The sequence below is a fragment of the Oreochromis aureus genome, linkage group 8 (assembly GCF_013358895.1).
Source record: "Oreochromis aureus strain Israel breed Guangdong linkage group 8, ZZ_aureus, whole genome shotgun sequence".
NCBI classification, from domain to species: Eukaryota; Metazoa; Chordata; class Actinopteri; order Cichliformes; family Cichlidae; genus Oreochromis; species Oreochromis aureus.
Genome location: NC_052949.1, coordinates 14062061 through 14132413, shown reverse-complemented (window position 1 = coordinate 14132413; position 70353 = coordinate 14062061). Strand labels below are relative to the sequence as shown.

Below are 70353 nucleotides of genomic sequence, written 5' to 3'. Positions count from 1 at the left end.
TGGCGCTCAGGCTGGCAGGGTGGTAATGGTGGGAGGGGGCACGGTGGCTAAATATGATGCAGTGCCCACTGCAGTGGAGGTGAGTGCAGAATTTAGCCAGAAAAAAAAAGATCAAGGATGAAAAATTAAAAGACACATTTTTTTTTGTTCTTGTGCCTTCTCTTCAACTGTTGGGGAGTAAGTGACAAAACATGTTGCATATTATACAGAGCTTCCTCTCTATGTGTCACACACACACACACACACACACACACACACACACACACACGCTGGGCCCCACAGAAGCTCTCCAGTGAGTGATCCTGGCGTTGCATTGGGACTTTGTCACTCTTCTTTTAATAGCACTAAGTTATTTTAAGCCTGATTTATTTGTGCCTTCCGCCTGTCTCTCTCTATCCTCTAACGCACAAACACTCTATGCTATGACACTGATTAGTCCCATTAAACCATTAAATACATTTTCGAGATTAATCCCAATACAATTAATCCGGCAAATGTTTACCTAATCTGATAAATGGGAGTAAAGCGGTCCAGATGGAGATCTGTGTAGGCTACCGTAAGCCTGGGACTACTTTGTGACCTGTTTGCAGTGTCGTGAGTGTTGTGTGGTGTCCGGCGACTTTAGCGAATCGCCAAATTGGAGGTCTGAGCTGGATTATTTAATTACAGTAATTGCACGGTATTTTATAAACACTCATTTGAACAATTACGCCTAAACGCGATCCCAGAGAAATTATTTTTTTGGTCATTAGTAATGTCACTTAACCCGATTTGTCATAGATATCCAGAAATACCACGTGTGGCTACGATAATGTAAGATGGAAAATATCTTTTATTAAGATCTGGCAAATCTGACATGAAACCCGTAATGATAAATAATTAATCGGGTAATTGTTTTAGACCGAGGCCCATAGACGTATGGGTGTCAGTGGAACACTGTTCAAGGGTTAATTTGACATTTATAATGATTATAATAATAATAATAATAATTTACTTTTTATTTTCTAAATGCCCCTGGACCCACAGGTGAGTTTAAAGGGTTAAAAGTCACGCACTATTTAAAAGAGTGCTGCAGGGGGGACTAACAGGAGGTGAAACGGACACCTCTTTAACCCAGTTCAGTGTCCGATTAGTTTCACGCTCGGTCTCTCTGCAGTCTCCTTCAAAAGTGCACGACCGGGGAAAAAAGGGTCCCTTTCTGCGCGGGGCCGGGGCACTCAGCCTCCTTTAACGGCGGAGAATAATGAACAGATGCTGAGTGAATTAGGAAAGAAATACTGGGTCCCTCCCACAAGGGCCACTTTGGCAGGGGCCGCCTGGCTGCCACGTGGCGCAGCTGGCACCGGGTTGGTGATGGTGGGCTCTAGTAGTCTCTGGCTTTACTGGTGCTCAGACATTTAGCGACTTGGCACTGAGCTCAGCCATCAAATCCACTGCCAGCCGACACCCTCCTCGCTAAAAGAAATCCACCAGCGAACTGTCAGGTTACAGCGGAAAATAAAGTCAAAAACGTACCTCTCACCTTGCCCTCTGAGATGTGCCCTTCACCCGGGACAGGATAGTGGACAACTGGTGAGAGGGGATGCTGGAAAAATCAGGTGGTGATCACTTTTTTTTTTCCCAAGATTGTTTGATGAAACCTAATTTTATCTTATGCAAAACGTTAAAAATATACGTTTGTGTAGCCACACTCGCTTTCAGGCACGCAGCCACTTGTAGGATACAAGCGTTCAAGGGACATAGAGCTTTCCTTTTCTTTCTTATGCTGGCTAATTAATATATAATCTAAGAGTTTCCAAAATTAAGAAGCTTTTCGTTACTTGAATTGATCAAAATCGCTTTCTGGAAATTGTTTTTGCGGTTTTTTTACGCACTCGTGGGCAACACCACATAATAAATATTAAACGGCGGATGCAAAAGAAAAAATGAAAACCCCAAATTACGATTTTTTAAAATGACTTTGATATCAAATATTTCTTAGCGTGCAAATGTTTTTAACCATGTTTAGGTTAAGTCGGTTTATAGTTGAGTGCACGCATAATACAAAACTGTGCGATTTTCCCTTCAAAAGTAGAAATAAATAAATGAATAAATAAAACTATGTTTAAGGGTTAGATCCGTTTAGTAAATATTAAAGTTAAATAAATTAGAATAAATTAATAATTCAAATTCCTAAAAGACATCAAGCTCGTTATCTGAGAACTTTCTCTGACCAAAAATGGCCTTTAAACTCACGTTTGCTTGTCTGCCCTTCCACGATCACCAAAACTGCGGCCCTGCCAAAACCTTTCAAAACTGTGCAGTTTCTGTATTTATACAGGATATATGTTACTACTATGTACCATTTCTGTTGGTGGTTTAGACTTTATGCGTGCAGGTGTGCGTGCATGTGTATTCTGGCACGGACTTGATCTTCAGGGGAACGGGCCACTGACTCACCTGATTTTGCACCTGCACATCTCTTTCACCGTTTTAGGACGTGAGATCGACTTTTTTTTTATGGTAAAATGTAATTAAATGAAAATGCAAAAATAAAAGTCTTACAGCACCGAATCGACAGTGCAAATTTGCAGTGCAAATCATTTTCACGTACATTTTTGCTGACATTTTTTTTTCTTTTTGCTTGTGTTAGTGCTTGGATGGGACCGTTTCCACCCTGCGGTGCCCGGTACTGATTTCCCCTGGATGTCCAGAGCAACATATGGGACCCAGGGCACTGGTCCAAAGATGGTGGCTGCTTTCTCCAGTGATATGAGAAATCACCAAAAATACGATCTCGACCACACATGATTAAACTGTGGACTCTTCTCTTACACGGATGAGTTTAACTTCAGTTCTTGCCAAAACGTGGTTTAAAGCGAGCTTTAAAAACTTTACCAATAACTTATTTGTGGTCAGTGTTGATATTAATATTATTATTTTGCATCAAGTAAGTGTTGTGAATCTTTAATGAGGTCATTCTATTATTTAAGCTGTTGGACAAATACACTCACCTGAGAATCAAACCACGGTGGTGTGACAGGGCCCAGATCCATGCGCAGTGTGCTGGAAAAGAGAATCGCTAATCTGAATGCCAGGCGCCCAGTTTCTGCAGACTACTTGTTCTCCCTCCTACGCTCTGCATTCAGGGGCCTTTAAACTATAGCCATCTTGAACGGATCCCTTGCATTCCATTGTTGAGAATTCAGAACCGTGGAGTTAAAAAAGAAGAATAAGGAGGGAAAAAACGCAACCCACAAAACAAAAAGATGGAAGCCAAAAAAGATTTGGCACGTTTTTATCGCTAAACACTTGAGGGTTTCGTTAAGGTTGCCGTGTGAACAGCTAAAAATAAAATAAAATAAAATGTGTTTAAAAAGCAACACATAGCATCTCAAGTATATTATCCGCATATTTCATTTGGCAACGTCGTCCTTTCCTAGCGCAACTCTCCCCGTTTTCTGGGCTTGTGAGCGGCACTAGGAGTACATTGGCTTGTGCCCCCCTCCCCTGTGGCTGGGTTACATAGCATCTCAAAGAATTGGCCTCAAATTTAGCATTACATACTTGCCATTTAGCAGGGTACATCACTCCTTATGGATGATAATTCTGTTCCAGGCCTCTTCAAAGTTCAAGGATGCATCCTGCTAGGAAGGCAGGAGAATGTGCCTTTAATAGGCGCACATTATGGCGCAGTGAAATACAGGCCAGTTCTTTCTCGTTTCTTTTTCTTTTTACTCAAAGTTCTGTTTCAGTTTGTGTAACAGGTTTGCTTGATTTCTATACCTGTTTATCCCAGCCTTTACTTTACAATGCGCATGCTTAGAGGCACGATTTCTGTTACAAGTGGTTGTTAACCTAATTAACCCACGCCTTCAGCAGTCCAGATTTTCTAACTATCAGCTGTGTTCAAAATGTTTTTTGTTCTTCGGATATTTTGGGACCTAAAGGCAAAGCCCACAGACTTCACCCCAAGATTCAATGATTTTCCTTTCTGCGTTTGATCCAATAAGCTGTTGTCTAGCCACGTACATAAATTCTTAATTTATAAAGCAGAGATAAAGTAAATATTGGCACTAAGCAGAGATAAAAGGCTTTTAGCCTACTGCTGTAATCTGTCTACTGTAAATCTTTCACTGCCCTGAGAGCGAGTGAGCTGTAGGACGTGTGTATCATGCAAAAAGCGACTTTAATGTCTTATTTACAGCCAGAATGTGTTTAGTCACGACTGCTGACCACAGTGAAAATTTGTACCCAGTTATATTTTAAAAATATTACTGAGTTAAAACCGTTAAGTACTAATTTTTATTTTTATTTTCAAGGAACCTTTTTATGAATTTTTTCGTGAATTATTGCAGTGATTGAGTGAAAGCTCCCTTAGTGAAGAAAGAAGATTTGTTCGCTCATTTCAGACGATTAGAAAACACTTTTTTATTTTAAGTCGTTTGAGTCATAACATGTTTCATGTTGGCCTATACATCGTTTATGTCAATTGCACTCATTCTGCATACAGGATAATACTGGACACACTTTGATATGATGTACAACAGTATAGGGATGACATCAGTAGAATACAGAAGATAATCAGAAGACTCTTTCTGCCACCTCCATCACCTCCCTTTAGAGGCTCTTCTTGTTTCCCAAACAATATTAAACATTATAGGATTGTCATTAGAATGTCAATAAGCCTGATTGGACCGTAGTATGGAATCAATTGTGGAAAAAAGCATTGAGATCCTCGTATGGGGGCGCCCTGTCGTGATGCAAGTGTACGTCGTGGAATGGTGGAATGTTTTCTGAGTGCGCACCAGCACTGCGCGTACCCGAGGGCCCAAAGGGTATGCTGTGGCTGGGTCGAGAAGTGGTCAGTCCAGAGTAGTGCACAGAGTAATGATAGTTCCTGTCAGTCTCAGAGGACTCCTGCTGCCTCCCGGAGAGTCCGCCGTTCAGGCACACGGGAGGGCTGTGCTGGCCTTCGTAGTCCGGGCTGCTGTAGTCAGGGGACGTGCCTCCAGGCGGGTACACGGCCTCGTACCCAGAGCCGTAGGAGTGGCTTCGCAAGTTGAGAGCACCGGTTCCGGGCTGGTAATGAGGGCTTGAGAGGCGCGAACACCGGTACGAGTAGGGATGGACCGAGAAAGGAGAACTCGGCATGTGGAATCGGGCTCCGTCTGAACACTGTTCAGTTAGGAAGTTCCTGGTGTTGAGCTGCAGGCAGCCTGCCACCAGATTGGTGGTGGGCTGGGACAGGCCTTTGCACAACATCTGCACGTAGGTCACCACATCTGGACGCTTTCCGTTGCGTAAAATCTCCCCGAGGGCTAATATGTAATTCTTGGCCAGCCTCAGAGTCTCGATCTTGGAGAGTTTTTGGGTTTTTGAATAACAGGGCACCACCTTGCGCAGGTTGTCCAGCGCGGAATTCAAGTCGTGCATGCGCATGCGCTCCCGAGCGTTTGCCTTTACCCGACGCATCTTGGAGCGCTCCACGCGAGCCGCCGTCATCTTACGCTTCTTTGGGCCGCGCTTCTTGGGTTTGTCCCCGCTGTTCTCATCCCCACACTCCTCTTCCTCGGCCTCTTCGTCCTCATCATCGTCGCCGGCCATCTCAGACTCAGCTCGACTGCTGCCTTCCTGTGGCTCGTCCAGCTCGTCCTCCCCGAGGTGGCAGGGCTCGTGGTCATCTTCCTTGGCTTTGCAGTCCTCGACCTCATTGTCCTCCACCCAGTCGGCTGCGAGCCTCTGGACGTCTGGCAGCACCTCGCTGAACAGACGGCTCAACATTGTGGCATGCAACCTGCAAGACAGACAAACAGCGCTTCAGCCTGGCTGTTGGGCGCCCTGCTTTTTATGCACCCAAAAGCACGCATTGCAAAAAATCTCCGGTGAGCCCTCATAGGGTCGTATCTTATAGACGTCCCTAATCTTAAGAAAGAAACAAACAAACAAAAAAACAAAAACAAAAAACAGTTATTATTCGCTAATTATTTTATAAGCAGTGAGAGTGCCCTGTGGCTTTTATCACCGAGTTTTGCATTGAACGCCAAGGCTTCTTCAGACTGAAATCCACCAAGCAGGGTATCCCAGCTGTTCCACAGTGGGTTACATCTTTGTTTGAAAAAGAGTCGCATGAGACAACCTAGAGCTGTGACAAAAAAAATTATCCCATCACCTAGGGTTCAAAATCTTAAAAGGCAGGTTATCTATATGCCATAAAATATTGTTCAATTGCTAAAAGAAACACTGTCATCTTTTGTGTAAAAAATAAATGTATACATTTAATATTTAGTTCAATTTGAATCAATTTAGTTTGATATTGTGCTTAACCAAATTGGTCGTATAAAATTGCTCGTCAAGAAAACTTAATGTTTCCACCTTTTAAAAAATATATAGCAAAAACATATTTATGGGAGGTTCTCTTAATAAAAACTTTACAATTTAGTACTTTTTTTTTTTTTCAAGAAAATCAGATGCATTTGGTTTATTCTCCAGGCATGAAGTAACAGTGTAGGCCACTGTTCGGCCTCAGCATGTGCTTCGATCTGTTCCCTCCAGCAGCACGGCGCAGACTGGCCTGCTTCAGCTGAACCCCAAGGGGCTCACTGGGGTGCGGGTCCCTCCTCTGTCCAATAAATTACCAATTTGGAGGAATTCCATTACACACAGGCCGCACACAGGACTAAGAGAGCCCACAGATTTTTGTTAAAATTTACATTTTTAAAATACACCTTTTTCTAATTTTATTTTATTATTTTATCTTAACCGTGAAGACTAAAAAAAATCAGATATTTGCGTTTTACATATAACATCCAGAAAGTGTAAAAATGAAATGCACCAGAGCCTCAGTAAACTCTCTGCGGGTTCATGAACCCTGTTTGGCACACCTTCGCAGATCACGCAGGCCACAGATAAATCCTCATCTGATGACTTTAGTTTGTCTGGACTTAATAAATAGATAAATAATAGATTTGTGAGCAAAAATTAGAGTATGTTTTCATACTGACCTTGACTGGGTTTTTTTTATATACATATATATATATATATATAGAATTCTATCGATACCTTTCTTTTCCATCAGAGATTCCAGCCCGATCAAAGCTCTTTTTAAGTTACACAAATCTAGCTTTTAATTAAATTTTTCCTCATATTCTTTTTTTTTTTTTTTTTTTTTTTGAAACCTTACTTAGTCATAATGTCAATCCTCTCTGAATTCACGTCACCATACCCACCGACGACACGGGTTAAATAGACAAGTTCTGTGCTAAAATTAAATTTAAAGCTATTATAAAAGCTGCCACATCCACAGATCTCCTCAGATTCTCACTACCCTGAGCTCAGCTGTGCGTTTGGAGTCCAAGGGCGTATTTTTTATCTAATCTTGTAAGCACAATGTAATTAATGCCTACCAATACCTTGTCAATTAGCCTATGTATCTCTGTGGAGAATACTACCCCCACAGTGCTCTGACGTGCATCATGCAAGAGCACACACACACACACACACACACACACACACACACACACACACACACACACACACACACACACACACACACACACATGCTGCTCATTTTCTAAGACAATAAAATGCAGATTATGAATGCAAAAGTGACAAGTAGAACCTATCTCTTGAGGGTCAGTGTGGATTTATTTAAACGAAATCTACGAAACACAGAAGGATCGATGTCTTCCGGTAATAAAAATATTTTATATATATATATATATAGAAAATAAAAAAGCCTTTAAAAAAAAAGATTACAAGCCCAATCTGATCATATCGCTTGCGAGAAAATGATCAAAAAGAGCCAGGAAAATTGCACCCTTCTTCCAAAACAGGTTTAAAGCATTACATTATCTCAATCTGGCATCGAAACCCAAATTGCCCTCCCCTAACCGTGGCTGTAAGAGACATCAGCACAAAGACAAAAACAAATCTGGATCATTATCTGATAGTCTACTGACTAGAATTGTGCAACCTACCTCCGTGGTGGAGCTCAGTGACGGGGCAAAGCGGGTTTGTTTACACCATCTCTCTCCGGGTGGGCATCACATCCACACGCCCTGCACGGATGCTTGTGCGAGCGAGGCGCTGCGTTCTGCTCTCACACCTCTCTCTCCTCTCCTGCCACCCTGCTCTGTCTGCTGCTGCTATCCTCAGCCCAAACGCGAGGAGGGAGCCGTGTGGCACCTCAGAGGCAGGACTGGGTGGGTTACATACCAGCTCTGATGCCAGGCCCATATGGCTGGCACGTCATTGGCAAGAGCCATCACATGAGAGCCGGTGATTGACATGCGGCCGCATTCACAGAGACTGGCTTCCCCTGGGGGAGAGGGACTCGCCATCTGTCACTGAGCTGAAAGAGAAAATGGAATAAGGAGAGGATGGCACAAAAAAAAAGAAACGTAGGATTCAGGCTGCTTCTCTTAGCCTCCATCTTTGGGGAAAATGGGGTTAATCTCGTATAGAATATGTAGGAAAATCCCCTTATAGCATTAATTGTAATATACATGTAATAGCATTCATATAGTTGGCTACGCCAGAACAAATATCCCCAGCACGGAGATCTAAAATGAGCTAATTGTGTAGGATAAGAAAATCATGATGATGGAAATCATCCACATATGGGAAAATTTTGGAAGTATTTCAGTGAAACAGTATATTGGCCCAAAGAAACACTTCATCCCCGATTCCAACAACAGAAACTTGAGCAAACCAGCGTGTCCACACCCCACACAAAGGTCTGGGATGAGTAAGTTGCCGTTCATACAGATCAGAGTCAGAGTGCAATTGCCTAAACGAATCAGTTGAACTGAGCTTAGCAAGGCGTCTTGGTTTAGGTTGCCAGGACTGGCACAGGTGCCAGCGGCCGGACTGACGCCAAAGGTGGCGAAGGCACAGATTGCAGAGAGGGGCCAGAAGATGGGGCAAGGCAAGAGGTAGAGAGAAGCGACTAAAAATGAAAGGCGGGGTGGGTGGTGGGGAGGCTTATCAGCATCATGATCATCATCATCATCATGCTATTGAGCCTCACTCTACTGACCGCTGTGTAATTTGCGCATTCTCAGTGGAAAATCCAAAGTGATTGACAGACAAGTATTTTTATTTTTTATTGTTTCACACATTTAAATCTCTGATAAAAGTCATACACGGGCAGGAATGTGAATGAGAGTTAATGTGAGATATAATGTGTCATTTTCAGGAGTCCTTTAGGTTCATAACAAAAGCAAACCAATAAGAAGAATTTCATGCTATTTTTCTTTCACTATTAAATGCCAAACATACACTTACATCAAATGGACATTTAAATAATGAAGACATGTCATGCATATCATCATATCATTACATTATCCTACAGGCAAAGGGAGAGTTCGAGATTCTCGGTTTTAGGAGCCACCAAAGGCGTCATGTCACAGCTCAGTTTAAAAGTAAGAACTAAATGAACAAATAAATGCATTTTCCCCTCTGCTATTATTGAAAAGGTTTAAAACCTGGAGAAGAGTATTGTATAGTAGTGTTTATTTCATATTTGCCTTGAGTTATTATATTTAAAGAGGAAAAAGAAGAGATTGGGAGAAGCTTTAAAGTTAATTTGACCTCATATGTCCTGAACTGCCAAGCCCTTGGTTTTATCAATCTTATAAACATGTATATTTTATGGCTCGGTTCACATATCACTGAAATTCTCAGTTACTACTCTTTCCACAGTTATGTGTGGGTGACACCTGCTGGAAATAGAAAGCAAATACACGACGTCCTCGGTAAAATGAAATAAAATGACGCATTTTCAGCTTTTCCAAAAGAGGATGGAACGACGTTTATAATTTAGAGTGTGTTGTAAATAAACACAGCCAAATAATTACCTTCTTCAGCAGAAGTAAAGACATCAGTCTTCTGTGGATATTTACATCATGTTTTATTGCTTTGAGGTTTTGTGAAATACATTAAAATGTTCATATTTTTAAATATTCCAAATAAATATACTTGTTATTTCTATACTTTGAACTGTAAATGTAAAAATTTAAATATTGCTGTGTGCAAACGTCAGTCATAACAAATTAGAAATGGCTGCTTTTTCTTAGCAGTTTGTCGCCACCTTCTGGTGGTTTCAGGAACTACACAGTGCCACACAGGAACGCTCACATATATGATCTGTATTGGATTCTACTTTACATTTATAATAACACAATAATCTTATAAATATTTCATCTTCAGCTCTGCTCATTTTTGTGCTGTCTTGAGTTTGGACTATCATATATTTACTTGCATTCAAACCTCCCCTCAGTGAAATTATTTCTTTACTTTTGGCCATAAGATGGTGCTGACTTGTCGTCCCAGTGTTGCCTGGTGTCACGTGTTGTTGAAAGTGCTCGCAAACATACATTATGTTTTCAAGGACGACAGACGAACTGAAACGGAACTGAGCCACAGATGGGCTCTTTTAAAATGTCCAAGGTGGCGAGCTCTTTTATCTGCAGACCTCGCCCAGCAGGCCTTAGTTTGCTGTCATTAGCAACTCTTCCTGAAGCTGGCAGATGTCCAGAGCTTTTCTCAAGTCCAGTACTTCAGTAGAGGGTGAACCCTTGGGCTTGTGGCAATTGGGATCAAGCATGGGGCCCTCTGCTTACAGGGGCATCTGGCTCCAGTATACACACAATATATTCTACAAGGAGACAACCTTTAGAAAAGTTTGTTTTTCAATCTCCTTTTGGTTATATTTAGTCACCAAATGTATCATGTTATTTGAGTTTTAGGAAAACATCATGATTTGGCTGAAAGTATACCTTTTTCCACTTCTTTACGAATTGCATGACGCATGAAAAATAGGACACTTCCACCTGAAATAGCCTACATGCTAGGGGGGATCCCACGTACAAATAAATGACAGTTCGTGACTGCTTGGCCACTGATTGTGTTGCGCGCTGACAAACGCATTTGTCCTCTCTTGCCCTGCCTCTCCTCTCCTGGAACTTATGCTGAAGCACACACTCCAACACACTTCCTGCACTGCCAGCACTCTAAGAAGAAAAGCTGTTGTCATGGCAACTGAGTGCCTCGCATATATTCGCTGTGCATATAGTAAAGCCAAGGTGGGCACCGGCGAAAGCAGAGGTTAACATTTTTGCCTCTGGAAGGGGGGAGCGATTAGATCTTTATTTATTTATATTTCCAGTTTGTTGCTCGTCCTCAAAGTGAGCACGCAAATTTGCACAAGGTCAGTGCAATAAAATACGACCTTAAGTGCATGCCTAAAATTAATTCATTCATTAATTAATTAAAATTAAAAAATCTATTTCTTCCCAATCAAGATTCAGTACATTTTTGCTAAGATAGCAGTGAGTGGCATCTTTTTAATATTCGTTTCTTTTAGTTCACTATGACTTTAGTTGTTTATCAGTTTGTGAAATTCTTTGAAGTTGTGTAACATCCTCGTCATCTCTGTTTTTGTTTTGTTTTTTTCCATTTCCCCTTCATTCGGGTAGATTTCTTTATCGGGCAACTTTAAAATGCAAATGCACGAAGTTTCCGGCTCCAGTAAAGGCAACAAAACCTTCACTGCTCTTCTTTCCTCGTCACGCATTAAGGTCAGCGGACAAAGTGTGAGAGGGAGGGGAGGGGAGACTGGCGGGGAGGCGGGGAAGAGGAGCTGACCGCTGCTGTTAAACGGAACTCCAGAGACCAGAGGATCGCGGGACAGAGAGATGCCGCTGGTCACTCACTAACGGCGCGTTTTTGTCAAGTATAAGCACTTTACTGCAGTTTTTCCACAGGCGGTTCCATTGAAGCTGACCTCGTCTGGACTCTAAGTTTGTGCGCTCGGCCGCGGAGGTGACAGGCGGGACTCGTTGCTGCTGCTGCTGCTGCTGCTGGTGCTGTTCCCCGCAGAGACGGAGGTGATGGACCGAGAGGCAGACGCGGATGCGAGGAGGAAGATCCAATTTTCCGTGCCTTCCTCCGTGCCCACCCAGCTGGACCCGCGACAGGTGGAGATGGTGAGATCTGAGTGTGGCTGTAGCCTACACGGATGATGACAGTGGTTGTGGAGATGGAGTGTGTGGAAGGATTGTTAAGCTCAGGCTGGGTAACTGCATCTGTACATTTTAAAAGTAAATATCTAAGACATGCTCGCCTCCAGCTCCATCATTAATGCTTCTTCAGGGGCATCAGTGCTTAACACTGAGGCTGACAGACTGCTCTAGCAAGACTTTGCAAAACTCTGTTTTGATCTTTGTATGTTACTCTGTGGGCAGCAGGGTATGGGCAGTGCTGGGATTAAGCAGAGCTCTGCAGCTACAGATTTTTTTTTGGAGTCCTTAAAGTTGATGAGATATCTTTGCCCTTCTATCCGAATGGAGGAGGAAGAGGAGGAAGTGAGGGATAAAGCACCATTTGTGGCATTAAAAATTAGTCGCGCCTGAGTAATAAATCCTTTACCACACACAAGAAACAAAATGCAGAAGGTATTAGTCATACCCTCGTGGAGGTGGTGAGCATATTATGTAAAGTCAGATCCGTTATCTGTTGCTTATGCTGAATCATCCCAAAGCGAGCGCTGGTCAATGCAAACAGTGCAGGACAGGGTGAAGAGGGAAGGTATTATGCTACACAGTATGAGCAGAGATGTGCATGTGTTATTGGTGGTGTTAATGACAAGAGCCCATAAAGGTCACCAAGTTACCAATGAGGTAATATTTGGACACAAAAAGCAGCAAATGACAGGCCTGTCCATTCCTTCTGCAGGAGATGTTCATCTCTTAAGTCGCTCCCTTAAGGGAAGTTTTACTGGAGACCAGGTGCAGAGTAAGAAATGTTCTTTTTTTTCCAAATAGGAGATTTGGAAAATTTCAAATGGCATCTGTTTGGAAAGCTTGTTTCAGCCTGATAAATCAATAAGTTCTGGGCAGATATTTTCTGCTGCATCTGCTGTTTACAGCCCACTCGTGGTCTCTGGGTTTTCTGTTTGCTTGATTCATACCCCGTCCAGAACAGAAGGGGTATTTTATTTGCTTTTCTAAGCAAGGCCATGCATTTTAACCCACTGATTAGGATGGCACAATTCTGAGTGATATTTTAACTTAAATACAGTCTGATGCTAATTAGTTGCTATACTCTACCTGATAGACTTGTTCACATTACTTCTTCACTCGTTTTCTCTATAAGATGCTCTGGCAGTTTTATCAGCTCAGAACTTAGTAAGATTATGGCAATCTTCCTCCACTGATTAAATAAGACTGCAGGAAGCCAGAGACATCATATATCAGGAGGACCCTGAAGAAGCACATTTCCTTCAAAGTAGGAGCTACATAAGGTTACAGGGCTTCATTTTTTGTGTTTTTGGTGAATCACGTCACCAAAGTGACCATAAGTCTGCTGGAACAGTGTGCACAAAATAATAATCCTCAGTCATCTGTTGATGAAAATAAGAGGGACGGGATCAAACTAAGGAAGTCCTGCAATGTATAAGAGATACAAGGAAACAGGCTGAGGAGATAAATACTCATTCACCTGCAAAAAGAGCTTTGTGATCTATAGTTTTGGAACCCTGTATGGTAATCTTCGAATTTCTTCTTTCTAACTGACCAAAAATGCCCTGTGGTCATATCATGTGGAATGAGACTCGTATGAATGCTTAAAACCACAACTCTCATCGATAACTGAACCCAACATGTAGCAAGTCCTTGTGGGAATGGGTTCCTAGCTCGAAAGACCTTGATAGCACCTCATCGGCTGAATTTCATGATCACTTTTTAAAAAGCTGAACTAGAAATGACCATCTTCGGCATCAGTGTACACACACATAAAAGGAAGTGATTTCAAATTCATACATACAGTAAAAGTGGCACAACAACAAGTAAAAAAAGAGGAGATTCAAATCCTGTGAGGACAGACCTCAGCAATGACTTATATTCAGCAAATTTCCTCTGTAAGGAAGTCTTGTACCCTGGCAGCAATCCTAGTAATGACTCAGGCAGTTATTTTGGCAGTTTTTTTTTAAGGTCCCATGAGTGAAAGAGGAGAGAGCGATAACTTTAAATCCAATAGTTCTCGGCACATAAAAATTGCAAGAGCATAATAAGCAGTCAGAGCTGATTTTGTTTTTTTTAATGCTTAAAAATAAATTGTGCTTACTTTGATTTTAAAAGCGTTTTGATTATAAGTTACACCTGAGCTACACATGCAACAAGTCACATGATATTTTGGCATCATTAACAGCTCTTCCAGGGTGCCAACAGAGCACATCAGAGCACGCACACCATGCTAATTCATGTTATGGACAATATCAGCTTGCTTACCTAAATCTTTCCACAATAACAAGTAGATATGGCTGCCACCAAAAGTCTTGAGCCTCTACTGTATGCATGTGTGAGTGCAACAGCATGACTAGTTAATACGATCTGTCTTGTAATACTTCTGTTTCCATCCAGTGGCGGAATTTGCTTCAAAAAACAAGGGGAGAGCTGCAGGAGCAGTGCTGAAATGTATTTTTTCTTGTCTGTCCTTGAAATTTCTGTTTACTGAGGTTTTGGGTTCCAAGAAGGTTGTTTTCACTTTCAATAGCCACCTTCTCTTACAGTCTTATGAGGTCTCATCAAGAGTGTCTTGTCCTTTTGTGGTCCTTGAGAAAGGCTGCCCATCGATAGCGACTGAAACGTCTAGAATAAATCAAAATAAAGGCAGGAATAAACGGAACACATTGAGCTGGAAAGGGAAAAAAGGTGGAAGAAAAGAGACAAAGATAGCTGACAGAAGCCGAATAAGACACGCAAAAGGAGAAAAATCATCAGCCAAGGAGACGACTGATTAAAAAGAAAGAGATTAGCTCTGGATGACTGAGGAATGAATCAAGGGCAAGGACAACTCATGCCAAGAGCACACCACAGCACAAATAAAAAGCTCTAAAGTCTAATAGGGTCTTATTCTTACAAACCCAGCACACACGCCCCTGTTAAGTCATTAATGCTACTTACAGAGTGGGCTGATGGCTTAATATTGGTCTTAATATTGGTAAATCTTCAGACCTAGATGAAGTGACTGTAACTGACAACGGGAGGTATAAACTAAAATCAACAAGACAGTTTCTGTTTTCAAGCGCATTAATTATGTTTCCTTTAATTTGTGTGGGTTCAGCTCCTGTTCTCCACTATCCAGGCCAGTGGTACAACAAGATTACACCATTTAAAGTTCATTTAGAAAAAAAGAAAGAAAAAAAACAGGTCAAAAGTCCGAAGTCATGAGTCGTGTTGTGGTCAAATCAAGCTCTGCAAAGGATTATTCCCTGAAAAGCGTTTTGTGTACACAGTTTTATACTTTTATTGCATGCATTTAATCATTAAGCACATAAGTTATTTTTGCGTAAAAGGCTTTTTAGGTCACTGCCCCCCACCCAGTGTTGTCATTGTTCATTTAAACATCGAGTATGACGCACTGGAGTTGAATGTTATGCAACTAAAGGTCATCCGACCTACCAAAAAATGGGGTGTGGGATTAATGATTTACTACATGACCACTAAACTTAGAACCCGTGCTGCTGCTTAAATTTGCCTTTCTAGACGCGTCTGTGTTTTGATGGTAGCTGGAACATAAAAAGAGCTATTTTGCATGGCTTCTTATAACCCCAAAGCATCTATCAACGAGTTCTAGTAACATTTAAAACACATTACATTTCTAAATGGATTGAAAAATACGATCAATAAGTTGACCTTTTCTGGATATTGAAAAGTACAGAGTAAAGAGTTAGCTATTAAAAGGAAATGTTAGGCATAATTCATTTAAATAGGTTTCTGTGATGTTTTAAAAAATAGCCCAAACTTCTTTAAAGAAGTCTCCTTCTGCTTTTTGTTTTCCAAATTTTTGTCAGACCCCTCACTCAGTCTTTGTGTGTTGCTATCCTTTATTGTCCCTCTATCAGTATCCTAATCCTCAGCCTTAACCCTATGCTATCAGAACATGGCAGAGGGACTTTGTCCCCTGAAAAATCTCCTCAAAAATCTCAAAAAGCAATCAGGGGATAAAAGATAAATATAATAAAACCAACAGCCGACGTCAAAAACGAACCTTACATTTTTTAGGGTTAAGGTTACTTCTAATCATCAATGATAACATGATAACTTAGACCTCAGTGGTTTAAGACATTATTGGACCAATAAAATGCATTTTCAAAGAACACTTTGGGTAATACAGTTTTTAAAAACCTGAAGAATAGAGTATCACCTAAATAATAAGGTCCATATCATAAAATACAATATTAAAGTTATTTATTGTTCTAAAATAACAAACACAATAAGCCCAGCATGTGAGGAGGAACTATGAAACATTAATCTGTTTCCAGTGAAATCAGACGTCCGCTGCAGCCACACTGAGCAATCAGTGGTATTTACAGGCATTTCAGACATGCACAACAAGGACCTGATGAAAATAAAATATGTTCCCTGCAGGTGCTTGACCTTCCGGCTACAGTGTTAACAAAACATAGGTCACTATGTCTGAAGAGGCTCTCAGACAGGTGCTCAAAATGTGGTTTGGTCCTTTGGCCCCACATGCTTTTTTCCCCCCTCCTGAGTGCTGTTTGCACATGTTTTATGTGTTTATTGGATTGCCACACTCATATTTTCATGTTAACACATCTTTAACCTCTAATAGGGTGCTTTGTGATTCATATTTAAATTTGTTCCCCCAAAAAGGGGCTGCATATTTAATTCTAGTGTGTGACTAATGAATATGGATGAATGCAGCACACAAAGGGAAGCAGAAGCTGTAAGAGTTACTCCAGAGTGAAAGCTGCCCACACGTTTCAATGCCTACACTCTTCACTGTGATTGGCTTGGCAGCCACTTGTATCTCGTAACAATGTTATCACCATCACACATTACAAAATAGAGCCGGCGATGAGTATAGTGCGTGTTTTCCATAAATAACAAGATATAAAAATAATGGTGAGAAAATGTAATCAATCTAATAAAAGTAAAAAATTCTCTGAAAGGACACAATAAGGATCCTGACAGTGTTATATTATTGGATTTTTGCTGTTTCTATAATATAAATTCTTAATTTTCCCTACTTTATTTAGTGTGGAGCAAATTAATTGATTTGTAAGTTGTTATGTATTTTGCTTTTGGAACTTTGAAACCTGGAAATGACCTTAACAACTCTCCTTTAAAATCTTAATCTGAAAACTATCCAGAAATAGTGCATGAAAAAGTACATTATTTCACTTTGAAATGTTATGGGAAAGTAAATTATAAACTGGAGGTCCAAGAATAAAAGAGCATTACTAGTACAAAGTATTCATGTGTCACAGGAGGTGACGAATACAGCAAAATTTTGCCCCATGGCCTCAAATTGCATCCTTTTGAACCGAATTCAAAGTTAGAGAGTTCATTTACAAGTCATATTACTGACAGGCTTAGTTTTGCGATGCCCGACTATCAGAGGAATGTGACAGGTCGGGATATGCTGTAGATAAACACTCATCGGAAACTTGGGGGTCCAACTAGTACTGAGTTGGACCCTCTTATAACTTCAGAACTGCCTTCATTTTTCGTTGAATAGACCCTACAAGGTGCTGGAAAACACCTTTTATAGATTTTGGTTCATACTGACATGAATCTTTAAATTCATTACACCAATCACGCATTCTACCACATCCCAAACATCTGGTAACTGTGAAGATAAGCTGAATATAGTGAACTCATGTTCTGTCATGTTCAAGAAAGGGGTTTGAAATGATTTAAGTTTTGGCACATGTGGTCATAAAGGGACGGACACGGTCAGCAACAACACAGAGGCGGTGGTGTTTGAACAATACTCAAAGGTGCCCAAAGTGTGCCAAGAAAATATTCCCACACCATTACACTCCAGAAGTGTCATGACCGTGCAGTGGCAGGCAGGAAGTGGGCCCAATTGCAGGACTCAAACACAAAAAGGTAAACTTCGAAAAGCAGCTTTATTCACTGGGAAAACTCCTCCATAAAAATTAACTCACAAAACAAACCAAAACCCTGAGTAGGACTAAGAACAAAAATGCTAGGAAACCAGAAGCGGAGGTACAACACAACAAAGGGCAAAGGAAACCACAGGGCTTAAATACACAAGGGAGTAACAAGGGAATGGGAAACAGGAGGGAAACACAGCTAGGACTAATCAGACATAATGTGACAAGGGGAAGCAAAACTAGATACATTGCACGCAGGACAAGGACTATCAAAATAAAACAGGAAACAGGATACAATCACAAAGACACAGGCTTGACACTGAAACATAGAGAAATGACTGACTGGGGAGACAAAGGGAACATGGAGACGTGACAAGTAGCCTGAGCCACTGATACAAAGCAGGGTGGATCCACCCTTTCATGTTGTTTACACTTAATTCTGACCCTACCCTTTCCAAATGTTGCTGCTGCTAAAATTAAGACTGACCAGATCAGGCTACATTTTTCCAAACTTCTGTTGTCGAATTTTGGCGAGCCTGTGCAAACTGTAGCCTGAGTTTCCTGTTCTTAGCTGACAGGAGTGGCACCTGGTGTGGTCTGCTGCTGCAGCCGATCTGCTTCGAGGTTCGACATTTTCTTCTTCTGCTCTTTAACGCTGCCTTGGTTGTAGCAAGTTGTTATTTGAGTTACTGCTGCATTCCTTTCAGCTCGAAGCAGTCTGACTATTCTGCTCTGACCTCTGACATTGACAAGGCATATTTTCTTTTCATATTCTCTGTAAACTCTAGAGATAGCTGTGTGGGAAAATCCCAGTAGGTCAGCAGTTTCTGAGATACTTAGACCAGCCTTTCTAACAAACAACCATGCTGCATTCATAGTAACTTAAATCATCTTTCTTCAAGAAACATAAAGAAAGGCTTCAACTTTATTTATGTATGTTTTCATACATAAATGCACTGTCATTTGATTGGCTGATTAGATATTTATATTAACTAGCAGTTGAACAGGTGTACCTAACAATTTGGCAGTTGGGTGTATATTTAATGTTTTGTGTATTTTGTGGTTACTTTGACTCTCCTTGCTTCACACATAAAAGACAAGAAGATGAAGAAGTACCAGCTGCTTTGTATGATGGAGACATATTGTAAACATGTTACAAAAGAACTAGAAAAATTGAAATGATTTCATCCAAGCGATAGGAACTTGTAGCAGAAAAGGAAATAAATTTAAATAATCCTTCCGCCTTCTATCATAAAATGTAATCCTCATTCACAAACAAGCTGGACAGGCTCTTGAATGGTGTTGCATAATGATATGCATTTATTTTTTAATGCATATAGTTTTCAAAGAACAAATCCTCTGCATACATGCCATAAACCACAGTGTAGAATAAATGAATGTTGGTTATTGAAGCAGTGAAGCCCCAAAGAGAAAAAACTCTTCTATCTCTCTCTTTCTGCAGATTCGTCGTCGGAGGCCGACACCTGCCACGCTGTTCAGATTGACGGACCCACCATCACCAGAAGAAGACAGCAGCCCACATCAGGTAGATATGCATGTGAATTATACGAGTTAAAGATCCAGTAGTAAAAGGTTTGAATCAAATTTCAATGATACAAGGTGATAAGTTCCCAAACACCACAATACAATGCAATCATGGCCTCTGAAATAAGTGGAAAGGTGGTGTTTTGACTTTCTATGTGCATTTTGAATGCCTCTTTTGTTTTGTTTTTTTGTTATCATTAAGCCCTCATTTCACTATTAAAGTCAAAGTTTCAGGTTATTATATCAAAATTTCCAGACAGGTATCGCAAACATTTCACTTCCTAACTCAAACGTCTGAGAAAAGAACTAGAGACTGAAAAAAACCTTTAATTTCCAAGTTATTAAATTGAAGTAATAACTTGAAATTTTGACTTATTGATGATGAAAAATAATTTTTTTCTGTTTTGAAACCAGCTTCTACATTTTCAAGATGTTTCTAAAACAGCTGCAGAAAAAATTTTCATAGGAAATGTCAAATTCGATTATTTACATTATGTACATTACAGTGACAACTAATTCTGCATCTTCACTTAATAACACAGCAAATATGTGAATAAGTGATGAAGTTTTTATTTATGTTTTACTCCATAATTTGCCTGTTACAAGTATGAAAGTGCTTTTATATTTTGTTTTATCTTTTCATTGACTTTTGCTGACAAACCTGCACATTGTGCATTACTGCCTTTCTGCTCTAATCCTTGCAACTAGAAAGGCGCGATTATTATATTTCTTATATTGTGTCATTTGTTTGACGCAACAATAAGACAAAAAAGTGTTGCGTACACTTTTAGCTGTAAACCCTGGTTTGCATTTTTTATTTCAGCAGTGGGCTCTTGGGGAAAATGGAGCTTTGAAAGCCAAACTGGTTCACATGTCAACCTACCAGCCGCCATCTCTTAAAGGTAAATGAACACTGACTCAGATCATTTTGTGTGTGTTTTTCCCTTGTACCCACACACTGGTTTTTCTTGTTTATATAACAAATGACACCAAATGAAAGAATTTGGGAGACCTAATTCTGCTGTGGCAACCACCATGTGGTCTCTATCTGTCTGGACTACGCACATATCCAAAAACCACAATGAGAGTGTGTGTGTGTGTGTGTGTGTGTGTGTGTGTGTGTGTGTGTGTGTGTGTGTGTGTGTGTGTGTGTGTGTGTGTGTGTGTGTGTGCCATGTAAGATTAGGAGCAGTGGCAGCTGTGAGTCTGTTCTGGATCATCCTGGATTATAGAATGGCTGCACAGCTGTAACACAGTCTCACACACTCGCTGGCACATGCACACACACTATCAGATGCAACCAGAGTCACACAGACTTAAATACACAGAATAAAAACAACTCTGTTGTTATAAATATCTATACAACATACGTTTTTATGCGTCTTCTGTTTTGTGGAAATTGTGGCTTTGGCACCTGCAGCCATGACAGTTGCCACTCATAATATTAACTGGGTTTTGCTGGTTTTATTTGTGTGATATATAGCATTTATATTTTTATATAACAGAAAATTTTCATTTCATAAGACATCCATGTATATTTTAAAATTGAAAATCCACATTAAAAAAAATGTAACAAAATTTTAAGATTGATTTCTACTTTGTTTTAATAGAGTTTGATATATTTTCATTGCTTCACAGAACATTATTTATCTTTAGAGTTCTTTACCTTACCATTAACTCGTTGTCTCTATATGCAGATGACATAGTCCTTTCCTGTGGATACTGATCATTAGATAAATGACCAGACAGGTGATTAGAAACATAACTCCAAAGTGATTATACTAACCTGTATAAAAAATAAAATAAAATTCTGACCTTTGCAGAAAATAGTTGACATGACCTAATACTGAGTTAAAAAATGTCAGTTTAAATAACAAATCTTTTTTGTCACCTTTTTTCACATTTGGTCCATTTGTGCTAATTGTATTTCTGCTTCTCCAAAACAATTAGCAAATTTTCATATATTACATTTCTTTTAACAAGACATAACAGCCATTTGGCATGCATGCACTAGGACACATTTTAGGTTCCTTTTCGAGCTGTCAATGAATAGCCTCCACTCATCTGCATTGTACTTATAACACATTGCACCCAGTGGTCAGATAGCGATGGTAGCGTGGCCGAGCGGTCTAAGGCGCTGGATTAAGGCTCCAGTCTCTTTGGGGGCGTGGGTTCAAATCCCACTGCTGCCAAAGCACATTTTCCAGAATTTCTCATATATTTGCGATAAAGGGCTATTCTATTTCTATCTAAATAACATTACAAAGAATGGAATAAGATCCTTTACATGATTCTTGTTAAAAGAAAAAGCATAGACATAGACAAATATTGACTAAACAGTAGTAGTCATCAAAATGACTCTGTGGCTCCCTCTATACCAGGGGTCCCCAATCCCAGTCCACGAGGGCCGGTGTCCCTGCAGGTTTTAGATCTCACCCTGGGTCAACACACCTGAATCACATGATTAGCTCATTACCAGGCCTCTGGAGAACTTCAAGACATGTTGGGCGTTTATCAATATGCGTACTTGTGCGTACTTGCGTTCTCGTGTACTCGTGATACGTCATCAGTCGGAGACCAAGTACTGTTCCAATTCGAAGTACGCATCACGCCGAGAACGCGAAAAAGTCCCGGATGTGTTCTCGATCCGCCCATTTTATCGAGCATGCATCGGTGTAGACTTGGGACAGCTATATATCCCAGAATGCATTTCGTCCAAAACTCAACAGCGGACTCCCGGCACATCGCCCCCCCCCCCCTCCCCTCCCCTCCCCGCCCGCTCGCGGTCTTCTCACTACTCAGGTTAAAGAAACCGCAGCAGCTGTCTATAGTATTGAGTGTCCACTAGAATAGAAATAAAAGCGTTCTAACATCTCACCTGCTTGTTTTTATTAAGGTATGTACACGTATGTACATGTACACTATTTTTATTAATAGAGGTTTCACTACTGAGGTTAAAAATGATATATAAGTTACTTAGATCACTTCTAAGTGTTAATGTTTGGTTTATTTCAGTGTTTTATTTGTTCCTGAGTAAACCGGTTTGGCTGTGATTAAAGTTAAGCTTCATAACATGTTACTCACAGTTAAATTAGGAGGGACGGCAGTAAAACTCCGGACCTGTGACATCATCACGCACGCTGGTACAAATCACGAGTCCGTGCTCGCATTTGAGAATTGAGAGACGGCCCACGAGTCCGCTTTCGCGTTCTCGGCGGGCTCGCATCTGCGTTCTCGGCGAGCACGTACTCACCGAGAACGCGAGTACGTATCGCGTGCATTTGGGCATTGATAAACGGCCGTTGAGAAGGTAATTTATCCATTTAAATCAGCTGTGATGGATCAAGGACACATCTAAAACCTGCAGGGACACCGGCCCTCGTGGACTGAGATTGGGGACCCCTGCTCTATACCATTGGAATACCAAAAACCCAGCCTTTTTCCCTTAGTAGATTTACAACACACACCCAGCTCAACTAAATGAGGTCTGCATGGCTGGTCTTGTTCATTCAGTTTCATACCAAAATAAGCAAATAATCCCATAATAGCGGTAATAGAGCAAAGGGGATATCATTTGTTAAGTCAATCAATGTTAGATTTCACACGCATTGCACACAGTTGATGTGCAACATTACAACTCTAGATATACAAATACAAACACAATAATCTCGTTTATCAACCTATTCTTTGTCCTCTAGAGGACAATGGACAGATTAATAGAAAATTTGGTATTTTTATTAGTAAAATGTTTGCAGTGTAACTTCATTCATCATAACTGATTTGTATTTTCAGCTGTCCAGAAGATGGCACAGGCCCATTTGTCCTCACTTGACATGAAGTCTGTAGACACAGAGTCCTCTTCAGGGGAAGAAGAGGAGCAACATGATGAGGAAAGGCAGCAGAAAGCCTCAGGTGGGTAAGCTAGGATAGGCTTTCCCATTTTTGGATTTTTTCTGGCACTTATACCAAGTACGGACACTTACACTTTGGAAATTTCTTTTCATGTTGGATCTAAAAGAAGAAAGCAAGGCACAGAGGGATCAGCGTGGTCTCCTGGACAGTCTGACAGAAGGTCATCGCCACAAAGACAAAGAGGATGCCAAAGAAAGAGAGGAAGGAAATGCAGAATGAAAAATGAAGAGGGCCCTGATCGAGACAGTTTTAGAGATGAATCAATATGCATAGCACATGTGTGTGCCGTACATGTGCGTGTATGGATATGTGTATGAGTGTGTATTAATTGGGTCTGTGGGTTTGTGGAAACATACAGTGTAAAAGAGGAATGTGGGGAAAAAAGAGAAACACAACAGAGATTATATGATAAAGGTCAGAATATCATTGAGCTGACTGAGGAAATCTTTAGCTGGAGACTTGTGAAGGAAATTCTGTCTCCGTCAGCCAAAGAAACGAGGGCTAAATTCCAATCAGCCAAGGACACTGCACAAGAAATATAAGAATAGCTAAAAACTCTCGTATTTTCATAAAGCATTCATTAGTTCAAAAAGGTGTTTTGTTTTTGTTTTGTTTTATTCAGTTTGAAGGTCTGGGAATACTGTGAGACATCTGAGTTTGAAGAATTAGAATTTAAATAGCCTTTGTTGACATCATGTAAATGGGGCATGAGCTGAAGTGACACGGGTGCTAAATTTACAGTTCATGTCCGATTAGAAGCAAAAGAAGTACATAAAAAATCAAATGCCAAATGTCACAGTGGGTAATGAAGATACATCTGCAGCTAATGTGTGTGTTGTACAAATGCACAAGATTATATTTTGTATGTAGTATCAGTGCAGACAGTAACAGACTGCAGTGCGATGACCAGTTCCAACTGGAATTTAGCTCAGAAACTGTGACACTGCTTCCAAAGTTATGTCCATCTCTGAAGTTTGCTTTCCTCAGTCTTTCAGACATTTGTCTGCAAGGTCAAGAAATCAAAAGACGGAGGATTACAGACGAATTCAGCGCAGTCACAGTAGACCAGATTATATCCTAACAGATTAATCCAACTAATCACGATAATGCAGCAAACTGTTTCAGGCTAGATATTTTAAACTGTTTTTTTTGTAACATGGAGATTAGCGGACATGATATGTTTGGGATGCCACACATGTTAGCTTGATGCTGAAATAAAATCTACCTGATTTTCAGAAACATCACATATGAAGGTTCATTCATGACCCTGTACATAAACACTGTTTCGTGCCGGTTGATAATAAATCATTTATGAGGCTGTTGGTGTTTGTGTATTTGTATGCCTAATGCTTCAAACATTTCTTTTCCTTGAAAGACATATTTCATTCGATTTTTATTCGAACCAAACCATGTCACCATATTTAGGTCATATGTAGCTTAAACATTTTTGTTATTGTTTGTGGGATTTAACCAAGAGTATTTGTGTTCTTTAGCAGTACACACTCACCTGCCAGTTTATTGCATTCACCTGCTCAGCTGCTTATTAATGAAAAAATCTCTGACTACCCAATCACAATGCAGTAACTAAATACATTTAGGTATGTAGACATAATAGCGAAGACCTGCTGAAGTTCAAACTGAGCATCAGAATGAGGAAGAAAAATGGTTGATTATAAGTGAATCTGGGTATTTCATAAACTACTGATCTACTGGAATTGTCCCATTCAGCCATCTCTACAGGTTACAGTGAATGGTCTGAAAAAGAAAATATTCACTGACCTGCAGCTCTGGGTGAAAATGCCTTGTTGTTGTCAAACAAAATTTACAGAAGAACATCTCTGAGTGCAGGTTAAAACTTGAATCAGATGGATTACAGCAGCAGACGACCACACCTGTGCTGTTACTGTCAGCTAAGAACAACAAACTGAGGCAAAAATTTGCTCACATGGAAAAATGTTGTCTGATCTGATGAGTACTGATTTTTCAGAATTTAGTGTAAACAAGCCTGTATCCAACCTGCTGATGGTTCAGGCTGGTGCAGGTGGTGTAATAGTATGGGTAATATTTCTTGCCACACTTCAGGCCACATTAGTATCAGTTAATCCTTGTTTAAAGCCAGAGCCTACCTGAATAATGTTTTTGACTATATCCATCCTTTTCTGTGTACCCACAGTGTACCCATTATCTGGCTCCTTTCAGTAGGATAACATGTCATGTCACAAAGCTCAAATATTCCCAGCCTGGTTTGTTGACATGACAATGAGTTTCCTGTAGTAAAATAATCTTGATAGTCACCAGATGTGGGAAGAAACGTGGTACCGACTACACAGAGCCCCAGTAGTAGAAGAGAGCATGTAAACCCAGAATGAAAAGCTTTTGCTTGCAATTTTTTGCCCCTAACAAATATGTGCTATAATTAAATTGCTTGAATAAATTAGATCGGTGAATGAACTTTGATTCCTCAAACGTTCATCACTTACAAACAAGCTGAAGGAAGCCAGCTCTTTCAAAACAGATGTGACCAGACCATAACTAATGGGTTAAGAATGGTTTAGCTATTAGCAGTTGTTAAAAACAACTTAACACCAGGAAACTCAAGGTCCTTAATTCCAGGAACAGCCAAAAAGTGAAGCAGTGGGAGCTTGTGTTTTCATCTATATCGAGTGCAGTCTCAACCAAAAGCTTAGCACTAAGCCTTACTGTATGTTGGACCACCAATTCTTAACTGTGAGGTATTTTAAGGAAGCCACCGCGTCTCATGCTGAAAAACAGCATTCTAAAATACTAAAATGACACTTCTTATGAATTAAAAGAAAAGAAAAGGTTGTAGGTAGTCACTTATATCTTCTAATCGCCAAGGAATCATTTATTAAACTTCAACTAGTTAGGGCCCGAGCACCGAGAGTGCGAAGGCCCTATTGTATCTGCTCCGTTTCTTCTTCTTCTTATTATTATTATTATTAGGGCCCGAGCACCGAGGGTGCGAAGGCCCTATTGTATCTGCTCCGTTTCTTCTTCTTCTTCTTCTTCTTATTATTATCATTATTATTATTATTACGGCAAATGAATCGGCCTTTTGAGGGCCTAAACATGCTCAAAAACTCATGAAATTTTGCACACGCGTCAGGTCTGGTGAAAATTTACGTATTTTAATGTCCGTAGACATGTCCAGGGAAAATTGGCTCAGTAGCGCCACCTAGAAAAATGAGAAACGCGAGCCCCCGAGATGGGTATGACCTACATGTATAAAACTCGGAACACATATCTAACGTTAGGAGACGCACAAAAAAGTCTATTATGGCCATGTCCTAAACCCAACAGGAAGTCCGCCATTTGGAAGTGAACGTGACATTTTGGCTCTAATTTTGCCATTTCCATGCCTCGAACTTTTGCGAACTCCTTGGGATTTGATTGCATAAGCTTCATATTTGGTCAGTGTCAACTACACACCTGGGCCATGTTAAATTGCGGAGCTTTTGAGTTTTCGGGATACTGTGAGGCCGTGGCGCCATGGCGAATTTCGATGACTCGCCATGAAAATATTATTGCCTCTCATTCTGTCATACATGTTCCGACCTGGACCAAAGAGAACACATATGATAAGGCTCCACCCCTGAACATATTTCAACTGCCATATTTGACACCAGGGACAGCGCCACCTAGTGGGAACAGGAAATGTCATGTTTTACACTTTGGTGTACAGTATTGTTATGGTTGACATCTGCAGCCTCAAATTTCTCCAGGAAAGCCTTAAGGAGTTGGTCTTGGGTTACAGTGAAAACTGTGAGTTTTCGCGAAAGGGTGTGACCCCAGCAGCATGGCGATTATTGATGTCCCGCCATTAAGAAACAAATTAGTATAACTCAATGAAATCTAGTCTGATCAGTACCAGACTTTACAGGGATGATGTCAGACCCGCCCTGAACAGATTAATGTGCCCATTGTCAGGAATACGCAGAGCGCCACCTAGTGGGAACAGGAAATGTCATGTCTTATATTTTCTTGCACTGATTTTCACAGGTTCATCGTGGCCACTTCAAAAGCGGTGAATATCACCATCAGTCCCTCATGATGCTTCAGTGAGAAAATTGTGACTTTAAACTGAACGGCGCACCCTGGTGGCAACGCAGTTCACCATGAACAATGAAGTGGCTTTTAAGGGGCTTGGAAAGTTTAAAATGTCTTGAAATTTGGCGCACACCTCCAATGTCATGAAGGCTTTGCTGTTATGTGATCATTTTCCTTGAATAGCGCAAAATGGCTCCACAGCGCCCCCTACAAAATTTCAAAACAACAGCCCCTGCTCTGTGTTTTATGTATGAGTTTGAAACCTGGCAAGCTTATTGGAGATATCAAGATGTACAAAAAAGTCTCTTGGAGCAATATCCCAAATCCAACAGGAAGTCAGACATTTTAAAATTAATGTGTAAATTTGGCGACATTTTCTCCTCTTTTCAGGCCTCATACTTTGACGAACTCCTCCAAGGGATTTCATCAGATTAACCCGATCTCCTGCGTGTGGAATCTAAAGACCTTTGTGATGTTAAATTGCGAAGCTTTTTACGTTCAGGGAAACGGGGTGGTCATGGCGGCACGTGGAGTTTCAATCACTCGCCAAAAAGCAGTAATCTGCTGTCACTCAAAAACACAACGTCCAATCTCTCCCAAAGATCGCAGGCGTGATGAGACTCGAGCTCGGAAATGTTTGTTATGCCATTTGTCAGTAATGGTTAGAGCGCCACCTAGTGGGACGACTATAATAATGGTTGAATGAGATGAAATTTTAGCTGGTGGTTAAATGCATGAATTCCATCACTGTGACATCAGATCGGAAGCGCTGGTTTTAGGTGTTGGGCTTGGCTCGACGCGCCGGGGTGCTCGGGCCCTCATATCGCTGCTTGCAGCTTTAATTTTAATTAAAATTCATGGTGCAGCATTACAGTGCAGCAGATCCTTGCATAATATTTCAAAAGTGGATAAATGCACCAAAATGTGCATATTTGTCGCTTTTTGATTTATATGCTTTTGACTTTCACACATTCTGGTCTGTCTCTATTATTCATTGGTGGACAGTAATTCTAAATTTCTGCTTTATTGTCTAGCATGCTTCACTCTATAGTCAACAAGAGCAAATTCAATAACATTGAAGTCCAATTGCAGGTCAGCAGCAACACGATATGACAAAAGTTAGTGAGTCCTAAGAGGTATAAAAGTGGAGAGACATCCTCAGTGACGCACCTTCTTTATAGTGAGTATAACTTACTACCATCAGGACAAATGTATGGGGTTCCACCTCTGCAAACTTCTTGTGCCAGAAGTTTTTTATACTTTGTAGTGTAATTGTTGAATAAATCCAGGTGTTACGTCGAGGGTGTCATTTGCACATAGCTGTGCTTTGATTCTGGGTGATGTTGCAGCCCATCTTGTTAATATCTGTGATGTTTGTAACAGTGACATCTTTATTGTTGTGGTTCTGTTTATCTGAAAGCTGCCCAAAGGGGCAAATTGAATTTGTGGATTATAAATGTTACTGCTACTATATGGCATCACTAACATTTGGGTTGTGATAATATTTAAAACAAGGGTATCAAACATAAGGCCGGGGGCCCAGAACTTTGGACTTTTAAGTGTATTTTCATAAAATTAATTACTATTATTAGTTGCGCTCAACTAAGGTACCTCTAATTTTAGTGTTTCATAAACACAAATAAGTTTGGACACTTATTTGGTTGCTGATAGTGACGATGTGACGCAAACAACAGAATTTGAAATCTCCATCTTCAACACTTATTTCTCAGCAAACTGTGCAGACTTATACATATACACACATATATATATATGTATATATATATATATATATATATATATATATATATATATATATATATATATATATATATATATATATATATATATATATATATATATATATATATATATATATATGTATATATATATATGTATCCTAGAATATTATTAAATGTGGTGTATAGGGCCCAGAGTTCTGTGTTTGGCCCTGTGCATATGGTAAAACAGAAGATTTGCCTCACACATAAAACCAAAATCTCTGAAGAATGTTTCCAGCATCTTGTTGAATCTTTACTATGACAAATTAAAACAGTTCTCAAGGCAAAATGAACATGTGAGTGTAATACGTATTACCCAAGGCAACAAGTTAGTTTTGTTAAGCTTTTTTTAATGTTAGAGGAACACAAAAGAAGCTGTTAATAGTGTCTTTACACATTATAATTAATTTAGAGTACAATTAGTAACCGCTTTGCAGCAAGAATAATAATAACAACAACAACAATGATATCTCTTTACTAAAGAGATGTGTTAAGGCCCATGATGAGATTTGAGGAGCAACTCAAGATGATCAAGTAGCGACACCTAGTGTTCAATCCTTCTAATTACACAAAATATAAAATGATTCCCTAAAATAGCACATAGTACCAAGAAAAAAAGGAATAAATAAGCATTGCATTTTTATTCATACAATCAAAAATCATCTCAACCTTTTGAGTAATTAGCAGCTGAACGAAGATAAGCACATGCTGTTTACATACGGCTGGGTAATTCCTGTGGGGATTTTATGTGATATGCCTATATACTGTAGTACTAATGTTTACATTCTTGATGCTGTAGGAACTGCAGGAGGTGGCTGCCTTTACTAAACCAATAAGTGCTTCTGCAGCAAAATAGACTCTCGTATACTTTCACTCTTAGAAAGACAGACGGAGGTCCGGAGTAACATGATGAAAATGCGACAAAATGTGGTGGAATAAAGTGAAACATGTCATTCGTGTGGAAACTGGAATACCTTAAAATGACTAAAGCACAGGTTCTAACTCAAAACAGAAATATGTGTGCATTTTATTCTCAGCATTATCAGCAATCCACTTTCTAAATAACTGCTAAACATTTACCCAGGCTTAATCTATATTATTTCAGTCTGAATAGTGACTTATTTAATTTCTTCTTTGAGATTTTTTTATCTGCCTTCTTTGCTTTTCTCTCACTTGTTTACTTTCTCCCTTGTTAATCCTTCTTTGCCTTTGCAAAAAACACTCCAGTCACATCATCAACCCCCACCCTCATATCCTGAGTCAGTGTGTAAACCTCCAGTCGGATCAGAGTGTATCCACTCTCCTTCAAACTAGTACAGACCTGGGCCTCATTCAGTGGGACCACTGGGATCTTCACCCCAGGCCCCGCAAGATAATAACTCTCACCGAGGGCTCCGATGAGCATGAGGTGCCCACCAGGGCGCAGGAGCTTCCCGATGTGGCCAAGGGCCCTGGTGAAGGCAGCGAGGTCAGGGCTGACACTCTCCAGGCAGAAGCAGGACACCAGACAGTCGGCCCCTGCCGAAGGAAGGGCGTCAGGAGCCAGGGGCTGAGAACAGTGCACGTCAATGGGGAGGATGTCCGCGACGACCTGACGTAGCTTTGCAGCTTTCTCAGTCCACGCTGAAGGCCTGTTTGAGTGAATCATCAAACTGTATAAAACAGCTCTTTCAGATTGGCACCATATTCTAATCAGTGCATGAATTTTTATCATTATCATTAAACTGGCAAGTATTTTATTTTCATTTAGACACTTTTTTCTTGTCTTGTTATTAAGAAGAAAGCTCCACGATAGAACCCAAAATAAATTCTTATGACACAGAAGGCAACTTCATTCTGAGGACTGTGCAAGAAAAGAGTGTTGCTTCAAGAAAATCAAAAAGAAAAAGGAAAATTTGTGATCTAAATCTTGTTTTCTTCTCTTTCTCTGTCTTTGGTAAGCCATACAATATACCAGGTATCTAACAGTCACTGAATCTCAGTAACCATCATTTTAAGCTGTACCAAGTCTTTAGCTGTAGTTCAAAGTGATCTTTTCCATACCTTCGTCCCTCCAGTTTGCAGACGTGCTGTAGGTATGGTGTCCAGTCAAGACTGCATTGTCCCTCATCCTGCAGCCAGCGCCTCAGCTCCTGCCGGTTCACCTCCAGGAAGTCTGTCAGGAGCACTTTACTAAAAACCTCACAGCCGCTCATCACCTGGTACAGGGTGGGACCTGAACCTATGTCCACGAGGAGCTCACCACTCATATCACCTGGGAAGAGGGGAGAAAAAAAGAGCAAGGTGAGATCATGAAGGAAAGATTTCTTGGTTAAAACATTATCATATTAGATGTAAACATCCTCCGTCCATTATCATTCCTGACACCGAATCACTCAGTAAAATAAAAGTGATCATTCATTAAATAACCTCATAGCAAAAGAAAAAATTATTATTTTTATTAGGGAAAAGCTCTTCAGCAGTGCTTGGACCCACCCAAGGCTCTATTTGTTTTCTGCTACAAACTAGGAGAAGGAAAAATGGGGAGATGAAAAAGCAAATGAGTGATGAAGCAAATTTTTATTGCATTTCAGACACAAAATACGCTAAAACCTCCTTACCTTCAGTAAAAGCTCTGTGCAGGCATGCCAGTTTCCACGGCACAATGCTGTCTTTTCTTGTGAAGTCAGCCCGTGGTGGAGTGTAGTTGTACTGTAGATACGCGGCAGGATCAAATCTCCGGTAGCAGGCTTTCATGGCTGCCACTCCATTCTCTCTTCCTTTTTCTTCCATCATCCTGCTTTCTCTGCTGCGATACCTTGCACGTCTGTTTTGGCTGGTCAGTCTTCAGGTAAGCTGCTGACACCCCTTGAGCTGAATTATATACTTGTGTCTGTGTGTCTCTGTGTGGGTGTATCTGTGGTATTATGCGTGTGCTTTTGCTTTGGGCTACTCTGAGTTTCATGGACAGAGATAGAGATCCTCTTTTTTTAGTCGATGCTGCCTGATAGCATTTGTTCCGTTCACTTTCCCTGCCCTAAGGCACTGATACCATCAGATCAGGGGGCTTCCTCCAACACTAGACCCAATAATGGACTCCTCATGTGGCTTTTAGCTCCTTCGCCCACCTTTCAAAAGCCTCTCATATCTACACAATCATTCTAAAGGGCCTTTTGGAGTTAAATGGCACAGAGCAGGTTTGTTCTTAGGCAACCCCTTTCGAAAATACAAACAGGTCTGTCTCAAAGACAAACAAGTTTGTGTCTGTCTTCGTTGGCCATTTCACTTTGTGATTTTGGTACTGAGCTGCAGCGATAAGGAATATCAAGTGGTTGCAAAGTAAAGGTGGGGAAGACTGCCTCCTTACGTATGCCTCACATAAGAAGTCAAAAATTCAAAAAAAAGTTTGAAACTTGTAAAGTATTTCATTGACACTCACAAAAAAAGGAGAATGATATAAATGATCTGTCTTGCTAACAATCTTAGATGGTTTTTTAAAATAAAGCTTTAAAAAAATGTAATTACAATGCTCTTTAAATATTTGTATATATACATTCAAACAGAAAATCTTTCTCTTGCTCACCTCAAAGCATTCCTCTGTCCCCTTAGTGTCCACAGACATTTCACACTCTGGAGACTGTAAGGCACATTGAGACAATTTGGATTGTTATTAGTCCTAAATATGTAAATAGTTGTGAAGCTGTTATTATTGTTAGGTTGAGTGTAAGGCTTCATGGTACAGTGGTTTACACATTAGTCTAACACATGTAAGAGCCCTATTTTAATAAAGCTAATTAGGTTTGTGGGTATTATTCAGCAGTGTAATGAAAGAGTTATTTAATAAATACATTGAAATTTAATCCTTTAAATATAAATTCATTAGAATATGTAAATGGAAAATTATGACTGAGAAAAGAAAGAAAAAACTGATACTGTCTGAAAAGAAAAGGGCAAAGACAGATACATTCAGCATTTAACTGTGATTAGCATTGTTTAAGACAAACAACAACCACAATGTATAAAATCCAGGTGAAATTCCAGTACCAACCAGAAAAAAACAATGCAAAGGTATCAGATGTATCAGGGCCGCTCCATCACACACAATACACAACAATATAAAAACCACCGGGATTGGAAATATAAAAATATGTTTCCACTAAAGTTATCAGACATAATAACATATTGATATAACATACTGAACACAAAGTACGCCTGAGGTTGATATACCCTAGTAGTTATCAAGAGGGAGACATGAATGTGTATGTCCTCATAATTCCATGAAATCGTTGTGAAGAACACAAACATAGTTAAAAAGAGTTAAAAAGAGCCAAAAATAAACAGAGTTAAAATGTTGCACCACCCACTCGCACAGACACGTTTGTGGATTAGTGCAGGCAGGAGTACGGTAAGGGTCAGTTCCTTCCCCTGAGTCAGATAGACAGATAATAGAGCAAAGGAGAGGAGGAACATGGAAGAACAGATAAAAGGGAAAAAACAGACAACAGAGAAAAGAACAGGGCAGGTATAATGGAATAATACACACTTAGCCAGAGCAACAGGAGTCAATTTAGTTATCTATAGTCCCAGGGGCAGTGGGGGTTCAACAGTGTGAGTCAAGTCTCCTCTGGGTTACTCTATTTTGTCGAAGCACAATAGTGTAATTACAAAAATACAAAAGCAAAATAAAGTCATGTTTTGATATCTTTTAACTATATGGAGCAACTGAAATATAGGTGACAAGGACATGATTTCTGCATCCACTACTTCCAGTTACTTTTAAATTGACTAAATGAGAATAATAAATGAAGCATTTAATAAAAAATATTTGCATTTCAAACTGCTGTGGCCGTCTGTATCATTACATGTCCTAATGTGAGTTTGTGAGTTGAAAAAGCATTTAGAATATATTGATTCCTTAAATTTATTTTTTATGATCTATCTTTTGTTTTACTAGAAACTCTTACCTATTTATCACCCCTTACCTCTGGTGCTCCTCCACCAATGCCACTGGAGTAGAGCACTGTCAGTATTACAGTAGTGCCCAACAGCAATGTACGAGAGCATGACTGTCGGGTGGCAGGGGTTTATTTTGAAAAGTGAAAAAATTACCGTCTTCCGTTCTTCTTCCGCATTTCGCCGGCCGGCCTGACGTCATCTCCTACCACTTCACAGCCAATGTACAAGGCGTCGGTTTTTATTTTTAAATATCAGACTACAGAGTGAGAGTTAGTTTTTTATTGTGGTTATCAGTATAATATTTTTTAACGAATATTTTTTAAACGTTAGCGAAACGCTCCGTGTTCATTCTCTTTGCTGTAAGCTGCAGCAAAAGTTTCATCACTTAGGGGAGGAGCCGTGTCCGTCTGTGTTCAGAGCACTGCTGTGATAAATGAAGGAATGAAAGCTTAAAGAAGATGAACAAGAATTAACAGAAGACAGGGGCTGGTTCGTGCACAGGACAACATATACCGGGATTTCAGGAGGTTAAGTAAGAAGAAACACGTTAATATGCATGGAGCAGGAGGTTTATTTATATTTTGACTGTACACGTGGATGCAAGGAATCAGGTTTCATGTTGCTATGCAAGAAGACTTTATATCTTAGGTGGATGGAAAAAGGTGGTGTATTTGTCCTAATGTGCATTGGTGTTTCTGTTTTCTTTTTTCCTCACTGTTTGTGTGTTTCTGTCTCTATTAAAGACCATAAAATGACCATGCTGCTGCTGAGGCTCACCCTCTGTTCAAAGATCCCCCTGGATTCACCAAGACACTTAAGCCAGCTGCTCTCCAGAAAACTGACACAAGGCAAGTAATCCAGTGCTTTATGTCCCTTAATCAAATAAGGCACATTTAAGTGCCTTAACCAAATTTCCCCTTGTGTGACAGTTAAAGGAAAGGATTATTCTATGTGTTATTATAATATTGTGGCAGTCTGGGTTGTACCAAAAAAGTTATTTCTGGTATTTGCCAAAAAAAGCAAAAAAACAAATTTAAACTGTTGTAAGTGCCTCGATGGCCTGTAATCTGTCAAACATGTGAAACATGTATCTCTAATGAATGATGAAAGGCATTTTGAGCCAGAAAGAACATTTTCGTCACAATATAGAAGCCTCAACTGGTTTTTGGCAAAGTCACTTTTATATATCCTTTATTTTTCTGGGTAAAACGTGTAAATTGACATATAAAATGTCTTTTTTCAATGGAAATCCGTCCATGAAAACAGCACAAATGACATCAGATATACCATCACAGTTCTATAAAGATATTTTAAGTGGCCAAAAAGGACTGGATTGATTAAAATGTAGGTACAATAACATAGAGTCACAAAAAAAACTTGTATAACAAATAGTTTTCCTTATTTAAAAATCACTTTTTGGCAGTCGAACACCAGCAAGTAAATGTAATATGCCAATTGCTTTATTAATCCCAGGACAGAAACTTTTTGATATGTGATAAATCACTTCAAAATAATAATTGTTCATGCAAATCTTTTTTCCCAGAGGACTGTCTAAGAATTGGTTATGAAAACAGACATTTTAAAGACAATAACTATATATTGTGACTGTTGTTTCGGTTAATCATCACACATATAGACCAGCCATTGAACCAGAATTAAACAAATAATCACAAATGAAATGATAATTAAAGTGATCTTAGCAAGCTAAAAAGTTGCTAAGATAAAACATAAACATAACATAAAACGATGTGCTTTTGTAGGTCAGGGCAGTTTCTGACCTGCTCTACTCTGTAAAAGATGTCACTGGCTGCTCTCTTTCTCCTTTTTTTTCCTCCTCTTTCTTTCTCTTCTTTTTTTTTTTGGTGCACTCTCTCTGCCCACCTCTCTCACGCGCTTCATTGCTCCACAGAGATGTGTAATGTCAGCACAGGCTTTCTCTGAGTGTCCTGCTGATGTGGCAGTTTGAAGGCTGTGATTATCTGTTTCCCAGGTTGCAAATGGATGTGTGGAAGGGCCTCTCACTGTTTGCTTCATTCATGTAATCAATGAAACGGAAACCCAGCAAAAAAAAAAAAAAAAGATTGTTTGAAGTGGTCAGTTAAAGGAAAAATATTTACCCAGATAGTGTTACATCAGCAAATGTGGAAGGGAGACATTTTTAAACTACAATAAGTAAAGAGATGCACACTCACTTGCCACATATTAGTTACACCGTGCTTGTACTGAGTTGGACTCCTTACCTTCAGAACTGCCTTAATTCTTTGTGGCATAGATAGCATCATGCAATTGCTGCAGATTTGCCCGCTGCACATCCATGATGTGAAACACCCCCCCCCATTCCACCACATCTCAAAGGTGCTTTATTGGATTGAGATCTGGTGGCTGTGGAGACCATTTGAGTACAGTGACAGACAAGAGTGGCCCTCGGTGTGGTCTTCTGCTGCTGTAAATGCCGTGGGTTCAGAAATGCTCTTCTGCATGCCTTGGTTGTAACAAAAATTTATTTGTATTGCTGTTGCCTTTCTTTCAACTCAAAACTGTCTGGATATTCTGCTCTGATCTCTGACATTAACAAGGGATTTTTTTTCCCAGGGAACTCGCCACTCACTGAATATTTTCTCTTTTTTTGACCATTCTCTGTCAACTAGATCAGCAGTTTTTGAAATACTCAAACCAGCTCATCCATTGCCAACAACTATGCCACATTCAAAGCCACTTAAATCACCTGATGTTCAGTTTGAACTTCAGCAGTTCATCAAGACCATGTCTACATGTCTAAATGCATTTAGTTGCTGCCATGTGACTGGCTGATTAGGTAACCGCATTTTGCTAGCTGTACCTCGCAAAGTGAATGCTGAGTGAATGTAATCAGGTGTTATGAGATCATCTTAGTATTTAGTCTCTTCGGCAGCATCATGAACATTATTTTGGCAGCTGGCTCTTATTAAGCACAGTACTGAAAAGTTAAGTGTGATTAATAATCAGAAAAATATCTTCCAGGTGGCCAGGGCAGGGCCCATAGCAGCTCCTTCGCACACCGCAGTGAGCTGCGTCAGGCCAAGAGGATCGTAGTTAAGCTCGGCAGTGCCGTCGTCACACGTGGAGATGAGTGTGGCTTGGCTCTTGGGAGGCTGGCCTCGATTGTGGAGCAGGTGAAAAACCAAATAAAATGATGCACTCTATACATTTTAGAGATTATTGTGTATAAAATTCTTGACACAGGGGAAAAAAATCAGTAGGTAACACAAGCTTTGACCTGTTTTAAAATTCAATGACATGTAAACCAATCTGTGGGTTTTCATGATGTTTCCCATCCACTGATGATGTTTTAATTTCTCTTTTTCATTTGCTTCATCTCATTTTTTATCTATCTGTAGACGCATGTGCTGTAGTACTTGCTACAGATAGTACAAAATGAACATTTATCACCAAGTTACAGAATGTATGGTTTCATAATTTGTTAAAACTGAGCTTTAAATCAAAATCATTAGTGAGTCTGAAGAGGAAGAAAATGGCCCAAGCAGTGAAACTAAATGGTTCCGTTGTTGCGCAGGTGGCTATGTTGCAGAATCAAGGCAGAGAGATGATGATTGTCACCAGTGGAGCTGTGGCCTTCGGCAAGCAAAGACTGAGACATGAGATCCTGCTGTCCCAGAGTGTTCGACAGGCGCTGCACTCCGGACACAGTCAACTCAATGACATGGTGAGAAAAGATGGGAACTTAGGGTATCTCAGAAAATAAAGATGCTGATGTTAGCTGAAAACTTTGCCACTTTGTTGACAAGGTAAGTTGCAAAAATCTTCACCGAATGCTTTAGTTTTTCTTCAGTTTGAAAATACAATGAAATATCATCCCAATATAATCCCACAATAATTTCTATTATTGTGAAGCTCATTGTTTGCAGTTTATTAAAACTTTATGTTTATGCTATGGTGCAGTTAGCTTTATCAGACAGTTCACTTGAACAAACACGTGCACTTCAGTACAAATACTATCATATGTTGCACTAGGTTACATTTATTCTTCTTTGTGTATAGAGTGTGTAGGTCACGCTTTTCTGTCTAGCTTACTGCTGATAAATTGCACTTGGTCGGTGTGGTGTAATTTCTTTGTGTTTGTTTGTGTTGCAGTCTTTGCCGGTGCTGGAGGCCCGAGCCTGTGCTGCAGCTGGACAGAGCGGCCTGATGGCCCTGTATGAAGCCATGTTCACCCAGTACAGCACTTGTACAGCACAGGTGCTTTGCAAAATTCTCGCTTAATGAATTGCTACTGTTTAAATTTCTCCCTCACTACATTTTCTGATTTTGTGCTGTCAGGTCCTGGTGACAAATCTGGATTTCCACGATGACCAAAAGAGGCAGAACCTGAACAGCACACTGCGGGAGCTGCTGCGCATGAACATCGTGCCAATCATCAACACCAATGATGCTGTGGTGCCCCCTCCGGAGCCCAACAGCGACCTGCAGGGGGTAAATGTGGGTACAGACAGCAGGGGGGCGCCGCTGGTTGTAGTGATGGTGGCAGCAGGGGTTGGCAGATGGTGTTTATGATTTTTTTTTTTTTTTTTAACATCCACTATTCATTAACTACAACATTTTCTATCTTACACACACACACACGTACACACACACACACACACACACACGCTGAAACACCTCTGCCACCCCACCTTACCTTGTCAGCTCTGCAATCAACCATAAAGGCATGTGTATGCAGGGAGGGGATAGACAGCAGTGCATGTGATCACCGGGCATCCTGTGAGGATAACTAACCTCTTTTTATCAGATTATTTAGCTTCACTTTTTACTGTGTTGTATTTGTATTATTAATATTACTAATTATTGACTTAGGCAGCTAGAAGACTACTACTTATAAGTGATTGGTATAACTTTAGCTTTTCTTTAATTAACAGAAAACAATAATTTTCGAAATAAAAAAAAAACAACTTTCTAGCAAAATCAATATTTTAATAAAAATAACTACCTATTTTATGTAATTTATCTGCTAAAATTTATGCCGTGGTGGGAAATCTACTCTGTATGTATGCCACAACCACAAATCTTACATTGTAACCTGGGGTGCACCTCCCTAGAAATCACAGTGTTTGGCCTGTTCAGTGCTTGTGATTCATTTTGTGCAGTTTTTGAATTTATCAGTGAGAAAATAACAATCATCACCTCAGTACAAGGAATAATAATCTTAGCATCAATGTAAGGACTCTGGTGGGAGATTTCCAAAATCTCTACAAACATTAATCACTAATGTCTAAATCAGCTGTTAGAGTGGCCACACCTACTTTTGTATCATTTAACTTTAGGTTGTCCTGAAAGGAGTCAGTGTTAACTCCACAGCTCTGTCCAAATCCATCACATCTGATAGAAAACAACCAACAAAAAATGCCAAACCTCAAGCATCAAAACAGTTCTTCACAAGCATATCTCTGAGTTGATCAGCTCTGTTTAACATTTTCCAGATGTTGCTGCCAGCAGTGTTGCAGAGTCATATGTATTAACATATTTGCGTTTCAATTTATCTGCTTAGTTCTGTCTTTAAAAAATAAGCTCATGGGTTACTCTCTGCTGCCGCTTTTCTGCCTTCAGGAGCTTACATCAGCAATTTTCTGCTTCTGCAGGTGATCAGCATTAAGGACAACGACAGCCTGGCAGCACGGCTAGCTGTAGAGATGAAGGCTGACCTGCTCATCGCACTCTCTGATGTGGAGGGTATGTGTGTCACTGCAACAACACTCTGGGTCAGCTGTTAGGTAACAACACCATCTGTCTGCTCACTTTGCTGACGGGGGGAAAAAAACATCCCTCTCAGGGTCAATGGAGAGCCATACGAGAAAGAGAAACACACACCTTCTGCCTTCGTGTTTGAAACTAATGCTGATGGGGCTGACACATGACGTCCATGTGCACACAGAATCACGACTGTAGTCATTCAGCACCATCTGGATGGCTTTTAGAATATTAAATAAAACAAAACTTCAGCAGAGAAGAGTGATCATAGTAAATTATCATATGATAATGCACAATAAAAGGGTACTATCCAGGATTTTCCTTTTAAAAAGGGTTGACTTATGCAAAAATGGTACCTTTCAATCATCACGTAGGGCTTTCTTATCAACCGAGATCTTGCATTTTCTTTCTATATCTGTATTATTACGTATTTGGGATGTTTCTGAGGATGCAACCTTTGCTTTGTTGTTGCTAACTAAACTCTTTATTCACCAGCTTTGTTTATGGCCTTAGAAACACTAGCAATAAAATGCATGTGAGAAAAATTTAGGCTGATGTGTAAATGCTGGTTATTTTCATCTTGAGCAAATAAGTCATATGCGTAATTTTCATATTTTAGGACTATACAACAGCCCCCCTGGAACAGATGATGCCAAGCTCATTGACATCTTCTACCCTGGAGACCAGCAGTCCATCACCTATGGTACAAAGTCTAGAGTTGGGATCGGAGGCATGGAGGCCAAGGTTGGTGAAGTCGCCCATCAAGTCATTACAATTTCTTTTTTTCTCTTTTCTTTTTTTGCATCAGTTTTCTTGAGAAAATTCTTTTACATAAACCTAAATGAGAAATACAAGCGACCAACAAAACTCAGGGCAGATATCACAGACTGGGGGCAAAAATCCTTAAAGTATGAGTGGTGATATATAAAATAAGATTGTGCTTGTTATTACATGTAACGTGTTGGAATGACCCAACTCTCAAATGGTGTCTTCCAATATGATAATGCTTGCATGTCATATTGGATGCGATAAAAGATTGTACATTTGATTGGACTGAGTATTAAAATTAAGTAAATCTTATACAATTTTTTTTTTTTTTTTTAATTTTTTTTTTTTTTTATCTCTGCTTGGCTGCAGGTCAAAGCTGCCCTTTGGGCCTTGCAAGGTGGCACCTCAGTGGTTATTGCAAATGGCACCAACCCCAAAGTAACAGGCCATGTCATCACTGACATTGTGGAGGGCAAGAAAGTAGGAACCTTCTTCTCTGAATTTAAACCTGCCGGTGAGTTTACCTGAGCTGAATAGTTTTTTTTATTGCTGTAAAACTGCATCTGCAGGCTCTGATGTTTAATTCTGTCCTGACTCTCCTTCAGGCCCATCTGTGGAGGAACAGACAGAAATGGCACGCAGTTCTGGAAGAACCCTTGCATCTCTGCATCCAGTCCAGGTGACACAGTGTTTTCAGATAAAGGACTTGGGCAACATCTTTTATAAACATTAAAAATGTAAACAGCTCTTTGGGTGCTTTATCACTTAAAGAGAAAAACTGAATTATTTGGTTGACTTGTCAGAGGAGTGAGATCATCTGCCATCTAGCAGATCTGCTGACTGAAAGGAAGGAAGAGATTCTGGCTGCAAACAAGATGGATATGGACCTGGCTGTCAGTGCAGGTAACAGGACACCGCATCAAGTCTGGTTTGGAAATATAAACTAGACTTGCAGAGACATTCTCATGTGTTGCCACTAGAGGGCGACTTTCCCTTTCTCTACATATGAGTTTTATACCTCACTACCTGCTGTCACAGTGTTACTCTGCTATGCCTTCTTTCTGTAGGCCATTTGCCTCCAGCCATGCTGAAGCGTCTCAGCCTGTCACCGGCCAAACTTAACAGCTTGGCAGTAGGTCTCCGCCAGATAGCCATGGCCGCCCAGGACAGTGTGGGTCGAGTGCTGCGCAGGACCAGAGTGGCTCATAATTTAGAGCTGGAGCAGATTACTGTACCCATCGGGTTGCTTCTGGTCATATTTGAGGCCCGACCTGACTGCCTGCCGCAGGTATTGCTGCAGAAGAACTTAAATCTTATATAAATATATAAAACACTTGAACATTGTTGAAAAAAATTACATATGGGACAATATCAAGACAAGGCTGATATTTGACCTTATTGTCCTTGTATTTCATCACACATATGTACTAGATTGGGATAAAACTCAAATGTTAGAAGTTAATGGATATATGGGGACGTTACTATGAATAGGAGATTAACATGTCAATAAATAATAACACCTTGTATTTCTGCAGAACTTACCATAACACATCCTGTGGTTTATATGCTTAGCTAACTTTTTGGTTTCCATTTTTATAAACGTACTTTGTCACTCTTTCTTGGAACACCTGTAATAACCAGGTATCAACACTGGCAATAGCCAGTGGCAATGCCCTCCTGCTGAAAGGAGGAAAAGAGGCAGCCAACACCAACCGTGTCCTCCACCAGCTCACCCAGGAAGCTCTTTCCATGCATGGAGTCAAGGAGGCTGTGCAGATGGTAAAACTGATTTCCTACATATTTATTAAAAAGTAGTGAGAACCTTGTGTCATCTTTATAGCACTTTACAGCACACTCTTCTATCTGATGTGATTCACAAACCCGTATTTCTTCCCAGGTGAGCACCCGTGAGGAAGTGGAGGATCTGTGCCGACTGGATAAGATGATAGACTTGATCGTCCCCCGAGGTTCATCCCAGCTGGTGCGGGACATTCAGCGAGCGGCCAAGGGCATTCCTGTGCTGGGTCACAGCGAAGGAATCTGCCACGTCTATGTGGACTCAGAAGCCAGCATTGACAAGGTCATAAAAATCGGTCAGTTAGAACAGTTCCCCCCCATATAAATGCCTGTCAGTCATAACATGCCAACAACTGACTAATGGTTTTCTCTTCTAGTTAGAGACTCCAAGTGTGACTACCCAGCTGCATGTAATGCTATGGAAACTCTGCTGATTCACCGGGACATCCTCAGGACCCCTATGTTCGACCAAATTATTGACATGCTCCGCACTGAACGGGTAAAATGCCAAATACATGCACTAAGTCAATATTCTGATTGATAAATTAAGGAAAACTGCAGCTGACTTTCAAGCATAAACCAATGTTACTCATTTTTAGATACATCACTAGTCATCCAACAAAATGAAAACCTTTTTTGTCGTAATATATTAAAGTTAGAAATAATTTATTTCTGTCTGATGATTAGGTGAAGATTCACGCAGGCCCTCGGTTTGCCTCCTACCTGACATTCAGCCCCTCAGAGGCAAAGTCTATGCGGACAGAGTATGGTGAGCTGGAGTGCTGCATGGAGGTGGTGGACAGCATGCAGGAGGCCATAGAGCACATACATAAGTATGGCAGCTCCCACACAGACGTTATAATCACGGAAAATGGTAGGTGATGCAATATCTTGCTGATAGTACTTTGTTCTTGCCCAGTCTCTTTCTCTCTCTGTCTTTTTAAATACATTCTACCAATTTGCTTTTTAATTCCTTTGCCTTGTAGTTTCACAATTTCTGTCACATCTTACCTCACCATGACTGAGTAGCACCTGTCAGTTTGGTCATTCTTCTTTTGTTCCGTGCCTTAGTGTCTTAATATTCATCAAGTTTTCCTTCTCTCTCTGTTGGATTCAGTCCACCTTGCGTCTCACTTTCTGCCATAGCGATTAATGAGCAGTGACAAGGTGTTGTCAGGATGAGTGCACATCCTCCCTTTGTGACTCTACATTGTGGACGGAGCCCATTTAAAATGTAGAGCAGCTGATTAACAGTTTAAAAGACTTCTCATAACTTTGAAACATGCTCAGACACACTTCTGTCTTTGAAGTGAGCCATCACGCTGTGTGTCCTTAACTCATTTTGATAGAAGCTATCCTGTGCAGTTTCCAGTGTGTTCTCTCACTGGCTGTGGTCATTACCATGTGGACAAAACTGATGTCTCATATATTTTACAATTTTCTATTGACATGTGGACACTATTTTATGAGTGTCGTTTGAAGGGTGTGAGCTTAAGTTTTTCAATAAGGCAAAGAAACTCAGGTTCACGTTCCTTTGAAAATATAAATATTAAAAACATTATGTGCTTTTATTCCGGCAGTCAGAATTAACTTTTAAAAAATAAAGCAAAGTGTTTACTGGTAAGATTTCCACCTTGAGGATGATCTCACCTGCAGTGGAGGATGTGTTGCTGCCATCTAGTGACCACAGAAGGCACCTCAGTGAATTCCAGACTGATCAGTTTGTATCAAAGTTGGATATTATCAGAGAGGAAGATTGATACAAATGGTGAATACGCTGTCTTCATTAACCTGCTTGTAGATATATTTTTGAATGGATGTGCACGGTTCACGTGAATTTCAAAGATTATCTCAGGGACATATCTTTGTTTTCAGGAAAGCCTTTAAATCAGAGATGGGGGAACTCCGGGCCTCAAGGGCCGGTGTCCTGCAGGTTTTAGATGTGTCCTTAATCCAACACAGCTGATTTAAATGGCTAAATCACCTCCTCAACATGTCTTGAAGTTCTCCAGACGCCTGTCAATGAACTAATCATTTGATTCAAGTGTACTGACCCAGGGTGATATCTAAAACCTGCAGGACACCTTGAGCCCTGGAGTCCTCCACCCCTGCTTTAAATGATAGGTTTAGGTTTTATATAAGCTTTCAGTCTCATTCTGTGCATTAATGTGTCAGTTTAGCTCAGTTTCTATTCTCATTTCTTTAAATTAAGGCCCAAAAGTGTTTACAGACACAATAGCACTAATGAGATGCTTTTTTCTGTCAGAGGACACAGCAGAGAAGTTTCTTCAGCAGCTGGACAGCGCCTGTGTTTTCTGGAATGCTAGTTCACGTTTTGCAGATGGCTACCGCTTTGGACTGGGTATGTGGTGGTCTTGTGTTGACATCCTCTGTGTTGTTTTCTCTAATCCTGCCTGAATATTTTTACTCACATTTCACTGATATGTTCTCTTCATGTAGTCCTCATTATTTGCACTCTTTCTGTACTTTTCTCTAGGAGCAGAGGTAGGTATCAGCACGGCTCGTATACATGCCCGAGGCCCTGTAGGCCTGGAGGGCCTGCTCACAACCAAGTGGGTCCTGAGAGGTGATGGACACACAGTAGCCGACTTCTCGGAGAATGGTACCATGAAGTACCTGCATGAAAACCTGCCTGCTGGGCAGCCTTTAGCTGGACAGAGAGACAGCAACTAGGCCAGAGAGTCTGACAGCATTCCTTTGGCCTTATTACAAACATTGTTTGCATCACCATCCAGAAGCTCCCTCGGGTTTTTCTCAAGATGATCGTTGACTGTTTTCACTATCTTCAACCTTTGAAGCACATAGCTGCTCAAAACAGCAATGGTTCATTTTGTTACTACATTAAAAAAGATGTTCCTATTTAAGGACTAAGAGTCTAAAATATTCTACCTCAGCTTAGGTTGGGTAAGTCAGTAAGCCCCAATATTAAACTATGCAAAAACCCCAAACTGTGTTTAAACCATGCAAAAAGATACTTCACACAGATTGAGATTCGTCATTATTTTCTCATTTGAATTTGTACTGGGCAAACTAATTTTAATAATGGTATCTTTTAATTAAATTACTTTATTTTTTTAAAAAGATTTTGGTAGAAAACAATATTGAAACTGTTCTTTTATTTACACATCTATTTAATAACTTCCTTAAATTCCTTGCTTGATGTCATTTCTTTTTACTTTACTTCCTGGTAATATCTCACTTTAATAATGGTTGTCTGGCTATTCTCCCACCTTAAGCTGACAGATCATATGGTCCCTGTCTCTCTATGCGAAAAGTGTGGCTGTATGCTGATTACAGATAACTAGCATGCATATGTCTGCAGTGACTCTGATTAGCTAATATATGTCTAGTACCAAGAAGCCAGAGCCCCTGTTTAATTACTCTGACAGTAACTGTGCAAGCTAAGAATCTTTCTAAGCACACATTAGTAATGGACTCTAAGTACCTTCACAGATACACATTACTCTAATAACCTATGAGAAACACTTAATTGCTATAATTAAGTAAGAACCCCTAGCAGTGTGTTTTAAACAACCACAGAACATGATTTTTCAGTTTGATCAAAAATATCAAAAAATATTAATAACAAAATGCACTCGTTTATCATTAGAAGCTACCCCAACTTTATTATATGTGTTGTCATGGATACACATAGCTGATGGCTTCTCTCTAGCCACTACAGTATTACTAGGGTAAAATGATGATTTAATTTCAATTTGCATTTAATATTGTAACCTCTCTGTGACTAAGGGCTCAGTGGATTACATTGGTTCATTACCCACGAGGTTCACACTGACTGTACTTTAAGTGCTTTCTTTGTTCAAACAATATTTGTACCCCCCGCTTTAATTCTGGGATGAACTTTCTGTATGTTTCTGATATACTGTCTTTTGAAAATACCCGTGACATTATCAGACATGCAGCTTGTAAATGTATTCGTAAAATCTTACCTAATAGGATTAAAAATATGCAATTCTAGGACATCAGAAAATGAGATTTTGCTCTGCAATAATGACACTTAAATACACTCCAATTTACATGCATCCATTTATTCCCGTATTTTTTTATTTATTTGATTATTGTTGCATGTTGTGTTCATTTTTCCATGCTTTGTTGCTTTCCTGCTTGTTCCTTTTGGTGCCCAAAGCTTCTGTCAGAGCGGGAATCGTAATTGACAAGCTGCCTCCTTCAAGCTGGAGGGGAGAATGCGACTGCCTTTAAATTAAGCTTTGTAACATTCCAGCCTCTGAGCTGCTATCAGATGTCTTGCAATGCACACTTAAGGATTAGTTTGGGTTATTTAATAGCAGTATTGTAGAATAAAAGTTGAAAAAGAATATTTGGATATTTTTCTTTCTTTTGTCTTTTTTCTTTTTTTTGGCAGATGAAATGTTGAGCATTTTCACATGTATGTTCATCTCTGTCCTGGCACTAGTCTTTCTACTTTCACAAAGAACACAAATTAATGGGGAAAAAAGTCATACTGATCTGAAAAACAGATGTCTAAAAAGGCCCTTTTTAAAGTTGCCCATAGGGGAATTCGCATTGCTGGAAGTGGGGCAAGTAACATGGAAGACAATACTATAGAGGTTTAATTATCCAGCCATCAGAAATGAAAAGGGAGAAAAGGAGAACTGAGACTAATAATGGAATCACAGTCTTATGTTCTGGGTTTCTCTGTTTCTTCTTTTTTCCTTTTTTCTTTTCTATCATCTAAAGAATTCATTCTCCAAAACGCACTACTTACCCTTCAATCAGCTTCCCATCATCAAGTCCAAAGGGTTCAGAGATGAAGAGGGATACAAAACTCGGATCTCACTCTTTTGTCCTTTTTATGTGTGGAGCGATTGAAAATATCATCTAAATGACTGGAGGTAGAGAAGGAACAATCTAGGGACATTCAGTATTGCTTCTTTGATACATAATGTTTGATAGAATTGTATTTTACCATCTCTTAAGTGTAAAGAGTTGTTTGTTACAGTTACAGTAGCTATTGAAGTGCAGGTGTGTGCATCTAGTTCTCGTAGTAACATGAGTTTTCTACGTAACGGGACACTGAGGAGTGTTTTTGTTGTGAACCAGGGAGGTTACTAACTGAAACTGCTATTTTAAATATAATTTCCATTTTGCATTGAAATAAACCTTTGCAGGACCAGTTTACCCTTCCTGGAACAGGGTTAACATGGGAGAGTCTGGTTGCTGGGCCTTAGCCTGAAGCAGCTATATGGGTCTGCCCTCCTGTGGGCCCACTACCTACAGGAGCTGTAGGGGTTCAGTACTATAAGGATTGTGACACATGCATCGTCACTTCCCTGGTGCAGTACGTGAGGTGATCGTGTCATCAGGAGCTGCAACTGCAAGATCACGGGTGCCAATTGTAGCAGTAATCCCAGTCACACTGGAAGTCAAAGGAGCTGTCAGGCTGTAGAAAGGGTCTGATTGGGTTGGTCAGCATGACTGGCCAATGTAGGTTACATCGTAGATTCTGCAAAGATTCACCCCAGGAGTTTAAATCAGGCAGTAGGGTGCCCAGAGGGTTTGCAGTTATAACATACCTACGGTTTAGATTTCCCACTGAAGCATAAATCTCTAGTTTGACTGCTGCCCCTACGACCCGAACCCAAATAAGTGGCAGAGAATGCATGGATGGATAAAGCTTTGCTCTTGTATTTTACAGATACCTGGTTGAAATGTTTCCACAGTATGGTTTGTTTTTGAATTCAAGCTTTGACTTGGTTGAAGCTTTCAAAGGAAGAAATATTGGGATGACCAACAATGAAAATACTGTGATATCGCTGAACTGGAAAAGTGGAAGAAAAAGGATGGATGAAAATATAGAAAAATAGAAAAAGTATTGTAACTTTTGTCCTTATGTACCAAGTAGATTTTTCAGTTATGTTAAAAGTGGACAGTGAAGTGAAATTTACTATACGGAATATTATGCGAGATCATTTTCAGTATTTATTTTTTGTTTGTTTGTTTGCATGGTTGTTTTGGGTTTGTTTGTTTTGGGGTTTTTTTTGGCATGCACCCTTTTTTTTAACTGCAACATTATATGCAGAGCTATTTCTGTAGTTCTGTGTATGCCCGAAATGCTTTCCTTACTGAATTTTGTAAATATCTGATGTCGATGTTCCTTTTGACCTCGGATTAACTTCCAGTTATGTGTCAGGCCAGGCAGCCTGTAAAATTTCCTCTCATCTCTTATCTGGCTTTGCCCTGAGACCCCGGGTGATCAGATCCCATGTTGCACTCTGTTGATGTTGTGTTGTCTGCTGGGCATTGTTGTCCACAGATATAAAAAAAGATGATAAGGGCAAATCACTGGACTTGAACAGCAAAGCTGACAGTCCTTTAATTGGACATTACTCAAGGCCAAAACTCATATTTCTTGTTGTGCTTGATCTTAAGAGATTCTCAAATGCACTCCCTGCTGGGCTTCAATTTTTTTTGAATCAATAATTAATGGTCAGTGTTATTTATTCATGTGTATCTTCGCCAATTACGTAGTGTCTAATTAACAATTTCAATAATTGATATTTATTTCTGAAAGGGTTCAGTATCTTGGGCTGATGAAAAATGCATGAGCAGGGATATGGACTGGGTTTTGTTTTTTGTTCTGAGAGAGCTTGATGCTCGGGGCTAATACCAGGCCACTTTGACTCCAACTCTTTGAGTTGGCACTGGCCTTGTGATGTGGATCTAATATGGGCAACTTTCATGGACCCAAAGCGCTTACTCTGTACCATGTGATCTCATAAAGACTCCAACATGCCCATCCTCAGATACCCTTTTTTATGGTCTTTAATAGTGAACTTCAAAGAATAAGCTTCTGTTTCCTTGATAATTTTTCTTTGTGTATGTGGATCTGTAATATCACGAAAAACTGTAGAAACTCTTGGTATTGTTAGGACCTCAGTGATTCCACTACAGTGTCTAACTCTGTGGCCTGATGAAACTAAAGTTCAATCACCATATTAAAGAGAAAAATACCCCTCAGATTTATGACAAGCTATATCCCCCTGATCTTTTGACAGTGACAGCTGTAGCAGTCAATAGAAAATTAACAAAGGCTTCCTTTAGTTGACTTTCATCAAGTTTTCATTTATTGTGATTCCAGGAGGACAGGAGGTTAGGGACCGGCGAGGCAAAACATTCTGCTATGGAACGACCAAAGCATTGCTTGAGCACTAAGTTGGGTAGTAATTTTACCCAACAATGCAAAGCAACACAACAAAACGAGAACCCCAACATCCGACGCATCCAAACCTGCATCATTAAAATGTATGATTTCAGGTTTGAACATCACAGTGTTGAGACCACACTGAAACAGTACTGCCATTAAGGGAATAAGAGGGTGGTATTCTTAATGGTGGGATTAAATAAGGGTTAAAAATCAAAGTAATGGGAATCAGTTGAGCTCAGTGACACGTCTCAGAGAGCCAAAGGTGGGACTGGTGCTTCCCCACTCGCTGTGCCTCCTGTATTCTCCAGGACGCAAGAAGTACTGGCGTCCCCTATAGTTGGGGTGTTCGTGCAGCATCCAGTAGCCCTCCATGACATTGACGGAGGAGATATCACGGGTGTGGAAACGCTCGTGCAGGTTTGGGCAGTCTTCCATTAGCTCCATGTTTTGACCGCCAAAGTCAGATCGCTCGAAGATCTTCATCCTGTAGTTCCCATTATACTAGGGAAGAAATAAGAGAATAAGATAATACCACAAATTAAGGTAAAAATGTCTTTACTTTTTTGTTGCAGTCAGCCAGAATAAATTATCCTGACTAGTTACCCAGTCTACACTTTGAGATGTGTTAAAATAACCCTGGCTACTGCCATTGATGCTTCAAGTAACAGCAGTAGACATAAGAACCAAATGATCCTGAAGAGAAAATGAGTTTAAACTCACAGGAGGCACCATACGACAGGAGCGGATACAGTCATTGAAGCCTGCCCAGCGCTGGTAGTCGGGGTACTCTCCCTTGTGCAGCATGTACTGGTAGCCGCCATAATTTGGCTTTTCGTAGGCCACCCAGCAACCGCTCTCAACTCTTATCGAGTTACAGCGGCTGAAGTAGTTTTGCATCTCGGGGCAGTCACTACTGCACTCGTAGTGACGACCCTGGAAGTTCCTGTCTTCATAGAAGATAATCTGCACAGAACAGATGGCTCAGCATTAGTGTATCACCACAGAGATGTTCCAAAGACCACAGCAGAAATGTAACCGTGTAGTTACCTGTCAGGTTTTCAGGCTCTTAAACACTAATAACATGAACGCTTAGTGTTCACTGTTCAGTATTCTGAGCCAGACTTTTAAAGTTAGTTTTATCTAACAAAAGTTTCTGAGTAGAACATTTGTAAGTGGAGAAATTTGAAAAAAAGATGAGCTTAAGGGAGTACAAAAAAGTCCCAAAAGATGTGCTAGAAGCAAAGCTGAATAAAATAAAGTATAGCATTTGGTACATTTTAATGAATGAACTGTATAATACTTTTCACAAGTTCTTTGTCTGTTTTCACAGGAAATAGGACTATAAGATCAATTAAATATTTGAGGCTTATGCTATCCTTCAGAGAAGAATTACATTTCCCTGCACTTTTAGCGTTTCTTACATTAATTTATAGGTTATGAAAATATGGTTAATAGTCCTTAAGAACTAATGACATGTTTAACCCAGAGAGCGATACGTTGTTACTCTTTAAAGGTCTTTTACATTTCATATGACCAAAAAATGTATATATTTTTACTGCTCGTTATCAGAATATATTAGTTCAACTTAATTATTTATCTATAGTGCTTAATAAATATATTAGATCACGACTCAAAGTAAGTTTTTTGCCACAGCTACCCTAAATTGGCAGCGTTGGTAATGATAAAATGATATTTTTAATGCTAAAATATAGTTATTGTTATTCTCCATTAATTTTTAAATCTACAGTCTTACTAAAAAGCCAAATTAAGTCTTATTTTTTACCAAATTATAGTTATTTACTTGCATTCCTGAAAAGAAACTTTTGTTTTAGTGGTTAAATGTTATGCTTGAAGTCCAGTGGGAAAAAGTGAATTCAGTTTGGTATTTCCTAATAAATAAAAATATACTTTTTAAATATCTGTGTTTTCTTTTTATATATAAAACAGGTGATCTAACAAATTTGTAAAGCACTATATTTACTACACAAATCGGTATACCGCACATCAAATATCAGTGAAACATTACGTTTGTTAAATTTCTTCCTTACCTTGCCCATTGTAACTGCGTTAAGTTCAGACCAGACCAGATGCGGGCTCTCCCAGACCTCTTTATAGACCCTGCTTAGATCAGGGCTTTGCAATAGTGAAACAAAGCTTTGTCGTGTCAGCACAGTGCGCTCTATAGACTGCACAACACTATGGCACTGTTGAGCCACGGCAGCCGCTTTGTCTCTGTCAAAGCTCTGTCTGTCTATGGAAAATACTGTCCAACTGCATTTTCTCAAAGGCTTACAATAAGAGTTGCAAACATCTGCCTTTAATGGCATGAATGTTTGAAACCTACACGCAGACTTTGAAGCTAGACAGAGCAGCAAACAGTCTGAGATCTGACTTGTATGTTAAACCCATTCAAGCAGCAGGCTTTGTTGGCTGAATATAATCAGGAAGCAAATATGCTGCCTTGCTAGAGTGTCATTGGACGTTGCATTCATGTCTGCGTTCAAAAAAAAGCTCACAAAGGACATCATTATTTTAAAGTTTTGTGTTTAATGTTCATTTGAGATGCACACGGGTGCAGTTTACATGAGAGTCCTCATTCTCCTGAATGAGCCCACCATGGGATTGTGGCAGCCCCAGTCGCCACAGGCCCTGTACTCTCCAGGGCGAAGGAAATACTGGCGTCCCCTGTAGTTGGGGTGCTCATAGAAGATCCAGTAACCCTCCATGATGTTGCAGGAGAAAATATCACGGTAGCGGAAGCGATCATACACGTTGGGGCAGTCATCCATAAACTCCATTGAGTGTCCCATCATGTCTGGCCTGTTGTAGATCCTCATCCTGTAGGATCCCCTATACTGCATTGTGAAAGAAAACAGGGTAATCATGACTATTATGTTATTTTCAGTAGGTGTAATCTCTAGAGAACTCTTTCCACACCAAGCTAACTTTTTAATTCAGTACTCGCACTACTCGGTTTCTTTAACTACAAACGAGATTGAGCAACAACTCTTTTGGAGCATGACAGAATTAGATTTTTTTTCCTCCTCCCTGAACTGCCAGAAACACTCAATGTGACAAACAGAATTAGAGTGAAGGCACCAAGTCTTATGGGGGGTATGTCATATTCTTTTTAAAGGCTGACTCAGTCTCCTTTGTGGGCCTTGCAGCAGAGACTTTTATGCTATGACCTGTGTGAGTATCTGTAAATGACATCAAAAAGCCAGTGATTGACATCCATATCCAAAGCAGCTTTTGATGTACAAGGTGAGTGTAACGGGGGGGTGGGAGGGTGCTACCAATTCTATCTGTCTGTTTGATTGACTTACAGGAGGGAACATCTGGCAGGAGCGGATGCAGTTGTTGAAGCCCATCCACCAGTGGTAGTCAGGGTACTCGCCAGGGCTGAGGATGTACTGGTATCCCATGTAGTAAGGTTTCTCGTAGAGCACACAGTGGCCGCCGCTGACACGGATGGAGTTGCAGTAGTTGAAGTGCCTGAAGGTGTCCATGCAGTCACTGCTGCACTCCCAGTGGCGGCCCTGGAAGTTGCGGCCCTCGTAGAAGACGATCTCGAGGAGAGAAGGGAGAGAGAGAATACAGTTTATGTTAGGCATAAAGAAATGCTATCTCATAGACTGGTGAATAGGCTCTCTTTACCAACCTCTACACTTCTTTACACATTTATTTGCACTGCTTAACAGATGAAAATCAAGGTAACTAAAACCACTGTTTGAGCTGGGGGGGGGGGGGTTTCTGCTTGTCTGATCCAAACCCATCAAAACAAAGACAAAAGAGTATTTCTGCTGCCCTGTCTTCTCCTTCACTGAATCTCCTTCCCATACATGACTGCATGTTTTCAATTAATGCTATTTTCTCCTTCACCACCTGTCCAAAGCTGTTGCCTTACTGCAGGTGAGCTCATACCTTTCCCATGGTTGTAGGACTGTGGATGTTTGCGCACCGTAGAGTTAGACACACTTACAGGTCCTTTTATACTCTCCTGCTGACCATGAGGCCTCTGACCCATTGGGGACTACTATCTTTACCTTTTCAGATGCCAGCTACTGTTCTCTTTTGTCTCATATCCTATGGGTAACTTATCTCCAAACTGCTAGAGTTTACCTATAGAATTGGCAACCCCCCCTCGCTCACAAAAATGACCACCACACAAGTGCTATTCTGTATTTGCGTGACCCCTGTTCCGCCATGACCTTGTGATGTAGCCTTTTCAAATATAACACAAAGGCTCTTTGGGTGTGAGGCCCCCCTGACAACAAAGCGTCTAAAGTGTACAGCAGCTCAGGTCATTTTTGCGGAGCACTCGCTGAAGTTGTACTCAATGAGGTCATGCTTTTCATTTTGTCTTGCTTGGATGTCACATTGTAACAGTTGCTTTTCATCCGGTCCCAGCTCAAGTTTAGATCGGGGCATTACCGACAAGGTTTAGGTTATAATTTAACTGTTGCTCAGTTTCCATTAAAGGGAGTTGATGTTGATACTGAGTTGGGCTTTTGAGTTGATGTAATCTAAAGTGATTTGTTGTCTCTTTTTGCTTCCATAGCCTGCAGTTGTACTGTGATGTCAGACGGGACTGGTCTGTTTGCAGATGAACAGACAGGACTGCTCAGTGTGTGTCTGTTTTTGTATGTGTGTGTGTGTTTTTATGATATAAAAGAAGGGGTTCGGGGCATGTGTGCGTTTGAGTCTTTGTATAAAATGATAGATGTTTGGACTTGAGTCTTTGGCTTGTAAGCATAGCCCAGAGCCGAAGGGGAAAAGGCCAGAAAGAGTTGCCGCCATGTATTGTGCTCCCAAAGCCCAGCTGATGCCAGAAAGGTCACTTCCATCCTTTAGCCTTTCATGGGGATAAAGAGCTCGTGCCCCCTCTCCACTCTGTATGCTTTTTACAGCTTTAACTGTAGAAAAAAAGGGCCAATGTTTTCAGAAAACACAATAGCCATTATGTTTCTAGGCATAAACACTCCTACCCTGGTAGTATATCCAAAGCCACATGACACTATTTCAATGCTAAGAAACGGCACCGATAAGCTTTTGCTCCTTTGATCACTGATCGACTTGAAACTCTCATAGGCTTCAATAGGTTTCATGTTTGAAGCTCCTCTCTTTTTCTATGACATAAGTAGACCATTGATATCCTTTCATCATGCTGTGTAGCGTAATTGTGGCGGATTATCAGATGGGATGTTGTTTTGTTTTGTGAGTTTCTGGAGCAAATGTTTACTTTGGGAGAAAGGTTTTTATCGGAATGCATAAGAAACATGTTTAGATTTTTCTCATATGTTCACAGATTAATCGTTTCTTTCATCATGCTAATTAAACGTAAAGCCTTTTTAGCTGCAAGAGGGCAAGAAATTGTACTCCGTCAAACGCTCGTTTAGGCTTTAAGACCGTGATACAGTTGCTAGAATTTATTCTTTTTTTGTGTTGAGGTGTCTTTGAGTTGGACTGCAGCTAAGCCTGACCTCTGACCTATTTGCAGAGAGAAACGTGTAACTGTGGTGCAATACAGTGTCTAAACTGAGGAAAAAAAGTGACTGCCACTGTCATTACTGTCATTGTTCTCATTTTCATCATTGAGGAACATCAGCTAACCCTAACTCATTAGTCGGGACCTCGCCGTGTCTCTTTGGCACCTTGTTTCACGGGCTCTCAAATGATCATCTTTAGCTGTGCTACAAGACATCTCCTCCCCACCCTGAAGGGAAACTAACATCACAGAGACCCTTGCCTGCTTCCTTAGTTCCCCCCGGAGGAGAAGAAAGCTACCCGCTGCGGAGCTTTCCACTCTTCATCTTAGAATGATGGAAGAAAAGGAAAGTAGAGGGGAACAGAATGGGGGTGGAGATGGGGGGGCTGTATTCGCTGCTCCATTGTGTCCGAGGATCTCATTGCGCAATCTGTGTAATCGCATGGGAGATGACGACACTATTAGCCCACAGAACGACTGTCAGTTGGGGACCTCAGTGATTGATGCGCACCCCACGGATAGAGGAGAAACTCTGACAGATAGCAGCCCAACACTAGTTAACTTGCAACCTTTTTCATCTATCCGGCTTCCCAAAGCAAAACCCATTCGTGTTGCTGATACCTAATTAGAATCTGAATGAGCAATTCAGTCAGTAAAACACAGTTTTTTTGGTCAGAGGAGACTTCTTTCAGTATGAAACAAATCATATTCCCTTAATCCAGACCATAGTCTCTCTGACCCTGATACATACAATAAGTGTCACCCCTAAAATGTTGCTGGTGGAGATAGGAGAGCAGCCGTGCTTGCAGTGGCTCCAATGTGCTCTTTTACTGAGCAGTCATTACAAAAACACTATGGTACTGAGGTGTAAACAAGGGTTCTATGTGAGTTTTGCTCCTGAGAACTGGCTAATCTGGTGCTGAAAATGTGGTATGATGGGAAAGCGCTTGCCAAAAAGCCTCCCACGCCGGGAGTAGAATGAGGACCTCTCTTTTGCTGAGAGATCATCCTCTCCATTCTTTCTGTCAGAAAATCTCCAGGCATCCTCCCTGTCTTGTCACTGCCAGCGCATAGGCTCTATCGGGATTGCCAGACGCAGGAGCCACTGTGAGCCCGTGCCAGGGCCAGGATTTACCGCGATGCGTCTGATGTGCTCCATCTTTTTTGCTGGGGGATAATTAAAAGAGGAAATGGTGTTGGAAGAACAGAGTGGAAAAGCAGGAGAGGAGGGAGGGGCCGGGGGCTTGGAATGAGCAAATGGATGCAGCTGTCAATTATGTTGAATTGTTGATATGTTTGTTTTCCTTTCTCTGAGATTTTGTGTTGAACTGTTCTCCATCAGGATTTAGTTTTAAAGTTTGCAGTAAATCTTCAGACTCTACATGTAATTAAAAAAAATATATGTAAGTTAATTAAGAACTTCTCTTAGCAATGAAATCACCATAAAGATTTTGTTTTAGTGCGATGCTGATGGCCTACAGGTGATTAGAAAGATACAACTGTTAATGTTAGTTTATACCTTTTTATGACTTTTTTATGACCTCTGTTTTATCTACTGTGGCAGTTTTCTCATACCTGGGCCACACTTTCCAACCTTTATGTCAGATCTTCCTTTCTGTGTTGTGCTTACACATTAAATTTAAGCTTAGAGGTTATTCGCAGCACTTTTCAGTGTTTGATTTCCCTGATCTGTATATTTGTTTTCTGTTTGTTTAGTTTTTTTACAAATCTGTGCCGATCGAATGAACCGAGCATCTTTCTTTATTTGACGAGATCAGTTTGAGATGCTCCGCCATGACCCAAACTCTGTGAAAAGCAGGACGACTCCTTCGTCTCTCAGCAGACGCACTTTGGGGAGTGATGGCTTTTAGTTGCTCTCACTCCTCATCTTCACACTTTGTTTTTGACGTGGCGTGTCTCGCGTATCCCAGAGCTTTAAAGGTTTAAAGAGCAACTTTTCACCCTGTAATCCAGGTGCCTTTCAAACAAGTCACGCTGTTTACTGACACATGACAAAAAAGTTCAACCCCCCTCTCATCTCTTTGCTTACAAGACTGTAACTCACCTCAGAGCTTGGTAGTCATTCCTCCAGAGCGCCCTGAACAAACAGAGCCTCGGCAAGAAGGGCCCCGTGCCTTTCACCAACTCACTAAATTTATAATAAGATGTGATGCTGTTGTTCACTTCTTCAAATTTGTCATCAAAGCAAATGTGTTCTGACAACAGCTAGTGACAAGTGCACCAGAGGAGAGGCAGCAAATCAGCTTTTTCACACCGCATATCAATTATTGATCATGTTGCCCCCCCCCACACACACACTCTCTCCTCCACCCCCCCGCTACCCCACCAAGTAGACACCTTGTGATAATGAAATACATCAATTTAGAAAATAAATAATAAAGTGGGGTCAGCTTCATTGTTGCAAAGCCTTAAGAGCTTGATTGACTGCCTGCACATTTTCCTCGTTGGCAGTCAGGCAGATCAAAGGAGGGTTCCTCTTATTGCCCAAGGCCACTTGCAATTTATTTAGAGGAGCAGTGCTGCTGTCCCAGCAGGTAACATTATTGGGCAGAGACACTCAGGATAATCATAGCTTTGAGGTGCCTCTCAAATCCCACCTCTGCCAGCTTTGTCATGCATGCACAAAAATACATGCATATCATTTACTAAACCCTGTCATTACTATATTAAATTAGGCAGTATATATAAAACTACGTTAACATCCTCACGTGGAGGATCCAGTTGCTGAAAAGTGACTGGCCCACCTGACCTTAGTATAATTGACTATATTTACATGTCAAATGTGTCAAAAATGAGGAAAGGTGAGGGAATTCAATCATTTCAAGGACTAAACAAACCGAAGACAAAAAGCAAGAGTTAAGTGTATTATAACTATTTAACTATATAATGAAGATATAAAGAAAAACCATAAAACTATGAGTTTCTTGATTAAGTAAACAGTATTACATTTTTGGACACCCCAATCTTCTTTTAGATTTTTTTTGTTTGTTTTTTTGGTGTGTGTGTGTGTGTGTGTGTGTGTGTGTGTGTGTGTGTGTGTGTGTGTGTGTGTGCGCGCGCGCGCAGCACATGAATAATAGACAACAAAGAGCATAATAACAGGGTCTATTTTCTGTCGTGACTCACACGTATGCTTACGGGCCCATGGTTTAAAATAACCTAAAGTCCTAGATGACTCTCTTCTATTACACCCAATTCAAACAAAGTGTTATAGCTAATAAAGCCTTTTTATTTTATGTGTATTTTTATGTTACTGCTTACACCTCAGCTTTTTTTATTTTATGTTCTAATGTCAAATCCAAAAAAAAACCCAAATCCGACCTTTTAGAAAGGTAAATACAAACTAAAAGCTATGTGATTTTTTTTAAAAATTAGATCAATATCACAAAGTAAACAGATGAAACAGACTTTTTTCGTTTAAATAACATTGTATATTTTTTAAACTGACTTTGATTTAAAATTTCCAAATCATTTGTAGACAACTTTTTATTATTAGCAGCAATTTAGTAAGAAAGAAATGATTATTTTAGAAGTTTAAGAATATTTTACACACTAACAACCAGTTAAACGATTGACACGGATGCTTTATGATCTCAAATCTATTAATAATCAGTTGTTTGCCTGAAACATGATAATTAGATTTTATATTATTGCACACCGAACATATTTATACATATATTTATTGTTATTTGAAAACTCCCTGTATTAATGCCAGTGTACTGATTAGGAATTTCCAATAGCTGCTTCTTTGTTCTAATCCATTAAAAGACTACATATTTTCAAACTTTACTATTAAATCTACAGACACATACAGATTTGTTTTTCTGTTATACTGGGACTTTTCAGTGGGGCTCAGTTTGTCTTGATAGTTGGCCAGTTTCAGAAGATATTTGCCAATCAGTTCCAAGCACTAGAGGGCACTGGAAGCTAAAGCATTATCTGGCTGCCTGGTGGCTGTTTTTAAGTCCTTTATACAACAGCCATATCTCAGAGCTGCTTCGATGTGTGTTTGTTTGCTTGCATCTATACATTAGTAGGTAAGCTTGGACTCACATGTATATAGACACGAGTTAGACAATGGCACAATTTCATGTGATACGGCTCTGTGCCACGACTCGTGTCTGTACTGACGCCTATCAGTGGTCCAACATGGCTCCACCAGGGGAGAAGTTTATAAAATCACTAACAGGCTGACATGACCTGTGTCCCTCAGCACACACACTGCTTGTCCACTTGTTTGTAGAAGTAAAACACACATTCGCTGTACACACAAACACACACGCTCTAGAGTTGGTTTTACAATGCTAGTTTCAAACAAACTTTGACTAGACGCGCACACACTTGTGTGCGCACACACACCCACACAGCATGGTCAAACAAAGTCTCAGATAGACAATGAACAGTTAGCTTTGTAGCAGTTTCAAGCCACTGTGTGTTTTTGAACTGCAGATGTGGATGCTGACTGAAGGATCAGTGCACAAACTGCAGGACTGCAGAGATGGCAGTTCTCCCATAGGGTCTGGCACAGCCCAGGCCTTTTGTGTCGTACACCATTTACACTGTTCATTTAGCCACAGTAAAGAGACTGGTGGTGCTCTCTCTCTGTTTTGTGGCAGGTGATCATTTAAAAGTGCATCCTCAAGCTCGTGCGTGCGCATTTTACTCCATATGGCAACCGCAAAGGCTTTTCAGAGATATGTTGCTTTAAAAGTGTTTTGTCCTGGCCATTCTGGGATAGCAAGGAAAGAATCCAAATTGAGTTCTTCTTTTTCTTGTTGGTATTGAAGACTATATGTTTTAGAGTTATAAATTCTATACCTTACTCTGTGAAAACTGCTGGTTTTTCCCTTTCCTACTGGGAATTAATTGCAGACATGAAGCGCATGTATGCGAGGTGGAATCAAGAATATTATTAAGATCGGTGCACAGTTGTTTTGCGTTGAAGGGTAGCAGCGAGACGCACGTGAGGCTTGACTTGATCTGAGTGAGGCCTCGGAGGAGCAGGAGAGAGATGCTGCTGTCCCTGGACTGCGGAGAGAACGGGCCCTCGGCACAGTCCCTGGAAGACCGAAAGCTCCACTCAGGGGAGTTTCAACCAAATTAAAAAACAATGATACACTAAGGGAGAAACTAATGCCAGTTCCCATCATCAAGACCCACATTCTTCACTGTTTTGCTTTTAACTTTTGGTTTGTTTTTTTCCTCTCTCCCCTTTCCCTCTCCCTCTCAGTCTCTGACTCTCTTTCTCTTTTCCCTCCGCACTGTTGTTTTCTAGTTTGTTTTCCATCCGTACTCCTCTGGCTGTCGCCGAGCGCTACAGCCACTTTCAAAGGCTCGGCTGTCACGCGCCGCCTTTGAGTCCCGTTTGAAATTTTAACGTACATGTTGTCAGGGTGCCGTCAGGAGTGATTGACAGGTCCGTCCCAGAGCAACACCGGGCTTGGCAGGCTGGTTGTCTTTTGTCAGAGGCAGCCGAGGAGAAGCAACAAAGGAAAGGAGCAGAGGAGGAAAAAAAACATACATAAATAAAACAAAACTGCTCTTACCCATTTCTCAATAAAGACCAAATTAGATTAATCTTAAGGCAGAGCAAGGCAGGGAGGCAGTTGTGGAAAAAGACTTGATATTTTCTCTGGCTTTGTTCCCTGCTATTGATGGTACACTGCTTAGACACTCTCTCAACAGGACACCAAAGGCAGCACAGCAAGAGTTGTATAAAGAGCCAGCTGTACATATTAATGTTCATTATCACCTCCCTTCAATGCAGAGAAATTCCAAAGTACACAGTTTGTCCTGGACTCACCTTTGTTTGAAACTGAAGATGTGATGCTTGTGGCCTTGTCTGCAATAGTTTTTTCCCCCTTTAAATAAAAGCTCGGTAGTGCCAAGATCTGGTGGAAGAATACAAAAATCTTCTTTCTTTAGAGTGTTGATAACTGGAATAACGGATATGAGTCAATTCAATTCTTAACAATAGCATCTTCAGGAAGAAAACTCTTCACCTGATGTGATGCACCAGCTAATAGATGGAGGAGAGTGACAACAAGCCTCCGATATTTTCCTCACCTCTATTTCCATCGCCAGTAAAAAGTATTCTTTTTTTAAACTTGGCAGACACACAAGATGCTTCTGTTTGCTTTCTTAGGTAATTACCTCGCTCGAGCTGTTGTGTAGCTGAATTGCAGGTCAGATTAAGCATTTCTAGGGATGTTGTAATTTCCTATTCGGAGATAAAAGTCACTGATTACGCTCTGCCTCTTTAGACAGCCCAAGAATAAAAGTCTAGGATAAAAATATTCAGTCTTTGAGATTCATATCAACTGCCAGTGTTGGAGTTGCAGGGCAGCGTAGCTGAGCTCGGGGCCCACAGTAGCAGAGCACCCAGTCTGCTCGAGTGTCTTTGAGCAAGACACTGAATCGCTGCCAGCTCCAGCCTGATCTCTGACCTCCCCGTGCAGCGAGCACAAAGCTGCAGACTTTCTGCGAATAAAATCAAAAAATAATGAGAGCAGAAGCGCAGGTTCATGTGAAAGTTGTGCAGAAGTTTGTTTGAACGGTACAATGGAGCAGTGATGATTGATTCAGTGGTTTACATAAAAACGAGGGCATTAACAAGTCTCAGCGCTTTGAAAATCAAGGACAAAAAAAAGGAAAAAAAAAGTCCCATCTCTCTTTTCACGCAAGAGCGGCTCGGCGTGAAGGGAGTTGAACAACGTCAGCTGCAGGAACTGGAACACCGAAATACAACTGTATGTGCAGTGTTAAGCAAGCTGTTTCTGTCAGCCTGGGTCGTCGACGGTGCTGCGAAATCCTGCACGGGCCCTATTGAGATGTAAACATGAGACGGAAGAGCAAGGACCTGCAGTAAGGACCTTGAAATCTAAGATCTAAATGTGACCGTGAATTGAGGGAAAACACGAGTTCTGGGTGGGTTACTTACTGTAAAATGACTTAATTTTATGTGCCCACATCTACAGAAAACTCCCTTTTTTGTGCGTGAATGTTAGTTTGGCCTCTTTTTTCTTTTGCTCGGTTGTGAGCTACCGATAAATAATTCCCCACAACCGGGTATTTTTAGAGCTCCATTTATTTCAGCCATCGACAACTTGTGTCAGCAGCTATGGATTTGAATCAGAGGGGAAAGTGTAAGCCTTGTAAAGAGCGAGGGCTTTTGCTTGTATAGAGTACCGCACATGATGGATTGAATGACTTCCACTCACTTGCTGAAAGGTTAGGCTTTTCCTTCTGCTGGTATCTTTTTAAAAGAAAACAAGTCTTCTGTTTGATAACTGCTTGACATTTGACAGTCTTTTCAGACCAATCAGACGAGTTATTTTTTTTTCTTCTTTTTTTTTGTATTTTTGTTAGCCGCCTGGAAGAGCATCAACAAGGAAAAAAACATACTGTATTGTCACTTCCCTCAAGCCTTTCAAAGACTGTCTTTCGCCACAGCTATCAACATCAGATACCGTGGGTGCTGTGCTGATTTTTTTCTCCTTTCATTTGTGTTTATTTTTTCTCTTCTCTTGGCCTAACCCATTCCCCTGAGACCTCATCGCTACCATCAGAGCGGTGTCAAAGTGTCAACCACCTAATCTTATGGCAGCATTGCCACAATATGAACCTCGCCTCTCCTCTCCTCTGCAACTCTCACAATCAGCTCGGCTGGTTGCACTGAAGCACTCTGTTTTGTTCTCTGTGGGGCATTGTCGCTATATCTTTCTTTATAGTTTCAGAATGTGTTCTACTGTAAATTATCAACTGTATGTTATCTTGGAGGAAAAGCGAAGAGCAAGAGGGAAGCAACAAAGCCACCAGTCTCTATGGTTACATAATTCATGTCAGCCATATTCAAATAAAATTTATCACATTGTCAATCATCAAGAAGCAAAGTGTGTGTGTGTGTGTGTGCGTGCGTGCGTGCATGTGAGAGACAGAGCACAGATAACTCTGAAGTGATAAATTAATAACGTCCTACCATGGGAGCATGTGAATGAGCATGTTTAGTCATTCTGTTTGACAACAGAAGGAAACGGCCTATTCCGTGGGGTAGAAATCAAATTTCACACTTTTCATAGATATTGTTTCCTCCTCCAAATGTTTAAAATATGGAGTCTTGCTCTGGCAGGGGAAGTGGCTCAAACAGTACTTTGCACTGAAGCAACTTTTCTTTGGCCATAAACCAGGAGAACATTCTCTCAAGGAGAAAAAAAACAACAAAAAAACAGCAGGTGAGTCTGAATGTCCTTGGTTTTTAAGAGGAAAGCAGCGGTTCATAAGTTCTCTATAAACTGGAGAACCTTGAAAATAAACACACATGCCACATGCACTTTTTATTTTTAAAGAAACAGTTTCCGGTTAAATAATTCTCACCCGACACGTCCTTTAGTATTCACAGTTTAGATCTCCTTTTAGGGCTAAAAATGAATGGCGAGCATTTGAGTTAATTAAAGAAAAAATAAAAACAGAGACTGGTTTTAATCTCAAACATACAAACAATTCACATGTCCTCAATACCGTCACGTACCAACCTGCCCACACCTGCTTTCCAGTAAGCTCTGAGTCTTTATGATCTGTCTATAGAGGAAGATCTCCCCGAATGCATAGGCTTGAACATGTGAGGAGCGACTGAATGGATGATTAAAAAAAAGAAACACAGAGACACACAGACTTCTCCGCTGATTTCGGCTCTGAAGTCAGCCAGCCAGGTGTCGAGTGTTTGGGAGATGTCGTTTGAAAAACTTGTGAGAGACGGAGAGAGAGGGAGTGACTGATTGAGACGAGCCTCCCTCTCATCGGCATAGAAAGCATGTGTTTTCAGCATGTGTATCGACACAGACAGCCTACCACCATATGCACCTTCTACCTACTCCATTCTGTCCTGCTTTGCACAAGCGCGCCGATAGAAGCACTGCTGCTGTCTAAACGGAGGTATGCCAAACAACTCATTCTCTTTTTCTCTTTCGTTTCCTTTTGTGTAGGGCCAATCTGACCCCTGTCTTGCACCAGGTGTGCATTTCCTTGATCCCGCTCTCCTTCAACCCTCCCCTTCATATTTACACCCCTGCCGCCCGCAATGAATGATTCACTTGGAGAGGCTCCCTTCCTCCATCAGAAAGCTTTGCAACTATACACTATAGCCCAGCCTCCATTTCTCTGATCTCACTATGTTGTGTAACGCTTGAAACACCCTTGCGTTCTCGTACTTGTTTCTTTTTTTTTCCACGCTCCCTCTCTTGCTCTTTCTCTGAGTTACATTCAGTATTGACTGTTTATGCTTTTTAATGTTGTGGAGAGGGCCCGGGGCTTGCGGATGGGGGAAAAGCGCTCTTCTTGACACACTTACGCCCCCGTAGTGAACTCTAGCTCCCAGCACTCTAGCAAGTACACAGACCTTCTTCTTCTTCCTCTCCCTCCCTTCTCTGTCTCTTTCGCTCCCTCTTTCTTTCTACAACTGGGAGCTCCTCTGAACATCAGCACCCCATGTTGCTCCACTCCAAAGATCACCTTATGGAAGATTAAGATGCTCAAATGCTCAAGCAAAATATTTACACAATAACTCCCCCCCCACCCCCCCTTCCTTTTTTTTGCATCAAAGTGGAGGCAGTGGAGTTGAGTGGAAGGATCTCAGGGGGGTGTTAGAGGGCACCAGAAAGAGCAACAGTCACCTCTGAGCAGAGAAGGCCTCGGTCAAACCTGACAGAGAACAAACGTGATCTCTCCATCTTTAGGTCCTCCATGTGTATTGCATCTGTCAGCCCACCTTCAGATCCCCTTTTGACTCATACTCTCTTTCACACACTTACTTTTACCGATCGATAGGCTGAAATCTCTCTAGCTCAGCTGTGATGAGGAATGACTACCACAGATGATGCTTAATATGAACATGCAGACTTTAATAGTTATTTGTCTGCTGGTATATTTAACTCACTTTTTTATCTCATCTGGCTGCCAGAATATATTTCTCACTTAGTCAGGCAGCTTCATTTTGTGTGGGTATTCTCAGTAGAGCAGTGCAGAAATAAATTGCAGCATACATAATAAACAAGGCAATGCCAGACCAGGGAGCCATATGTTGCCTGCTGTAGGCAGTGTGGGTCAGCCAAGTATCTTGAACAAGTCTCTGGTCTCTTCCTGCTCAGCTACGTGGAAAACCGGATCTCGATTCCACGCAAACTGTCGTCGCATGCCTGCAGCTAATGCAGAGCGACAGCTAGCTGCTCGCTGAAAGGCCGATGTCTGCTCTTTGTGTCGACGCGCATACTTGTGATGGCCATCTTAGCGGGCTTCAGTGGGTGTGGGAAGCCTTACGTTTTATTATCACTGGATTTTCTTGCGTGTGTGTCTGTGTGCGTGTCCCCGCTGCTTTGATATCCAGTGATTGACTCCTCACTGGCATTTTCAAGGGAAAAAAAAGGAAACTTCAAGTCCCGCTCATCTTTCAAGTCTCGTTCATCTGCTTAAAGAGCATTTCATGGTCAAAAATTGCATTCAGGCGCCTCTTGTTCTGGAGGCAGCCACTAATAGAGTCGGTTTGAAGGCTGTTTGGAGTGTGTTTAATGAACACTGGTACACAGTCAGATCCATCAGCGCTGCCTCTTTGGCGGTGACAACCGGATCCTGTAAAGTCGATGTTTTGAGATAATGCTACAAATTAAACAAGCACATCTGTCCAATTGTGCCCACGAGGGAATATACGTTACAGTTCACGAAACAATAAAATATAACTCCATCCCAACATGTGACCGGATAGATGCCTGCGATAAGAACCACTAAATGGGATTCTAATGTGAAAAACGCTGGGGTCTGTTTCTGCTGCTTAATCACAGAGCCCGGTGACAGACCAAAGAGGATGCTTTCACCATTCAGACAAAGGAAGAGAGAGGCTGAATCTGCAGTGTCTAGTGGAGGAGGGGGACACTGCCCCCTCCTCCATCCCATGCACCCCTCCCTTTTCGACCAAAGGAAGACATCATTATGAGTAAATGACATGAGGCGGTTGGTTCTGTTCCACTCGTGGCCCCCCAAGGACTCTTTTGCCCCACTGTGTAGCCTGTTCCCATCCTGCTTTGCTGCTGGCCACAGGCCTTCAGAAGCCCAGGCTCAGGCTGCAACTCAAAGAGATGGACGCTCGCACATTATTGATTGGACACTCGATAAAAGGTCACGGGGGCCCTCCTCTGCTATGGGGTCCAGCGCTGTGAGTAAGCCCCTCTCCATCCAGCCACACACACATATGCAAACACACACACGCAGCACTGTCCCCTGCATCAAGCCACCTGGGGGATAAGCAGAGCTTGCAAACAAGCTAATCATTCTGTCCTTTTTCCTCTCTTTTCCTCTCTCTTTCTCTCTCACAGACACACACACAGCAGCTCCTGAGTGGCTGACAAATGTCAGAATGGCTTGTATGGGATTTTTAAGAAAATTATTTATTAATTGAACTGGTTAATTAGGTCCCTGAGGCTTGCACGCTAATTGAGAGCCACGGAGCTGGCAAGGCAAGAAAGCCAAAACAAAAGCGATGGGCTCAAACAAATAGACAAGCGCTTGAGAACTGCTAACTCTCACGCTCAGCGCACACGCGCGCGCACACAAATGTACACATACACACAGTCACCCATAAATTAACGAAAAAATAAACAACTGTTTACATTTTTTTTTCCCGGGCTTCCCCTTTTCCTCGCATAATTTCGTGACCTGCCAAATGTTCTCCTCTTCTTGATGTTCCAGCGATGGAGAGAGACGCGCAGCCACTGAAATCTGCCACATTGCACAAAGCATCTGTCTCCACCGAGCACCCTGCATTCATTAAGTTTGTACCAATTAGCAGCAATAGCTTATAGCACAAACATCCATTTGTGCCTCCCACTTTGAAAAATCTTCCTAAAGTGAGTGTGTCCCTCAATATGCCCTTGTGTCACCCAACTTTATCTTCACAAAGTCTCTTTTTCTTGCATAATTAGAGAAGAAATCCATTTCTTCTCCTATCTTCTCTCAGGCTCTGTCTTTGTCCCTTTTTACATCGCTCTCGAGTGCACCTTGAGAGCGAGCACGCTTTTGTCAAGAAATCACACCAAGGTTGTCTGAAAGACTTATGAGATGGAGTCATAGGCAGAGGTTGGTTCGGGGACCAGAACACAGACAGCGGCACGCTGACACTTCGACAGCTACACCTGTTTCAACAATTATCCTGCTCTCTGATAAGAGCTGAACTCCTTTGGAAGTGTGCTTCGTCGAGTTAACTGAAAGTTTTCATTGGTGACAAAGTCTTGTGTATTCTAACTTCCAAGCCCCAGTTTCATAGCACTTGAAGGCGGGATTACTGTGAAGGGAAAAAGAAAGAAAACAAGGTGATGCGGAATATTATAAATAGATCTATAAATCTCTCTGTATTTTAATTTAAAGTGCAACATAGCAGCATGAGTTTTGATCTGTTGAGTAAAACTTTAAAGACACATGGAGCTTAATTGGTAACCTCGCGACGGTGCCGACGCTCCGTGTCAAATGAGAGATCATTTAGTTACTTCTGGTAAACGCCCATGTTGACAGTGAATATGTGTCGATGTTTAATGGGGCATATCTTTCCAACTACTATTACAACTTTTGTTACATTGTTTAAAATCCATATCCCTCTAGCTATCTAGGTGTCTACCTAGCTATATATCAATATCTGTTTCTATGTACAGTTTTTTTACATAAATACAAGGAAGTTTGAAGGGGGGTTAGCGTTCCCTGATTTGAAATTTGGCAACAACAAAAAAAACTGCACACATTGTAATTCTAATCATCATAGCATGTTGGAGTCTCAACAAAAGGTCAGTGTTTGATATCAGGGGTAATTTTGAAGGCCTTTAAAACAGTCCTCCTTAACATTCATAAGCATACATGACCTCAGCAGCTAGAGCACTATCACATTATGATTACCCGCTTAACTCTGGCGCAATGTGAAAATTGTGCACACCCCCCCTCTCCTTCCTCCCCAAGTAAACGCCGCCTCTGACCCGCATTCCCTCACTCTTGAGGGAACACTTGTGCTCTGTCTCGGAAGGGAGAGTTGGATGATGGGGCACCAGGGTCAGATGCTATTGAGCGATGCTTCAAAAAAAAATGTATGAATAAATTACTTGATAAATGAATGGCTGGACTGAAATCACAGGAGGAAAACCAAAGATGTGAACTTGACCGAGCATGTAGAGGAAAGGCAGGGGTAAAAAAAAAAAAAAAGAAGAAGAAGAAGTGCTCTTGTTTCAGTTTGAAAACTTGCAGTTTAAAAATTCAGAAAAGCAGAGTTTTGATTGATTTAATGAAAAGCTCTACTGAAATTACGAGGAAAAGTCTGACATCGAAGTTAAGGAAAAGGCTAAAACCTTGGAACTGATCTGTAGTTTTTACAACTAAAAATGTAATTTCATAGCAGAGAGGTAAAAAGACATAATCACTGTAGCAATATTGCAACTCATAAAACACTTACATTAGGATTCAGGCCAAATTTTTAATAACATATCCAAGTAAAGTAATATATATTATTAGTGCAGGCCTTTTGCTTGATATTTGTTTTTTAAGCCATAATACTGTTTTTTAAAATAAAGGATAAACTAACAGTTAAACGTTACCCATTTTGGACCTTTTGTTTCCAGGCTGAATAAAAAAAGTTATCATGTATTTACCAAATGCATTCAGTAACTGGAGGCCTATTGAAGGGAAAGAAGGGCAAACATGTTGGAGGCAGGAAGTATACACAATACATCTCTCTTTAGCCTTTAGAGCTTTGAAGTTCTGAAGGCTAAAGGCTGCTACGTATGATCCAGGGAAAGTGGAGGCTGAGCGTTGGCCAACACAGCTTGCAGTGTGTGTTGATCATGGATGTACATTGTTGATCCCTTCATGTGACGGGCAGGTGCACATTGTGGTGCACCACAGATCAAAAGGAGCTCTGCTCTTTTCGCAGAACCAAAAAAGCCGAGGAAGATGTTTAGTCGTCACATGTGACAATTGACAACAGGTCGAAGTAAAGTCCAAGAATTCAGAAAAAGACCAGCTGCAAACCCAACTTGCGCTTTTGTTTTGTTGTAAATTGAGTGTAGATTGACTCCCATGCCTGCCTCAAACGTTTTCCGAGTGCATTACATGGCTAATGTGGTATACATCAAAGGGCAAAGAATAATGCAAACAGCACTGGCATACAGCCAGGTCTCGTGCTGGTTCAACAATTACCATATGGACCATAATCTCAGAAGTGCCGTCTCCTATTTTGGAATATTTAAAGCCTTTAAGTCAGACTTTAAATATCTTTTCTCTATTTCTTGTGTAAAAGGTACTTAAAAATCCACCTCCTCCTCTTCATTCAAATCTAAACATAAATACAAATCACTTAAGAACAGAGGATTTTAGGTAAAACAAATGAGGACTATTATATAGGCCACTTGTATTAAATTTCCTTTCAACCTTATTAAGATTATTCTGTCTGGGAATTTTAAAAATATTTAATATTTGCTTGCTTGAACCATTCTTCTTCATGGCGGAGCATTTTTGTTGCTGTATGTATATTTCAAATAAAATTTACCCTAGTTTTCAATTCAAATCAATTTTATTTATACAGCACCAAATCACAACAATAGTCGCCTGAAGGCGCTTTATTGTGTAAGGTAGACCCTACAATAATATATACAGAGAAAAGTCCAACGATCATATGATCCCCTATGAGCAAGGAGTTGGGCGACAGTGGGAAGGAAAAACTCCCTTTTAACAGGAAGAAACCTCAGGCAGAACCAGGTTTAGGGAGGGGCGGGGCCATCTGCTGCTACCAGTTTTCTAAACAGATGCATATTTTGTGAAGCAATAACTACCTGTAGATGTCCTGAACCTGAGAGTATAGTCCTTGCTGAACTCTGATGTCAGGATCACAGAGTCAATCTCAGATTTCACTAAGAAACAGGGGCCAGTCATATTGATAATTCCACAGAAGAGCTGCCAAGAGTACCAAGGCTAGCTTGAATATTTATCATTTGAAGTCATGTCACACCAAAACACAGTTTTGCATTGTTTTATTTTGTTTCTTTAACACTTTCATGTGGTTTTATGTAATTTTATCTTTATTTTATAAGCAAACAAATGCAAGTTTTAATCTTCCTGAGACCTTGAACTAGATCTTATTGTCCGTGTAAGCACTATGTATTGATCA

General features: G+C 40.7%; 5 protein-coding genes and 1 non-coding gene across 10 annotated transcripts; 3 read left to right on the top strand and 3 right to left on the bottom strand.

Annotated features, from left to right (window-relative positions):
- Positions 1-4390: 4390 nt before the first annotated feature.
- Positions 4391-8139, bottom strand: LOC116327503 (neurogenic differentiation factor 2-like). Its single transcript, XM_031749118.2, has 2 exons — positions 7959-8139; positions 4391-5776 (listed from the first exon to the last, which is right to left on the bottom strand). The coding sequence occupies exon 2, from the start codon at positions 5761-5763 to the stop codon at positions 4690-4692; it is 1074 nt and encodes a 357-aa protein (XP_031604978.1). The 5' UTR covers positions 5764-5776; positions 7959-8139; the 3' UTR covers positions 4391-4689.
- Positions 8140-11601: 3462 nt separating this feature from the next.
- Positions 11602-24684, top strand: LOC116327476 (protein phosphatase 1 regulatory subunit 1B-like). 2 transcript variants are annotated; one of them, XM_031749072.2, is made up of 5 exons: positions 11602-11969; positions 19371-19454; positions 20280-20355; positions 23246-23365; positions 23472-24684. In XM_031749072.2, the coding sequence occupies exons 1-5, from the start codon at positions 11874-11876 to the stop codon at positions 23582-23584; spliced, it is 489 nt and encodes a 162-aa protein (XP_031604932.1). In that variant the 5' UTR covers positions 11602-11873; the 3' UTR covers positions 23585-24684. The 2 variants fall into 2 exon arrangements, with proteins under 2 accessions (XP_031604932.1, XP_031604931.1); XM_031749071.2 differs by having other exon boundaries at positions 11606-11969; positions 20277-20355.
- Positions 21564-21645, top strand: trnal-aag. Its single transcript has one exon. It is a non-coding gene; the product is annotated as a tRNA-Leu (tRNA).
- Positions 24685-29594: 4910 nt separating the features above from the next.
- On the bottom strand, positions 29595-34312 carry LOC116327519 (phenylethanolamine N-methyltransferase). The gene is made up of 5 exons (XM_031749145.2): positions 34173-34312; positions 32774-32827; positions 31812-32046; positions 31255-31465; positions 29595-30842 (listed from the first exon to the last, which is right to left on the bottom strand). Exons 3-5 carry the CDS (start codon positions 31984-31986, stop codon positions 30404-30406), a joined length of 825 nt encoding a protein of 274 aa, XP_031605005.2. The 5' UTR covers positions 31987-32046; positions 32774-32827; positions 34173-34312; the 3' UTR covers positions 29595-30403.
- Positions 34313-34333: 21 nt separating this feature from the next.
- aldh18a1 (aldehyde dehydrogenase 18 family, member A1) lies at positions 34334-46805 on the top strand. 4 transcript variants are annotated; one of them, XM_039615978.1, is made up of 18 exons: positions 34334-34673; positions 34890-34994; positions 37147-37298; positions 37700-37849; positions 38278-38382; positions 38464-38622; positions 39780-39870; positions 40508-40632; positions 41026-41170; positions 41262-41335; positions 41460-41559; positions 41724-41944; positions 42298-42435; positions 42554-42749; positions 42831-42952; positions 43141-43327; positions 44720-44815; positions 44951-46805. In XM_039615978.1, the coding sequence occupies exons 2-18, from the start codon at positions 34898-34900 to the stop codon at positions 45145-45147; spliced, it is 2355 nt and encodes a 784-aa protein (XP_039471912.1). In that variant the 5' UTR covers positions 34334-34673; positions 34890-34897; the 3' UTR covers positions 45148-46805. The 4 variants fall into 4 exon arrangements, with proteins under 4 accessions (XP_039471912.1, XP_031604970.2, XP_031604971.2 ...); XM_031749110.2 differs by having other exon boundaries at positions 34335-34678; XM_031749111.2 differs by lacking the exon at positions 34334-34673 and adding an exon at positions 34690-34808 and having other exon boundaries at positions 38464-38616.
- Positions 46806-49569: 2764 nt separating this feature from the next.
- LOC116327453 (beta/gamma crystallin domain-containing protein 2-like) lies at positions 49570-53652 on the bottom strand. Its single transcript, XM_031749042.2, has 6 exons — positions 53585-53652; positions 52987-53229; positions 52241-52515; positions 51709-51793; positions 50381-50623; positions 49570-50161 (listed from the first exon to the last, which is right to left on the bottom strand). The coding sequence occupies exons 1-6, from the start codon at positions 53591-53593 to the stop codon at positions 49886-49888; spliced, it is 1131 nt and encodes a 376-aa protein (XP_031604902.2). The 5' UTR covers positions 53594-53652; the 3' UTR covers positions 49570-49885.
- Between the last annotated feature and the right edge of the window lie 16701 nt (positions 53653-70353).

Bases quoted from the DNA above. Each gene is read 5' to 3' on its own strand.
- LOC116327503 (XM_031749118.2), bottom strand. From the start codon at position 5,763: ATGTTGAGCCGTCTGTTCAGCGAGGTGCTGCCAGACGTCCAGAGGCTC.
- LOC116327476 (XM_031749071.2), top strand. From the start codon at position 11,874: ATGGACCGAGAGGCAGACGCGGATGCGAGGAGGAAGATCCAATTTTCC. The intron at 11,970-19,370 runs GTGAGATCTGAG...CTCTTTCTGCAG, and splicing joins ACCCGCGACAGGTGGAGATG to ATTCGTCGTCGGAGGCCGAC. The intron at 23,366-23,471 runs GTGGGTAAGCTA...TGGATCTAAAAG, and splicing joins AAGGCAGCAGAAAGCCTCAG to AAGAAAGCAAGGCACAGAGG.
- LOC116327519 (XM_031749145.2), bottom strand. From the start codon at position 31,986: ATGATGGAAGAAAAAGGAAGAGAGAATGGAGTGGCAGCCATGAAAGCC. The intron at 31,466-31,811 runs GTAAGGAGGTTT...CCCTCTTCCCAG, and splicing joins GCACAGAGCTTTTACTGAAG to GTGATATGAGTGGTGAGCTC. The intron at 30,843-31,254 runs GTATGGAAAAGA...TCACTCAAACAG, and splicing joins TGCAAACTGGAGGGACGAAG to GCCTTCAGCGTGGACTGAGA.
- aldh18a1 (XM_039615977.1), top strand. From the start codon at position 34,703: ATGGAGCAGGAGGTTTATTTATATTTTGACTGTACACGTGGATGCAAG. The intron at 37,850-38,277 runs GTGAGAAAAGAT...TTTGTGTTGCAG, and splicing joins ACAGTCAACTCAATGACATG to TCTTTGCCGGTGCTGGAGGC. The intron at 44,816-44,950 runs GTATGTGGTGGT...ACTTTTCTCTAG, and splicing joins TGGCTACCGCTTTGGACTGG to GAGCAGAGGTAGGTATCAGC.
- LOC116327453 (XM_031749042.2), bottom strand. The intron at 52,516-52,986 runs GTAAGTCAATCA...TTCACAATGCAG, and splicing joins CCTGCCAGATGTTCCCTCCT to TATAGGGGATCCTACAGGAT. The intron at 50,162-50,380 runs GTGAGTTTAAAC...TTTCTTCCCTAG, and splicing joins CCTGTCGTATGGTGCCTCCT to TATAATGGGAACTACAGGAT.